Below are 72,089 nucleotides of genomic sequence, written 5' to 3' on the forward strand. Positions count from 1 at the left end.
GCACTGAGATTTGGGTCAATACCAAAAGTAGGATCTATTCAATCCTGTAGGGATCAGATTCAAGAAGACTGTTGATCTTATTGCTGGACAGTTTCAAATGGAGAAGGAAAATTTAGACTTTGAGATTTAGATTCTATATTCAAAGATTTAGAACTGGAAAGCATTTGCATTCTGACTGCTTTATACTGTAACAGAGAAATCCACCAGGAAGCTGGGGTGAAAGCTGCTTTCTCAAGTTAAAGCCAATGACTGTATTTATGTGAGTGAATAACAGTATACTTTCCTTCATCTGTGTTTGCAAATTTTTTGTTACATGTATTACTGTAGTTGAGTTTTACTAACCTGTTATTTTGAGGGAAAATCATCACCATCCTTTAGTAGCAAGACCAGCCTCTCAGGGCTCTAACAAGTAAGGCTGAAAACATTTTTATTTGTACAACGTATGTGTTTGTTCTCAGCATTTCTAAGTTAGATATAAGCATTACTACTTCTTTTATCATGGCACTTATATAAAGTCTTGCCAACTCAATCTCCTCAAAGAACCAAATATTAAAGCACATAACAAAATATGCCAGTAATGCAGTTTGTACAAGGGTGACACAAAGATTATTTGAAAAAGAAAAAGCAATCAAACTCATTCAACAAATATTTATTTCCTGAGTGCCCACTGTGTGGGAGATGTGGGGGTTGGAGATGACCATCTTTGTTCTTTAGAAGAACAACATACCTTTCTATTAGCCCAAAAGCAATGTCTAACATTCAAGCATGCATTTAAAAGATTAAGACCTTTGCTGTGTCCAGAAAATATTCTTTGCGAAAATACTTTTTTACTGCGGTAAGAACACACATAACATAGAATTCACCCTTTCAGCCGTTTAGAGGTTTACGGTTCTGTGGCATTAAGGACATTCACACTGTTATGCTGCCATTGTCACCACCCATTTCTGGAACTTTTTCCACCCTCTGCAACTGAAACTCTGTGTCCATTAGACAATAACTTCCCATTTCCTTCTCTCTCCTAGTCCCTGGCAACCACTGTTCAGCTTTCTGTCTCTATGAATCTGACTGCTTTAGGAACCTCCCATAAGTGGACTCACAGTCTTTTTGTGACTGGCTAATATCACTTAGCCAAATATCATTAAGGTTCATCCATGTTATAGCATGTGTCAGAATTTTCTTTTCTTTCATACTTTTTAAATTCATTTATTTGGCTGCATTTGCTCTTAGCTGTGGCACAGGGATCTAGTTCTCTGACCTGCTTTGCGAATGGGGAGTCTTAGCAATTGGACCACCAGGGAAGTCCCAGAATTTTGTTCTTTATTATGGTCGAGCAATATTCCATTGTCTGTATGTATCACATTTTGTTTATCTATTTATTTGTTGATGGACACTTGGGTTGTTTCCAATTTTTGGCCTGTTCGTAGAGGAATAATACTTCTATGAACATAGGAATTATTGTAAGTCAGTCTTTGTTGTTCAGTCACTAAACCATGTCTGATTCTTTTCGACCCTGTGAACTGCAGCAGCCCTAGCTTCCCTGTCCTTCCCTAGCTCCTAGAGTTGCTACTGCTGCTAAGTCACTTCAGTCGTGTCTGACTCTGTGCAACCCCATAGACAGCAGCCCACCAGGCTCCCCCATCCCTGGGATTCTCCAGGCAAGAACACTGGAGTGGGTTGCCATTTCCTTCTCCAATGCATGAAAGTGAAAAGTGAAAGTGAAGCTGCTCAGTCGTGTCCGACTCTTAGCGACCCCGTGGACTGCAGTCCACCAGGCTCCTCCATCCATGGGATTTTCCAGGCAGGAGTACTGGAGTGGGGTGCCATTGCCTTCTCCAACTCATGTCAATTGAGTCAGTGATGCCATCCATCCATCTCATCCTCTGTCTCTCCTGTCTCCTCTTGCCCTTGATCTTTCCCAGCATCAGAGTCTTTTCCAATGAGTCAGCTCTTTGCATCAGGTGGCCAAAGTATTGGAGCTTCAGTCCGTCCAATGTATATTCAGGGTTGATTTCCTTTAGGACTGACTGCTTCGAAGTCAGTCTTTAGATTAATATACAACTCTGCATAATAGTGGGACCTTGAATACTACTACCAGTTCTATCTACCCTGCCTTGTCCTACACTATGCCAGATCAGTCAACTCTTCCTAGTTTTAAATCATAGGGTTTTGCAGGTCAAGGTTAATGTTGGAGACAAAGTAGTTATTTAGTCTCCTTTATTTGAATATACCACAAATAGTTTATTAGTTTTAAAACTTTAGTTTTTTTTTTTTGATAATATATGATTGTTGTAGGAAACTAGAATATTGTAAAAAAGTTTAAAAATCACTTGAACTTAGGCTTCCCAGGTGGCTCAGTGATAAAGAGTCTGACTGCTAATGCAGGAGACACAGTTTTGATCCCTGATCTGGGAAGATCCCACATACGGTAGGATAACTAAGCCCGCAACGGAAGACTAGCCCTTACTCATTGCAACTACAAAAAAGCCCATGCAGCAACAAAGACTCAACACGTCCAAAAATAAATAAATAAACAAATGAACATTAAAAAAGTACTTTAACTTCAAACCTGACACTTGAAAGAAAGAAAATCCTAAATTAAAAAAAAAAAAAACACTGTGTCCTTTCAGATACTTTTTTCTCATGTGGAGGTATATTTATATATTCATGTGTCCACAGATAGAAGTAATGCTAATATCTCAGACATTTAAATAATTTTCATAAAATTGGGGTAATAAATTTATATATTTTTGTGTAATCATGGAAAAAGCAAGAGAGTTCCAGAAAAAACATCTATTTCTGCTTTATTGACTATGCCAAAGCCTTTGACTGTGTGGATCACAATAAACTGTGGAAAATTCTGAAAGAGATGGGAATACCAGACCACCTGATCTGCCTCTTGAGAAATTTGTATGCAGGTCAGGAAGCAACAGTTAGAACTGGACATGGAACAACAGACTGGTTCCAAATAGGAAAAGGAGGACGTCAAGGCTGTATATTGTCACCCTGTTTATTTAACTTATATGCAGAGTACATCATGAGAAACGCTGGACTGGGGAAGAAACACAAGCTGGAATCAAGATTGCCGGGAGAAATATCAATAACCTCAAGTATGCAGATGACACCACCCTTATGGCAGAAAGTGAAGAGGAACTCAAAAGCCTCCTGATGAAAGTGAAAGAGGAGAGTGAAAAAGTTGGCTTAAAGCTCAACATTCAGAAAACAAAGATCATGGGATCTGGTCCCATCACTTCATGAGAAATAGATGGGGAAACAGTGGAAACAGTGCAGACTTTATTTTTTTTGGGCTCCAAAATCACTGCAGATGGTGACTGCAGCCATGAAATTAGAAGATGCTTACTCCTTGGAAGGAAAGTTATGACCAACCTAGATAGCATATTCAAAAGCAGAGACATTTCTTGGCCAACAAAGGTTCGTCTAGTCAAGGCTATGGTTTTTCCTGTGGTCATGTATGGATGTGAGAGTTGGACTGTGAAGAAGGCTGAGTGCCGAAGAATTGATGCTTTTGAACTGTGGTGTTGGAGAAGACTCTCGAGAGCCTCTTGGACTGCAAGGAGATCCAACCAGTCCATTCTGAAGGAGATCAGCCCTGGGATTTCTTTGGAAGGAATGATGCTAAAGCTGAAACTCCAGTACTTTGGCCACTTCATGTGAAGAGTTGACTCATTGGAAAAGACTCTGATGCTGGGAGGGATTGGGGGCAAGAGGAGAAGGGGACAACAGAGGATGAGATGGCTGGATGGCATCACTGACTCGATGGACGTGAGTCTGAGTGAACTCCGGGAGTTGGTGATGGACAGGGAGGCCTGGTGTGCTGTGATTCACGGGGTCGCAAAGAGTCGGACACGACTGAGCAACTGATCTGATCTGATCTTCAATATTACGTGAACCAAGAACTTCCAGATGTCCAAGTGGGTTTAGAAAAGAAAGAAGCACTAGAGATCAAATTCTAGCATTCACTGGATTATAGGAAATTTCAGAAAAACATCTATCTCTGTTTCATCGACTATGCTAAAGCCTTTGACTATGTGGATCATGACAAACTTTGTAAAGCTCTTAAGAGATATGGGAATACCAGACCATCTTACCTGTCGCCTGAGAAACCTGTATGCCAGTCCGGAAGCAACAGTTAGAATTCTGTATGAAACAACTGACTGGTTCAAGATGGAGAAAGGAGTACGACGGGGCTGTCTGCTGTCACCCTGTTTGTTTAACCTATATACTGAGGACATCGTGAGAAATGCCCGACTGGACAAGTTTCAAGCTGGAATCAAGATAGGCGGGAGAAACATCAACAACCACAGATATGCAGATGATACCACTCTAATGGCAGAAAGTGAAGAGGAACTAAAAAGACTCTTGATGAGGGTGAGGGGGAGAGTGAAAGAGTAGGCTTAAGACTAGATACTAAAAAAACTAAGATCATGGCATCCACCCCCATTACTGCATGGCAAATAGAAGGAGAAAAGTGGAAGTAGTGACAGATTTCCTCTTTTTGGGCTCCAAAATCACTGCGGATTGTGACTATAGCCATGAAATCAGAAGACACTTGCTTCTTGGCAGGAAAACAATGATAAACCTAGACAGTGTGTTGAAAAACAGAGACGTTACTCTGCTGACCAAGGTCTGTATAGTCAAGGCTATGGTCTTCCCAGTGGTCACATATGGCTGTGAGAGCTGAACCGTAAAGAAGGCAGAATGCCAAAGAATTGGTGCATTCAAACTGTGGTGCTGGAGAAGACTCCTGAAAGTTCCTTGGACAGCAACGAGATCAAACCAGTCAATCTTAAGGAAGATCAACCCTGAATATTCACTGGAAAGATTGATGCTGAAGCTGAAGCTCCAGTATTTCCCTTATCTGGTGCGAACAGATGACTCACTGGAAAAGTCCCTGATTCTGGGAAAGATTGAGGGCAGAAAAAGAAGAGAGTGTCAGAGGATGAGATGGCTGGACAGCATCCCCAATACAATGGACATGGATTTGGGCAAATTCTGGGAGATGATGAGGGATAGGGAGACCTGGAGTGCTGCAGTCCATGGGATCACAAAGAGTCAGACACGACTGGGTGACTGAACAACAGCAACGTACATTGTGAAAGCATTTCCATAATCAAGTTAATTAATATATCTCTCACTTCGTATATTTACCTTTTTTCTTGAGAACACTTAAGTTCTACTGTCAACAAATTTCAATTATACAATACAGCATTACCTACTCTAGTCACCATGTGACTATATATTATACATGCAGATCTTATTAATCTTATAATGGAAAATTCGTACTCTTTAGCATTTAACCCACTCCCAACCCTTGGAAACTACCATTCTACTCTCTGTTTCTGCAAATTCAATGTTTTTTTAAAGACTTCACATGTGAGTTCACACAGTATTTGTCTTTCTTTGGCTTATTTCAGCTAGGAAAATGCCCTTTGGTTTTATCCATGTTGTTACAAATAGCAGGATTTTTTTTTTTTTAATAAAAGGTAAACTAATACTCCACTGTATATTTATGTATATATCTTTATATCTATATCATATTTTCTTGATTCATTCATCCATCAACAGACACTCAGGTTATTTCCATACCTTGGCTATTGTGAATAGCTGGCAATGAACACAAGAGTACAGTTATCTCTTCAGGTCAGTGATGTAATTTACTTCAGATATGTATTCCAGAAATAGGGTTGATAGATCATAGGGTGGTACTAGCTTTAGATTCTTGAGGAATCCACATACTGCTTTTCATAGTGGCTATATCCGTTTTCACCAACAGTGTCCAAGGGTTCCCTTTTCTCCATATTCTTGCCAGCATTTGTCATCTCTTAACTTTTTGAGGTGGCTCAGACGGTAAAGAATCTGCCTGCAGTGTAAGAGACCTGGATTCAATCTCGGGGTCGGGAAGATCCCCTGGAGAAGTGGATAGCTATCCACTCTAGTATTATTGACTGGAGAATTCCATGGACAGAGGAGCCTGGCAGGCTACAGTCCATGGGGTCTCAGAGTCAGACACGACTGAACAACTAACACTCTCAGTCATTCTGATAGGTGTGAAGTGATATCTTGCTTTGGCCTTGATTTGCATTTCCCCCTGATGCCTAGTGATATTGAGTACTTTTTCATGTATGTCTTCTTTGGAAAAAAATGTCTATTTGGGGGTTTTACCCATTTTTAAGTTGGAGTGTCTGCTTTTATATTGCTGAGGTGTGAGTTCCTTGCATATTTTAGATAGACCCCTTATGGATTATATGGTTTACAGATATCCTCTCCCATTCCATAGGCTGTCTTTTGATTTTGTTGACTGTTTCTTTACTGTGCAGAAGCTTTTGAGTTTAATGTAGTTCTACTTGTTCAGTTTTGCTTTTGTTGCTTTTGCTGGCAAATCCAAAAAATTATTGCTAAAACCAATGTAAAACAGCTTACTCCCAAAGCTTCTTCTAGGAGTTTTATGGTTTCAGGTCTTACATTCAAGTTTTAATCTATTTTGGGTTGACCTTTGTGTATGGTTTAAGATGGGGGCCCAATTTAGTTCTTTTGCATGCAGCTATCCAGTTTTTTATAGCACAATTTATTGAGAAGGCTCCCTCTGCCCTGAGCCCAGAGATAGCTACGGGAAGTGCTCGTGTGACCATTTAACAACTGCTTTGTTTGCTGCAGTCCTGTGGGACTTGTGAACCCAAGTCACATTAGTCCTCAGAATGAGGTGATTTGAGGGGGCCCTGTGCCTCGGGGGGCAGCCTGAAAAGTTGGAGCACTAGATGTGCGTTCCACAGTCTGTTCTTTTGGGAGAAGCTGGTAGTTGCGGGCTCCCTTGTTATTATAAGGCACTATGCCAGGGATGGGGTTTCTGGTGAGAGAGTGTCTTAGCCTGCTGAACCCATTTCCACATAGGTATCTCCTTAGTCACCCAATGTATAGGAGTCATTCAACTAGTTTCTGGGCTTCTTTCAAAGGGATTGGTCTGGTACAGTTGTATATTTGTTGTATCCATGGGGGAGGGAAAGTCAGAAGCCTCTTCTGTCATCGTCTTGGTGACGTCACCTTAGTTCTCGCTCTTTCACTCTCATAGCTGCGTGTGCAGAGGTGCCGAGTAGATGAGAGCAGAGTGTAAGGGACAGAGAATAGAACTCAGAAAGAGAAAATCTCACTCGAAAATCTTCCTCTAGTGACCTTGAAGTAGTCACTTAAATTCTTTTTAAAAATTTACTTACTTAAAAAATTAAATTTTGGCAAGAAATGCATAACATAAAATTGGTCATTATAACCATTTTTAAGTGTCCAGTTAAGTGGTATCAAATATATTCACATTGTCATGCAGCTTCATTGAACCTTCCCTGGTGGCTCAGAGGGTAGAGTCTGCTTGCAGTATGGAAGACCCAGGTTTGACCCCTGGGTTGGGAAGATCTCTTGGAGAAGGAAATGGCAACCCACTCCAGTATCCTTGCCTGGAAAATTCCATGGACAGAGGAGTCTGGCAGGCTACAGTCCATGGGGTCGCAAAGAGTCGGACACGACTGAGCGACTTCACTTGATCCTTGATCTTGATCTTGTCATGCAGCTAATCTCCAGAACTCTTTCATTCTGCAAAATTGAAACTCCATAACCATTAAACAAACAAAAAAATCCTCATTTCATGCACTTCCATCCCCCAGCCCCTGACAATCACTCCAGAACTCTTTCATTCTGCAAAATTGAAACTCCATAACCATTAAACAAACAAAAAAATCCTCATTTCATGCACTTCCATCCCCCAGCCCCTGACAATCACTATCTACTTTTATCTTTATGAATTGAATTACTTTAGGTACTAAATATAAGTTAGTTACACATTATTTGGTTTCTTGTGATGGGCTTATTTCACTTAGCTTGTTCTCAATGTTCTTTCATTGTATGTCACAATTTTCTTCCTTTTAAAAGCTGAATAATATTTCATTGTATATAAATGCCGTATTTTTTTTAATCCATTAGTCTGTCCATTGATACTTGGGTATTTCTGCTTTTGAGTTTTTATGAATGATGCTGCTATGAACAGGAGAGTACAAAAATCTTCTGAGATCCTGCTTTCAATTCTTTTGAGTGTATGCTCAGAAGTGGAATTGTTGGATCATGTGGTAATTCTATTTTTAATTTTTTAAGGAACTGTCATAGTGGCTGCACCATTTTATACTCTTCCCAGCAGAGCATACAGGTTCTAATTTCTCCCCATTCTCATCAAACTTGTTACTTTCTACCTTTGTTTTTTTTTTTTTTTTTTTTTGCTAGTAAAAACCCATTTCAATGAGTGTGAAGTGGCATTTCTTTGTGGTATTGATTTGCATTTTCCTTGGTGATGGACAAGGAGGCCTGGCATGCTGCAATTCATGGGGTCACAAAAAGTCGGACACGACTGAGCGACTGAATTGAACTGAACAGAATGATTAGTGATGTTGAGCATCTTTTCATGTGCTTGTTAGCCATATACCATTGTTAGTATATTATCTTTGGGGAAATAACTATTCAGTCCTGATCCATTTTTTTCTTCCAGTTTTATTTAAATATAATTGAATATAGCACTGTATACATTTAAGGTGTATCACATAACGATTTGACTTATATACGTCATGAAATGATGACTATAAGTATAGTAAACATCCATTATCTCATCTAGATATAAAATTAAATGGAAAAAATAGTTTTTCCTTGTGATGAGAATTCTTAGAAGTTACTCTCTTAATGACTTTCATATATAATGTAGCAGTGTTCTTTATATTTATCATGTTGTAAGTTACATTGGCTCAGTGGTTAAAAATCCACCTGCCAATGCAGGAGATGTGGATTCTAACCCTGGGTCAGGAAGATCCCCTGGAAAAGGAAATGGCAACCCACTTCAGTTTTCTTGCCTGGGAAATCCCGTGGATGGAGGAGCCTGGCAGGCTACAGTCCACAGGGTCGCAAAACAGTCGGACAAGACTTGGAGACTAGACAACAACAACAATGTGGAACCTAGTCGTCCCAGCATCATTTTTGAAACTCACTAAGTTTTAATGAGTTTCAAAAAATTAATTTCTATAAAGCACTTAGAATAGTACATAGCATGCAAGCAGCGCTGAGTAAATACTAGTTATTATTTTATCATTTATTACACTAAATCATCATTATATGTCTAATTGTCTTTCCCTCTCAAGACTACCTGAATCTTTGTACCTCCAGGCTTGTCCTACCACCTGACAGTACATGCTACATGCTAAATGGATTTCGTTGAATGGACGAATGATAAATAGGACTTCTCTGCTGAGGCTGCAGGTAAAGTACAGGGCAGATGCTAGATTCAACACTGACATTCTTTATGAACTGTGGGTCCCAACCAGAGGGCCTCTCAAGCTTAGAACATACTAACAGCGTCTGCCTTAGGGCATCTTCCCAGAGAGCATAGCACACAACCCCTTGATGCAGATCACCCTGGACAAGTAGAATCTCTTTAGCATGTTTAACATTTCCACATGGCCCTTCGCACTTGTTTATTTGCCCTCCACTTGTCCCTGAGCATGAACTCAGGGAATGGAATCCTTCCCTGATAGTTGCTTTGGCCAAACCTCCTCTGCTGGACCCTTTGGCTTTCAGCCTCTAAAAGTTGAAGGGTTCAAGGCTTACTCTCAGCACCTTAACTATTTCTGTCTACGTTCTTTACCTACATGATCTCATCTGGTTTAATGGCTTTAAATACCACATAAGTGGTGATGACTCCCAAACTCGTTATTCCAGCCGTAAATCTTCACTGAGATCCAGACTTGTATTTCACTTGTCTTCTTCAGGTCTAGTCTCAGATCTCTAATAGGCATCTCAAACTTAACGTAAACAAAACAGCTTCTTTCACTTCTTCTCTCAGTCTTCCTCATCTTGGTTGTTGTTGCTGTTTGGTTGCTAAGTTGTGTCTGACTGTTTTGTAACCCCACGGACTGTAGCCTGCCAGCTTCCTCTGTCCATGGAATTTCCCAAGAATTCTGGAGTGGGTTGCATTTTCTTCTCTAGGTAAAAGGCTACATAAAATTCTCCTGGTTGCTGAAATAAAAAGTTTAGGATTTGTCCCTGATTTTTTTTTCATCCCTATATCAAAAAATCCTATCAGATCTGCCTTGCAAATATGCCAGCATCTTATGCCCGATTACCACCTCCAAAGCTTCCACTTAAGGACAAGCCCTCTGCTTGTACCCAGTTTAAGACAGTAGCCTCTTACTGCTCTCTTCCACTCTAGCCTCTTTCAACCCCATTCTTTACATAATAGTCCAGAAGATGTTTGGAAACATAATTTATCCTGCTCCTCTGTTTAAAACCCTCTAATGGTTTCAGTTACATGTGGATGATATCCAAATTTCTTACCATTGCCCACATGACTTTCTTGATCTTGTCCTTTAAATAACAGCATGTTAAAGGCTGAAATTTCTACCAGGTGCAAAGATTTAATGAAAGGAGATTTCAGACTGAGTTGCCAGTTCACAGTATGCAGATGTTCAAAGGAAACAGACATAAACCTTTCATAAGTCTTGAAACTCTTTGATAAAATAAAAGAGTTGAGACAGTAGAAGAGAGAAGATTTTGTGAGAAATATTTAGAAAATCCTACATTGTGAGTCCAACTCCATATTCTACCAAAGAAGACTAGGAATGTCTCCTCTTCCCCTCAAACCTGGTGGTGATCGGGAGCTTCCATGGGGCCACGCACAAAACTTACTGGGTTATTTCTTCTGTTGGGAAACGGACTAGGGTCTTGCTTCTGCCTATAGGACTAAGAGAATGAGAAAAAAGCTGGGTGATTTTGGGGACAGAGTCAGGAGAATATGGCTACATTAGGACTGGGGGGCAGGGTTAATGGCCAGCTGTGGGCCTCAAGAGGAGAGCTTGTGTGTGAGGGTGTCCTGAGATCTGACTAACAGGGCTGTCCAGTGGAGTGTGGAAGCTCCATCTGCAACTCTTGTTGGTCAATTCCCCGAGACTGAGGAAGGAGTCCTGAGAGATGACTGAAAATGGAGATTTTTTGCCCCAGCACACAGAACAGCAGAGAGAGGGCTCAGTAGGGAACCTCCAGAGTCCTGAAAATTCCCATGAGGGAGAGAGTCAGCATTAAACCTCCACCAGGCCTGGGAAACACAAAGCCAGATTCAGTTCAGTTCCGTTCAGTCGCTCAGACATGTCCGACTCTTTGCGACCCCATGAATCACAGCATGCCAGGCCTCCCTGTTCATCACCATCTCCCGGAGTTCACTCAGACTCACGTCCATCGAGTCGGTGATGCCATCCAGCCATCTCATCCTCTGTTTTCCCCTTTTCCTCCTGCCCCCAATCCCTCCCAGCATCAGAGTCTTTTCCAACAAGCCAACTCTTCGCATGAGGTGGCCAAAGCCAGATTACTTTGATTCTAATCCAAAAAGGACCCTTCCTGTTCCTTTACCAGTCTCCATCTGCATCAGCCAGTCTCAGAGGGGTCGAAGCTATAGTTGTCTAGTTTTCATCTACTGCATTGAAATGTCCAATTTCTGGCTTGAGGCTGCTTTGTGACTTGAAGTGATCTTGGGATGACCTGTTTGACAAGAGTGAAAAGTAAATTCATATGACATGCTGGAGTTCTTTCTTTCTGGCTGGAGAAGTTTCCCTTGCTGAATAAAGTTGGAAGAAATAGTAGACGAGAATGAATAAAACTACGATGTGATAGTATTATGAGTACAGCCAGCTCCCCATGGCAAAGGCTCTGCTTGTTTGATCCCTTACATTATCCCCTGAGAAAGCCTTCCCCAGCCTATAGGTTTAAAGGAGCAACATTTTTTTCTCCACCTGTTTTTCAGCAATTTTACTCCTCTTTTTCCTTCAAAGCACTGACTACAGTGTGAAAGTATCTTGTTCAGGTGTTTGCTTATTGTCAGTTGTCTTTCCTTGGTTCCATAAAAGCAGGAATCCTTTCTCTTTGGCTCACGGCTATATCCCCACTGACTACAATAGATGCCCTGTGTATATAAGTGCTCACTAAGTATTTTTTGAGTGAATGAATGAGTAAAAACTATAGGTCTAAGAGTGAGAAAAATGCACATTCATCCCACTTCAATGGGGTTTTTATTTTCACACAATTATTCATTCATCCTGTGGTGGTAACAATGGTCACATTATTTGTATGACTAAAGGCACTTTCATGAAAAAGTCATATTACAAAAGGAAACACAAACATTAAGTAAGTTTTAAATAAACATGGAGGAAGGACCAGTTTGAAGTATTAAACCAAAAACATTTGACTATAGATGGATTTGAATATATTTTTACTCAATAATATATTTTTACTTTTTGACATGGTCTCTCAGACATCTCTCTTTACTGTTCGTACTGGAGGGCAGGACTCACATATGCCCAGTAAGCTAAGGAATCTCAGTGTGGGGGGCACACTCTAAATTGGCCCCCCAGGACTCTCATCCCTGGAAAGTGCGCCTTTGTGGAACCCCCTTCCTATGAGTGTCCATGGTGACTGCAACTTCCTTCTATCTAATATAATATAGTAGAGGTGATAGAATGTCATTCCATGATTATGTTATGGTAGTTAACCCATATCTTTCTAGCCAGCTTTTCTCTTAGGGGCTCTCTTTGCTGACTTGAGCTGTTATGTTGAAACAGTTCACTTGGTAAAGACTGAGGGTGCCCACCAGGATCTGAGGGCAGCCTTCAACTGACACCCAGCAAGAAGCAGATACCCTCAATTCCACAACAACAAAGGAAGAAATTCTCTTACTGGAAACAAACTCCACTTAAACCATTATCAATCATTAACACTTGAGGGTCCATGAAGGATTTAATAAGAGGTTTGGTAGAAAGGTGGATCAAAGAATCTGACCTTGAAAGGGATGACTGCTCATAGATGAGAATAGATCTGTAGCAGGAAAACTCAACTGGAGATATATTTCTCCAGCATTACCACTTTCCTAGGTCTTGGCCATATGAGTTGTTGCCCATATACTTAATGTCTTTGCAAAAATCTGATGAGGAGAGATGTATTTATGGGGCCCAAAGGTGGAATAAGAGGGATGGGGTTGTCAACAGAATCAATAAACAGTCTATCATAAGAATTGAAAAGAATTTTATACAAGCCAAACTGAGGACTATAGTCCAGGAGACACAGATTCAAGAAGCACTTGGATTGTGTTCCTCTGGACTAAAATATGGGAGAAGCTTGTATATAGGCAAAATCCACTAAGTTACATAAATTGTTTGTCAAGAATTAAGATTGGAATTGGCTAGGAATAGTGCGTGTTAAGCAAAAATAGGCTGGGCTCTGAAATGGTTGCAAGGGGAAAGCTTGAGACGGTTAAGATTGCAGTTGGCAGTTGTTAGCAGATACTGTTTTGAAAACCACTGTTGGTGTCCTTTGAATTTGATATAGTTCATAAAATTCAAGTTCTCGGTGAAGCAAGAACGTGTTTGAAACCCTATCCACGGTGGCTACCCAGCTCCATTTTAAATGCCTGAACCACAGTTTTTATCTTATCAGAACAGAGAACAAACATCAAATACGACAGGGGTACATTCCTTCAAACTTTCAGAAGAGGAAGATTAGCATGTACACAATGAGTCAGCATGTCCTTGGTTCCTGGGAAGGGACCCTCATTTTTGAATAAGTAACTAACACAGGCATCCTAGGAAGGGGGCAGGGCCTTTATTCCTATCTTCAAAGTGGACATTCTAAACAATCTGGTAAATGCACTCTTTTTTTTTTTTTTAATGCTTAAAGTAGGTATACCATGCATGTCTGACAGGCCCTACAACAGGCCGTTCTAGTTGGTGTAAATTTCAAGCCAAATCATGGATAAGCCAGAATGACTTCCCCATACCTCAGTACATGAAAATTCCCTCCTTCAGAACTCAGTCACAGACACCCTGAACAACCCTGCATGTTGACACTAACCGTGGCCACATGCAGGCAAAACCAGAGAAGGCAAATGGGGGCAGTCAGTGGGCCTGAGCCTGGGGGGAAATTTGCATCCTCACTGAGCTGAGATCACCTTCCTCTGAAGCCTGAGCATCCTCCTTCTAAGGGAGCTCTGGCTCAGATGCAGAGCCTGAGCTTTCTTCTCGCATCCCCAGAAAAGAGGGATTCTTCTCACATTCCCTGAAACAGGGACTGTGGATGGAGGAGGCAGGAGGCCAGGGACCAAGGCCTGGGGTGGTGACCGGAGGACGGGCCAAGATGCATCCAGCATTCACAGTCCTCTTCATGCTGCTCTTTGTCCTGCTGTGTATCCTGGGCCTCCTGGCCAATGGCTTCATTGTGCTGGTGCTGAGCAGAGAATGGGTGCGACGTGGGAGGCTGCTCCCCTCTGACCTGATCCTCTTTAGCTTGGGACTCTCCCGCTTCTGCCTGCAGTGGGTTGGAATGGGGAATAACTTCTACTATTTCCTGCATCTGGTCGACTACTGCAGTGGTCCCGCCCGGCAGTTCTTTGGTCTACCCTGGGACTTCCTTAACTCCGTCACCGCCTGGTTTGGCTCCTGGCTCAGCGTCCTCTTCTGCATGAAGGTTGCTAACTTCACCCACCCTGGCTTCCTCTGGCTAAAGTGGAGGTTCCCCAGGTCAGTGCCCTGGCTTTTGCTGGGCTCTCTCCTCACCTCCTTCATTGTCACCCTACTGTTTTTTTGGGGGAACCACGCTTTGTATAAAGAGTCCTTCACTAGAAAACCTTTCGGGAACATGACCTACCATCAGTGGAACAGGATTCTGGAAATGTACTATTTCCTGCCCCTGAAACTGATCACTTTTTCAATTCCTGGCTCTGTTTTTCTGGTCTCGATTGCTCTGTTGATTGACTCTCTGAGGAGACACGCATGGAGGATGCAGCACAGTGCTCACAGCCTGCAGGATCTCAGTGGCCAGGCTCACACCAGAGCTCTGAAGTCACTAGTCTCCTTCCTTGTTCTTTATACTCTGTCTTTCATTTCCCTGATCATCGATGGTGAAGGGTTCTGCTCCTCAGAGAGTGACTGGTACTGGCCATGGCAAATTTTAACCTACTCATGCACATCCATCCATCCCTTTATCCTCATCCTTGGCAACCTCAGACTTCGGGGGGCATTTGGGCAGCTGATTTTGTTGGCCAGGGGCTTCTAGGTGGCTGAGGTGGTGTGATCCCCTTAACCAATCCATCAGAAGAGGCTCAGGTGAGGATGACAGAGCCACAGTCCAAATATATGACAATGTCCTCAATATCTGTTGGATCATATTGTGGGCTTTCTCCTTTGGGAAGGAGAGGAGGGGAGTAAAATCTGGGAACTCTTTGAGTATAATTTCTTCCTGGAACACTGTTAAAATGTGGCCCCAGAGGTCCCAGAGAGCCAGCATCATCCAGAAGGTCAGAATATAAAAATTCTGTGTTACTCTCTCTTTGTATCCCCTCTGTTATGTGGAAGCCTTTGGTTAAAAAGTCTTAACTGCACTATCTTTAAAAAAAGTAATCTTATTTATTTCTTTATTTTTGTCTGTGCTGGATCTTTGTTGCTGCACGGGCTTTTCTCTAGTTGTAATACGTGGGCTTCTCATGTGGGATCCTCCCGGACCAGGAATCAAAACCATGTTTCCTGCATTGGCAGGTGGATTCTTTACCGCTGAGCCACCAGGGAAGCCCCTTAACTGCACTGTCTTATCTCAGTTGTCTTCTGGGAAATTAAGAAAAATCGTGTCTGTTACTGGACTAGTATGTGGCTGGGGAAGCAGTGACCTTCCTGAGGATAATGTAATGGTCACTATGTGAGCCCCAGAGGACAGTAATTGCGGTGGACAGTGGCCTGGGCTGTGAGACCTAATGGTCCTTCTTTCTATGGAGATTCTTTTTCTCTTATCAGACTTGGATACTTCGATTTTAATTTTAGTAAAACTACTAGGTTTCTTCACAATACATATTCTCCTTAATATTTCTGTTGTTCTGGTTTTGATTTTCTCTAAGTGGCAGCCAGACCTTTCCCATGTTTATTCTTCTTCTTTTTCAGATTGTCTCAAACTTTTTTCTAAAGCAGATGTCTCAAAGTCACATGTGAATTAAATACATGAATTAAATAAACATGTACTTTTTGTTCTGAAAAAAATATAAAGAATTTCACTTAGTTTGTGTTCAAAACTGTTTAACTTTTTTTTTTTTAAAGAATCACCCCATTAAATCTTATGTTTAACTATTTGTTTAAAACAGTTTGTTTCAATTACTATGCAGAAGTTTCAAGAGATAATTTTGGAAAAACATTTTAACTAGAGTTAGGTGCCTCTAAGGCAGAATATAAAAAATTTTTGCTAAAATATCAATGTGCCTATTTCAGAGACTAACCTGCAACTGGATTCCTTATAGACATTTTAATTTCCTCTGAGAGTAAAAATAATTTCCTTACTGATCAGGGTATATGCTGCTGAGTGGATGTACACTCATGAACTAAAATCTTTGGGCAAATTATCCTACACTTTAGCTTTAACTATTTTTTAATAGGTAATATGTTTACATTGTTAAAAATTCAAAAAGTACTGAAGAGTATATATAAAAAAAAATCTCCTACTTTCTCCTTCTGAGGTATTCTTAACAGTTTCAAGTCTGTCCTTCTAAGGATATTTTATTCTATGACAGAAAGCCCCGAATACCTGACAAACCTTTTAACTAAGTTACTTAAAAACTACTGTATTCCGGGTGCTGTGCTTAGTCGCTCAGTCACGTCCGACGCTTCGCAACCAACTAGCCATCTGAGTTACTACCTATCACCTGTGGCCTTTACACAGATGGTTGTACATGACTCATGCTTCTCTATACCTCACTGCTTCTGTTTAACAATACATGAATCTTGGAGATCTACACAAATGCACACACATACATTTCCTCACTTTTTTAAATGTACCACAATTTAAAAAAATGTTACCTGTTTGTGGTCAGTTACAGTTGCTTCCTGTCTTTTGCTGTTATAATATTGATAGCAATGGTGCGGTGTTGACTGGCTCTTGCACCTGTACAAATTAACTAAGGATAAAGTCCATGAAATGGAGTTACTGGGTCAAATGGCATGTGCATTTCTAATTTGGATGTGTTGCCCTCTATAGGTTTCGATCAATTTGCTTCCTCACTAGCAATTTATGAGTGTGCTTATTTTTACACTTTTCATTTTTTTTGGCCAATCAGTGAAGGGTGGCATATTAGTGTAGTTGTAATTTGCAAGACTTATTCTGAGTAAGGTTTATCATTGTTTTATATGTGTAGAGCCATTTGTTTTTATTCTCTGTGGAAAGCCTATATCTTTGTTTAATTTTGAATTTGGATTTTGGCTTTTTTCTTCTTCTTTCTTTTTGGCTGGACTGGATTTCATTGCTGTGTGTGGTCTTCTCGTCGGAATGGCTTCTCTTGTTGCTTAGCACAGGTCCTAGGGCATGGCAGGCTTCAATAGTTATATGGGTTTAGTTGCCCCACGGCATGTGGAATCTTCCCAGACCAGGGATTGAACTCATGTCCCCTGCAATATAGGCGGACTGTTAACCACTGGACCACCAGGGAAGTTCTAGCTTTTTTCTTATTGGTTTGTAAGAACTCTTTATATCTTAGCAAAACTAGCTCTATTATTTGATGTGAATGGCAAACACTCCCCCACCCTCAATGTTTTTATCTTACTTTATTCTTGATTATAATATTAATTTTTAAAAGCATCTTTATTTTGAAATAATTATAGACTCACAGAAAGTTACAAAAAGAGTAGAATCCTATGTACTATTCAGCCAGCTTTCTCCAGTGATGACATCTTATGCAGCTATAGTACAATATCAAAACTGTTAACAGTTTCCACTAATATTTTTACCCTGCATTCAGAAAGGAAATGCCAAAGAATGCTCAAACTACCGCACAATTGCATTCATCTCACACGCTAGTAAAGTAATGCTCAAAATTCTCCAAGCCAGGCTTCAGCATGAACTATGAACCATGAATACGTGAACCATGAACTTCCAAATGTTCAAGCTGGTTTTAGAAAAGGCAGAGGAACCAGAGATCAAATTGCCAACATCTGCTGGGTTATCAAAAAAGCAAGAGAGTTCCAGAAAAACATCTATTTCTGCTTTATTGACTATGCCAAAGCCTTTGACTGTGTGTATCACAATAAACTGTGGAAAATTCTGAAAGAGATGGGAATACCGGACCACCTGATCTGCCTCTTGAGAAACCTATATGCAGGTCAGGAAGCAACAGTTAAAACTGGATATGGAACAACAGACTGGTTCCAAATAGGAAAAGGAGTATGTCAAGGCTCTATATTGCCACCCTGCTTATTTAACTTATATGCAGAGTACATCATGAGAAATGCTGGGCTGGAGGAAGCACAAGCTGGAACCAAGATTGCCGGGAGAAATATCAATAACCTGAGATATGCAGATGACACCACCCTTATGGCAGAAAGTGAAGAAAAACTAAAGAGCCTCTTGATGAAAGTGAAAGAGGAGAGTGAAAAAGTTGGTTTAAAACTCAACATTCAGAAAACAAAGATCATGGCACCCAGTCCCATCACTTCATGGCAAATAGATGGAGAAACAGTGGAAACAGTGTCAGACTTTATTTTTTTGGGCTCCAAAATCACTGCAGATGGTGACTGCAGCCATGAAATTAAAAGATGCTTACTCCTTGGAAGGAAAGTTATGACCAACCTAGACAGCATATTAAAAAGCAGAAATATTACTTTGTCAACAAAGGTCCGACTAGTCAAGGCTATGGTTTTTCCAGTAGTCATCCATGGGTGTGAGAGTTGGACTATAAAGAAAGCTGAGCACTGGAGAATTGATGCTTTTGAACTGTGGTGTTGGAGAAGACTCTTGAGAGTCCCTTGGACTGTAAGGAGATCCAACCAGTTCATCCTAAAGGAAATCAGTCCTGGGTGTTCATTGGAAGGACTGATGTTGAAGGTGAAACTCCAGTACTTTGGCCACCTGATGCAAAGAGCTGACTCATTTGAAAAGACCTTGATGCTGGGAAAGATTGAGGGCAGGAGGAGAAGGGGATGACAGAGGATGAGATGGTTGGATGGCATCACCGACTCAATGGACATGAGTTTGAGCAAACCCCTACAGGAGTTGGCAATGGACAGTAAGGCCTGGCATGCTGCAGTACATGAGATTGCAAAGAATTGGACATGTCTTAGTGACTGAGCAATAAAAACTAATTTTAGAATAATTGCAAAGATTTAATGTGTAATATATGTATATGACATATTAACAGTATTCATCATAATTTGTTAGTAGTATTATAATAATGCATAGGTAATGTTATTTTTAAAAATTATTTTCTGTATCTTCATCAGTATGAAAATAGTAGAGGAAACAGGGAGTGGCAAGGAGTTTTCTGGCCACCAGGAAAGACCAGGCTTTCTTTCTCCTTCTCTGACTGTTATTATTTTTTTTTCTTTTTTTTTCAATGTTTTGAATTGCCAAGCAGTGCAAACATGCTAAGTGTGACTGAGATAAAGAAAAGCCACTTGTGGTGGATAAGAAATCACTGAGAAGGAAGTCTGATGCTGGAGAAGACCACTGCAAGTTCACTAGAGGGTGTGACTAAGAGAATAATTTACTTAAGTAGCATTTTGACATCAGCTAAGGAAGTAAGAAAAGAGCTAGAAGTTATTTTTTCTCTGTTTTTTTCCTTTGAAGAAATAAAGGAGAAAGGATGAGATTATAATGGAATAATGAGTGTTACTATACAATAGCTGTTACCCTTAAACTTTATATTTTATTTTGTAAGGTTGCTGTGCTACACTGTTATATTGAAAATTGAAAAGACTAAAAAAAAAGTGTTAGAAATCATGTTAGATCAATGGGAAATCAGATTGGTGGACCCATGATCACATGTTCTTTTTGGGCAATTTTTTTTAAATGATAAGTTGGAAAAAGTTGGCTTAAAGCTCAACATTCAGAAAATGAAGATCATGGCATCTGGTCCCATCACTTCATGGGAAATACATGGGGAAACAGTGGAAACAGTGTCAGACTTTATTTTTGGGGGCTCCAAAATCACTGCAGATGGTGACTGCAGCCATGAAATTAAAATACGTTTACTCCTTGGAAGAAAAGTTATGACCAACCTAGATAGCATATTCAAAAGCAGACATTACTTTGCCAACAAAGGTTTGTCTAGTCAAGGCTATGGTTTTTCCAGTGGTCACATATGGATGTGAGAGTTGGACTGTGAAGAAAGCTGAGCGCTGAAGAATTGATGCTTTTGAACTGTGGTGTTGGAGAAGACTCTTGAGAGTCCCTTGGACTGCAAGGAGATCCAACCAGTCCATTCTGAAGGAGATCAGCCCTGGGTGTTCTTTGGAGGGAATGATGCTAAAGCTGAAGCTCCAGTACTTTGGCCACCTCATGCAAAGAGTTGACTCATTGGAAAAGACTCTGATGGCTGGGAGGGATTGGGGGCAGGAGGAGAAGGGGACGACAGAGGATGAGATGGCTGGATGACATCACTGACTCGATGGACGTGAGTCTCAGTGAACTCCGGGAGTTGGTGATGGACAGGGAGGCCTGGTGTGCTGCGATTCATGGGGTCGCAAAGAGTCGGACACGACTGAGCAACTGAACTGAACTGAACTGGATTCTATGGACTTCCCAGGTGCCAATGGTGGTTAAGAACCCACCTACCAATGCAGGAGACATGAGAGACATGAGTTCAATCCCTGGGCCAGGAAGATCCCCTGGAGAAGGAAATGGAAATGCACTCTAGTATTTTTGCCTAGAAAATCCCACAGACAGAGGTGCCTGGTGGACTACAGTGCATGGGGTTGCAAAGAGTTGGACACAACTAAAGTGACTTAGCATGCACACAAGTCCAATTCTATAATGTCAGGGAAGCTTGTCTAATCGCCCCCATCTTATCAATCAGTGGCAAATATCACAGCTTACTACTAAAGCTTTTATAAAACATATTTTCTAAAATTTAAAAACATGTTAAAACTCAATACATAAATTGGCATTTGTTAACCTTTTGTGGTGGCCGCAGATTCTTTGAGAATGTATCAGTTAACAAATATTTTTTGGGTGCTTACCTGTAGACAACGCCCTGAGCTGGGGATAAAGTAGTGAGTATCACAGATTAAGCTTCTACCCCATGGAATTTTCAGTCCTGTGGGGAGTTGGGAATAGTGTCTAGTCATTCAGGGGAGCATGTCATGACAAACTGGGACAAGTGTGAGGATGGGAGACCATGGTGTCCTGTGAGTGTGTAGCTGGTGGGGGGTGGCTGGCTGGGAAGAGGCACGCACCAGCAGGGCTTCCTCAGGAAATGATAAAAAAGGGATGAGACACCACTCTAGCACACAATTCTGGGGGCTCATAGACCCCCAAACCTGTCAGTGAGTTCCAGACTAAGAAGCCCTGCTCTCTGGTGGTGGTCCTGGTCTTGAGTGTGTAAAGCAGAGAATGCTATGGAGGAGATTTTGTTCTGAGTAGAAGAGACTGGGTGTGTGTCCAAGGAGCAGGAGGTCCTGCAGTCAGGGGACCCTCTGTCTTGGAAGTTTCCAGGTGGGTTCAGAGAGATATTATGTTTGCTATCTCCCTTGTCTCTAAGTGATTCCAGAAATGCTCTCTTAATCTGGCTTCCATTTTGGACCCTGAGTTTTGTTTTCATGGGGTTCATGCACTGATTTATTCTCCATGAAAAAAGAAATTGAAGGCTTTCCTGGGCTAGTGCCTTGGTGAGAGTCAGACTCATTTTGTGAACCGACATTAGAAAAACAAACTCCAAATCCCTCCGAACTCGGGCAGGACCTACCTAACCAGGGGGTTGTTGTCTAACTCCAAGACAGAAAAACAGGGTTGTCACCAGAGCTAACACTTAAATAAAACACCAAGTAAGCTCTGTTTATTTTTGCTTGATCTTCAGCTGTTACTCAGATGGCATGGTTATCTTCTCCATTAAAAAAAGGAAAATAGAAGGTGCTTTATCTATCATTATAACCTCTGTTCAATTATCAACTTCAGGACCTGATCATTCATTTTTATTTCTAACAATTCTCTTTATTGTAAATAACTTTTGGTCTGTGTCCCCTAGCTTCCCAATTCTTGGTCTTTCAACCTTATCTTATAGTCTGCCCTAAATAAAGGAAGTTGAATTATAAACAGCTGATTCACTTACTCCCACTAGTGAGGCATGAAATAGAGAGTTTGCTGGACTAAAAGAAGAGAATAGTTTGTCTCAATTAGTCTAACATGCCTGGTGGAGAAGAAGAGGATAATTCCTAAAATATTATATATTAGGTGTGCTATTCCTGACTTCAAAAACTGTGCTCTCTTGCTACTGCCTCTAATGCAAATTCCATGGCCTTGTTTTCAAAGCCCTACTATGCACACCACCCCCACTTTCCAGCCTTACCTCCTCTTCACTGACTCCCCAGAATGAAACCTTTGCTCTATCCAAACTGGTTTGTTCACTCTTTCCCAGACAGACCTTGTTGTTTTCTATCTCCTCACCTGGCTTGCATCATTTCCCTTTGAGCCAAGAATGAACTCTCTCTCTACTCTCTCATCTGTCCAAGTTCTACCATTTTCTATGGCCATTTTAATTTTTCCTTCCCCATCAATTCTTTTGCAAGCCACCTAGGTTTTTTTTTTTCCTTCATAAGGGAATTTTGTGAATTCCATGGGCTTTAAGGTCTATCTCATATTTGGCAGCTAACCAAATATTGCCTAATTGTACTTTGCCATTACTGAATTATGTTGCAATTTCTTTTTGGTATTTACCTTTTATCTTTTCATATAATCCCCAGGTTATGGGGAAGTACTTCATATTAGATTGGGTGTGTCTCCTACAGCACCTGTCATGGTGTATTGAACACAGTGGAGCTTGACAAAAGTCTGTTTACTGATTGATATTTCTCTCCAAGTCCTGCATGGTGTCCAGGGCCCCATGATTCTCTCAACACTAGGAGGGAACACTGCAACATCCACACAGGCCACATGGTTCAGGACACAGTGCCCACAGGTGGGCAAGTGCATGGTGACTGCCATCTCCACTACAAAATTAGCCAGGCCCACAAGCCAAGAGACCGCTGTCAGCCTTGGACCGATTGCTGCTCCGCAGTGCAGGGGGGTGACCACATAGCATTCATAGACCATCGCTGTCAGCAGTGAGAACTTAGTCCCTGAGTCCTGGGTGTTCATTGGAAGGACTGATGTTGAAGCTGAAACTCCAATACTTTGGCCACCTGATGCAAAGACCTGACTCATTTGAAAAGACCCTGATGCTAGGACTTCCCTGGTGGCTCAGATGGTAAAGCGTCTGTCTACAATGTGGGAGACCTGGGTTCGATCCCTGGGTTGGAAAGATCCCCTGGAGAAGGAAATGGCAATCCACTCCAGGACTATTGCCTGGAAAATCCCATGGACAGAGGAGCCTGGTAGGCTACAGTCCATGGGGTCGCAAAGAGTCGGACACGACTGAGCGACTTCACTATATAGTCTATATGATGCTGGGAAAGACTGAGGGCAGGAGGAGAAGGAGACGACAGAGGATGAGATGGTTGGATGGCATCATGAACTCAATGGACATGGGTTTGGGTGGACTCTGGGAGTTGGTGATGGACAGGGAGGCCTGGCATGCTGCGATTCATGGGGTTGCAAAGAGTTGGACACGACTGAGCAACTGAATTGAACCGCCCCCAACAGGGCCAGGGAGAAGAAGTGCTGGGTACCACATCGGGCAGAGGAGATGGTCTTCTCCAGGAGGAAGTACGCCAGCATCTGGGGAACCCCGCTGGAGGTGTAGCAGAAGTCCACTATAGAGAGGTTGCCGAGGAAGAAGTACATGGGCAGCTGGAGGCGTGTGTCCAGCTGGATCAGGACGAGGATGAGCCCGTTGCCCAGCAAGGTCAGCAGATAGGCGGCCCCAAACAGGACAAACAGCCCAGCCTGGGTCTGCCGGTCCCCGGAGAGGCCCAGTAGGACAAACTCACTCACCCAGGTCAGGTTGTCCCTCCCCATGGAGCAGGCAGGTCAGGCTACCTGAGGAGGTGGTGGCTTAAAGAGTCCAGGATCAGAATTCACAGTCTGGGTCTGAACAAAGGACTTTAAGTAAGACTGCAAGTACTTGTATGTTTTCTCCATTAGACTCTGAGCTTCTTGAAGGCAGGGACATTTCCTGACTTTTCTTTGCATACAAAGATTTCTAATGAATGCTTCACAATAAAAAACTTTGTGTTGGGGAAATGAATAAAACAGTTTTCAAGTGCTAGTGTTGAGGATTACTATCTGATCCCAAAACACAAGACTTGAGTTCTGAAACTCTCCCTTGTCCTTATTACTCATTCTGGAGCCAGTGGTTTTCCGGCTTCTCCTGTAATCCAGGCTGGGTCAGTGACAGGAAAAAAAAATCCCTCATTTGGTTCTCAATGTACTGATTAAATAGGCTTAGTCCTAGGATGATAAGATCAAGGCCTCACTGTAGAACATTATAGCAACTATAATTATGTCCCAACTTTTTGTGATTATGCTATTTCCTTGGTGAAACTCTGGCACTGATTTGAATGTTAAACTAAGTGATTAATAAAGGATGAATGCACACACCACTTACTTGCAATAACAACATTTGGAAACTGCCAGTGCCCACTGAAGTCAGTAAGGGAGTGCCTGTAAAGCCCTTGGAGCTTTGTTATGTGTAAATCCTTCTGTCATAGCAAAGACATGTTTGCCCTTGGAACACTTCCCTGTTTACTTTGCTGGTCTTTAACCTCTATCAAAAAGGTTAAAAAGACAAAGGTCTATCTAGTCAAAGCTATGCTTTTTCCAGTGGTCATGTATGGATGTGAGAGCTGGACTATAAAGAAAGCTTAATGCAGAAGAATTGATGCTTTTGAACTGTGGTGTTGGAGAAGACTCTTGAGAGTCCCTTGGACTGCAAGGAGATCCAACCAGTCCATCTTAAAGGAGATCAGTCCTGAATATTCATTGGAAGGACTGATGCTGAAGCTGAAACTCCAATACTTTGGCCACCTGATGTGAGGAACTGACTCTTTGGCAAAGACCCTGATGAAGGGAAAGATTGAAAGTGGGAGGAGACGGGGATGACAGAAGATGAAATGGTTGTATGGCATCACCAACTCGATGGACATGAGTTTGAGTAAGCTCTGGGAGTTGGTGATGGACAGGGAAGCCTGGCGTGCTGCAGTCCATGGGGTCGCAAAGAGTTGGACATGACTGAGTGACTGTACTGAAGAGGGGAAGTTTGAGAGGGAAGGAAAAAACTCGAGATTAAAGGGTTTGCCTATGAAAATCCCACAGGACCCATGGTAGGAACCAGAGCAGTGCTTTCCACATCAGCTATACCTTAGAATCACTGGGGTGCTTTGAGAACTCCAGAAGCCCAGACCACACTCTAAAGTAATTAAGACAATCTCAGGAGGGTAAAACCAGACATTCATGTGTTAGTAACTTTACTGTTTCCTGGTAACTAAAGTGTAAAACTTTAATTACACGTTTGAGAATCACTGCTTTAGTGGGAACTTTTAACCTTATTTTTGAAAACTCAAGATGTAGTTTTTTGAGATAAAAACCCAGAAGAGTTTTTGAGGAGGAGAAATCTTTGACCTAAACTTCTCATTCTTTGTTTGAAAAAGTTGAGGCCAAGGGAGTTAAAATGATATGCCTCAAATCCCACTGAATCAGTTAAAAAGTGATCCTGGACATCTTGCCTTTTGTGGGCTGGGTCTCCCCTTAGCTTTAGCCTTCTAAAGTGAAAGTGTTTGTCACTCAGTCATATCTGACTCTTTGTGACCCCATGGACTCCTCTGTCCATGGGATTCTCCAGGCAAGAATACTGGAGTGGGTAGCCATTCACTTCCTCAGGGGATCTTCCTGACACAGGGATGGAACCTTGGTCTCTTGCATTGCAGGAGGATTCTTTACTGTCTGAGCACCAGGAAGCCCTTAATCTTCTAAGGTCTGACCCAAAAGAAATGTTTTAGAATATCTTAGCTCCATGGAAGAACTAGTTAGTGCCAAATGAGATGATATGTGAGAAAGCTCTTCATAACTTCAGTTCAGTTCAGTCGCTAAGTCATGTCCAACTCTTTGCGATCACATGAACTGCAGCACACCAGGCCTCCCTGTCCATCATCAACTCCCAGAGTTTACTCAAACTCATGTCCATTGAGTCAGAGATGACATCCAACCATCTCATCCTCTGTTGTCCCCTTCTCCTCCCACCTTCAATATTTCCCTGCATCAAGGTCTTTTCCAAGGAGTCAGGTCTTCACATCAGGTGGCCAAAGTATTGATTGGAGCTTCAGTTTCAGCATAAGTCCTTCCAATGAATATTGAGGACTGATTTCCTTTAGGATGGACTGGTTGGATCTCCTTGCAGTCCAAGGGACTCTCAAGAGTCTTCTCCAACACCACAATGCAAAAGCATCAATTCTTCCGTGCTCAGCCTTCTTTATGGTCCAACTTTCACATCCATACATGACTAAAAAACCATAGCCTTGACTAGATGGACTTTTGTTGGCAAAGTAATACCTCTGATTTTTAATATGCTGCCTCAGTTCAGTTCAGTTCAGTCGCTCATTTGTGTCCGACTCTTTGCGACCCCATGAATTGCAGCACGCCAGGCCTCCCTGTCCATCACCAATTCCTGGAGTTCACTCAAACTCATGTCCATCGAGTTGGTGATGCCATCCAGCCATCTTGTCCTCTGTCGTCCCCTTTTCCTCCTGCCCCCAGTCTCTCCCAGCATCAGGGTCTTTTGCAATGAGTCAACTCTTTGCATCAGGTGGCAAAAGTATTGGAGCTTCAGCTTTAGCATTAGTCCTTCTAATGAACACCCAGAACTGATCTTCTTTAGGATGGATTGGTTGGATGTCCTTGCAGTCCAAGGGACTCTCAAGAGTCTTATTCAACACCACAGTTCAAAAGCATCAATTCTTCAGCACTCAGCTTTCTTCACAGTCCAACTCTCACATCCATACATGACCACTGGAAAAACCATAGCCTTGACTAGATAGACTTTTGTTGGCAAAATAATATCTCTGCTTTTGAATATGCTATCTAGGTTGGTCATAACTTTCCTTCCAAGGAGTAAGCGTCTTTTAATTTCATGGCTGCAGTCACCATCTGCAGTGATTTTGGAGCCCCAAAAAACAAAGTCTGACACTGTTTCCACTGTTTCCCCATCTATTTGCCATGAAGTGATGGGACCAGATGCCATGATCTTAGTTTTCTGAATGTTGAACTTTAAGCCAACTTTTTCACTCTCCTCTTTCACTTTCATCAAGAGGCTTTTGAGTTCCTCTTCACTTTCTGCCATAAGGGTGGTGTCATCTACATATCTGAGGTTATTGATATTTCTCCCAGCAATCTTGATTCCAGCTTCTGCTTCTTCCAGCCCAGCGTTTCTCATGATGTACTCTGCATATAAGTTAAATAAGCAGGGTGACAATATACAGCCTTGACGTCCTCCTTTTCCTATTTGGAACCAGTCTGTTGTTCCATGTCCAGTTCTAACTGTTGCTTCCTGACCTGCATATAGGTTTCTCAAGAGGCAGGTCAGGTGGTCTGGTATTCCCATCTCTTTCAGAATTTTCCACAGTTGATTGTGATCCACTGTTATTTGATCTGAGGCCAAACTCTGGTGGAGGTAATGAAGATAATGGTTGCCTCCTTCAAAAGGTCCCATGCGTGCACTGCCTGACTCAGTGCCCCCAACCTTGCAGCAGGCCACCAATGACCCACGCCTCTGCCAGAGACTCCTGGACACTCACGGGCAAGTCTGGGTCAGTTTCTTGTGGGGTCACTGCTCCTTTCTCCTGGGTCCTGGTGCATACAGGGTTCTGTTTGTACCCTCCCAGAGTCTGTTCCCAGTCCTGTGTACGTTCTGGCAGCTCTATGGTGGGTTATTGGTGACATCCTCCAATAGGGCTTATGCCATACTGAGGTCTGCTGCATCCAGAGCCCTTGCCCCCACGGCAGTCCACTGCTGACCCGTACCGCCACAGGAGACACGCAAACTCAGTTCTGTTTCAGTCTCTGTGGGGTCTCTGGGTCATGGTGGGCACACAAGGTTTGTTTGAGCCCTCTGAGCATCTCTGGCAGGTATGGGCTTTGATTCTAAACGTGATTTTGCCCCTCCTACCATCTTGCTGGGACTTCTTCTTTGCCCTTGGATGTGGGATATCTCCTTAAAGTCACTCCAGCACAGCGCAGGTGCTGTTCCAATGCCACGTGGCGGACGTGGGGTATCTCCTCACCCTCGCTCCAGTGGTGCTCCAGAGCATTTAGATAATGCTCATAACTTTAGGGCATTATCTAAATAAAAAGGATTTGTAGTAAAGATATGCGGGATGGGCCATAGAATCTAGTGAAATGGAAATGAAAACAATTCAACCTAAGTCTTTCTAACAGGATTTGAAGATGGGGCTCTGGCTGGATAGGGGTGAAGAGGGCAGAGCAGCTTTATGTTATCCTCTGTCTTTCCTATTGAGTTGGAACCTACCCACTTCCTTCTTTCAGTCCTTTTGTGGCTGGAAAGTGTCATTGTAGAAAATGCCAAAAATAGAAACTGGCTTTGGCACAATACCCAGCCCTGGCTTTCCACAGAGCCTATTTCTTTCATCAGTGCAGTAAGTAACCAAGCTATGGTCCCCAAATGTGGTTCATGAGCACCGAGAACAGCACCTGAAATTCTCACCACTGAAGAAAGTAAAATGCACAGTGAGAGTCACAAAAAAGAATACAAGCTGGGAGGAAATTTTAGGATCACATCTCAACCTCGATGGTTACAAGTGAGGAAGCTGAGGCTCAGAAAGCAGAAGTGATTTTCTCAGGATTGTTCTGCCAGTTGGGAGCAAAACTGGAACTGAATCTGAAATCTGATGACCACAATCCCATGCTCTTCCTGTTACATCACATATGTTACCATCTGGAGCATCAAGAGTGTATCACAGCCACTACTGGGGAGCAGCATCACCATAGAATGAAATGTAGGACAGGTTTGATTTATAGGGAAGGGGGTATCAGAAAAGCTGTGGTGTTTGGATGCTGCTCCTGGGGAGTCAGATGGAAACTTTGAACTGCCATAAAGGGCCCCAAAATTACTGCAGATGGTGACTGCAGCCATGAAATTAAAAGATGCTTGCTCCTTGGAAGAAAAGCTATGACCAACCTAGACAGCATATTAAAAAGCAGAGACTTTACTTTGCCAACAAAAGTCCATCTAGTCAAGGCTATGGTTTTTCCAGTGGTCATATATGGATATGAGACTTGGACCATAAAGAAAGCTGAGTGGCAAAGAACTGATGCTTTTGAACTGTGGTGTTGGAGAAGACTCTTGAGAGTCCCTTGGACTTCAAGGAGATCCAACCAGTCCATCCTAAAAGAGATCAGTCCTCAATATTCATTGAAAGAGGACTGGTGCTGAAGCTCCAATACTTTGGCCACCTGATGTGAAGAACTGACTCCTTGGAAAAGACCCTGATCCTGGGAAAGATTGAAGGTAGGTGAAGGGGACGACAGAGGATAAGATGATTGGATGGCATCACCAACTCGATGGACATGAGTTTGAGCAAGCTCTGGGAGTTTGTGATGGACAGGGAAGCCTGGCGTGCTGCAGTCCATGGGGTCACAAACAGTTGGACATGACTGAACTGAATGCAGGAAAACAGACTGAAGTGTAGTTTGGCCAGATCAGTGGAATGGTGGTCCAGTTTGCCAAGTACCAACTGACCTCTTTCCACTTTATCTATAAAAGGGAAACATCCACCCCATAGTGAAATAGAAGGATGGAGCCCACATACCTGGACTCTCAACTTTCTCTGAAGCCAGGAGATAGAATTGGAAAACCGCCTCCACTAAGCCCAGCTCTTTCACTCCCCTTTTGTGACTTCTAACAAACAAACTGCTTAAAGGATAGAGAGAGTATTTTCTTCTTTTTATTGTGCCCTTTCTGGTTTGAACAGAGACTGGCATATAGAGCTGGTGGACTGACTGAATGAATGAACATCATTTATTCATTGAGAAGTGGTTTCTTAAAATTTCATCAGTTTTAAGATGAATTGTAATTTCTTACAATTTCATTGTCTTATCTAGGAGCTCAGTGTAGAACTTTACTGTTGATGTTTTCACAGAGTTCACTCTGTGATACCAGCTCAAGAATGACTCTAATCAGAAGGGTCTCTTGAAGGATAATAGAGTTTTTGTCTCCTGATAGTAAGTGTCCTTTAAATACATTGAGTTTCTCTTTAAAGACTCAGAAGGGCCAAAAAGACTTTAAAGGGCTGAAAAAAAAAAAGTCCTAAAGCTCAAATAATGGAATAGGAGCAGGAAATGGAAAATAGGAAATAGGAAAATATTTTGTACACTTTCCCCTCTTTTCTAACTTATAATCTCATGAATTGGTATCTTCTTTGGATAAACTACATGTATGTACTACAACTGTGGACAATAGAAACTAAGTTTTATTTACAAAAGATATGTTTTAATTATTAGGATTCAGTTCAGTTCAGTTCAGTCACTCAGTCGTGTCCGACTTTTTGCAATCCCATGAATTGCAACAAGCCAGGCCTCCCTGTCCATCACCAACTCCCGGAGTTTACCCAAATTCATGTCCATTGAGGCGGTGATGCCATCCAGCCATCTTATCCTCTGTCGTCCCCTTCTCCTCCTGCCCCCAAACCCTCCCAGCATCAGAGTCTTTTCCAATGAGTCAACTCTTCGCATGAGGTGGCCAAAGTACTGGAGTTTCAGCTTCAGCATCAGTCCTTCTAATGAACACCCAGGACTGATCTCCTTAAGGATGGACTGGTTGGATCTCCTTTCAGTCCAAGGGACTCTCAAGAGTCTTCTCCAGCACCACAGTTCAAAAGCATCAATTCTTTGGCACTCAGCTTTCTTCACAGTCCAACTCTCACATCCATACATGACCACTGGAAAAACCATAGCCTTGACTAGATGGACCTTTGTTGGCAAAGTAATGTCTCTGTAATTATTAGGATTAGAAGGTGTCAGTAGATTATTATCCCAACTATATCATAATTTGATGAATTATAGCTCAACAAGTATAGAACCAAAATCAGTTGACCGCTTCCAACTTTTAATGGGTTTTTATCAAACCTCATCCACAAAATTTTCTCATTCAACTGTTTGATGATCATTTTTGTAGGCAGGTTATGTTTGAAAGTGTAGTAGAATATCACACTGCTCAAAGCTGCTTCCATAGACCTGTGATAAGGGTAAAAGAAAATATACCAAAGTATAAGTGTTTTTGGTTTATTCTTTCAGGAAAAACTCTTGAGGTTTCTTTGCTGTAGAAATCACAGACAGCACGTAAAGGGCAGGCAGATGTCTAAGTGTGAAGGCTTTGGTTGGGGGAGAGACCTTTGAGAAGGAATATAGAAAGGAAAAGATAATATGTTGATCTGAGGGGAGAAATTGATAATATAAAAATGAGAAGAGTCTGAAAACGAGAGTTAACAAATTTTTCCCAGAGGATAGGGCTGGGTGCTTCAGATGGGAGTGGGAGTGGTGGGGAAAGGGGCTTCCTTAGGTGGCGTTAGCATTAGTGGTAAAGAACCCGCCTGCCACAGCAGGAGATACGGGTTCAATCCCTGGGCTGGGAAGATCCTCTGGAGGAGGGCATGGCAACCTACTCCAGTATTCTTTCCTGGAGAATCCCATGGACAGAAGAGCCTGGTGGGCTATAATCCATGGGCTCTTAAAGAGTTGGACACGACAAAAGCGACTTAGCACACACATATGTGGTAGGGGAAAGGACCAGGGAGGGGATTAAGAGGAGGATGGAGGCTGGTGGCCATGGTCTTAGGGGGAGAGGGCAGCAGAGAGGGGCTAAAGCAAGGAGTGAGAGGAAGGGAAGTGAAGGGGGGTCTTCAATAAAATTAAAAATGAAAGTTTTGCTAGATACTTCTCTAAAGAACATACACAAATGGCCAACACACACATGAAAAGATGCTCAACATCTTTAGTCATTAGGGACATGCAAATTAGAAACACAATAGCGTGTCATTTCACACACACTGGGATGGCTACAGTCAAACAGAACATAAATGTTGCCAAGAAAGCAGAGACATTGGAACTCTCATTTATCGCTAGTGGGAATGTAAAACAGTTCGGCTATGGTGAAGAGCAGTTTGGCATTTGCTCAAAAAGTTAAATATAGAATTACCAAATGACCCAACAGTTCCACTCCTGGGTATGTACCCAAAAGAATTAAAAACAGGTTTTTCTATTAATAACAAAAACTTGTACGTGAAAGTTTATAGCAGTACTATTCACAATAGCCCAAAGTTAGGAAAAAACCCAAATGTCCATCACCTGATGAATAGGTTAAAAAAAAATGTGGCTATTTCCATACAAGGGAACATTATTTAGACATAAAAAGGAATGAGGCTCTGCTACATTTGACAATATGGATAGATTTCAAAAATAATATGCTAAGTGAAAGAAGCCAGACACAAAAGATCACATATCATATGATTCCATTTATATGAAATGTCCAGATCAGGCAAATCCATAAAGACTGAATACAGACTTGTGGCTTTAAGAGCCTGGGAGGAGGGAGGAATCAGTTCAGTTCAGTCACTCAGTTGTTGTTCATTTGTGTCTGACTCTTCAACCCAATGGACTGCAGCATGCTGGGCTTCCCTGTCCATTACAAACTTCTGGAGCTTGTTCAAATTCATGTCCATTGAGTCGGTGATGCCATCCAATCATCTCATTCTCTGTCATCCCCTTCTCCTCTTGCTTCAGTGTTTCCCAGCATCAGGGTCTTTTCCAATGAGTCAGTTCTTCATCAGGTGGCCAAAGTATTGAAGCTTCAGCATCAGCATCAGTCCTTCTGAAGAATATTCAGGACTGATTTCTGTTAGGATTGACTGGTTTGATCTCCTTGTGGTCCAGGGGACTCTCAAGAGTCTTCAACACCACAGTTCAAAAGCATCAGTTCTTTGGTGCTCAGCCTTCTTTAGGGTCCAACTCTCACATCCATACATGACTAATAGAAAAACCATAGCTTTGACTAGACAGACCTTTGTTGGCAAAGTAATGTCTCTGCTTTTGAATATGCTATCTAGGTTGGTCACAGTTTTTCTTCCAAGGAGCAAGTGTCTTTTAATTTCATGGCTGCAGTCACCATCTGCAGTGATTTTGGAGCCCCCCAAAATAAAGTCTGTCACGGTTTCCATTGTTTCCCCATCTATTTGCCATGAAGTGATGGCACCAGATGCCATGATCTTAGTTTTTTGAATGTTGAATTTTAAGCCAGCTTTTTCACTCTCCTCTTTCACTTTCATCAAAAGACTCTTTAGTTCCTTTTCGCTTTCTGCCATAAGGGTGGTGTCATCTGCATATCTGAGGTTATTGATACTTCTCCCTGCAACCTTGATTCCAGCTTGTGCTTCATCCAGTTCAGCATTTCCCATGATGTCCTGCTTAAAGGGTATGAGGTGCCTTTTGGGGGTGATGAAGATGTTATGGAACTGTGTAAGCATGAGGTTCCATGACATTGTGAATATACTAAATGCCACTGAATTGTACACTTTAAATGGTCAAAATCTTGAATTGTATGAGATGTGAATTTTACCTCAATTTTGAAAAATTGTTTTACTAGCAATTTTCAAAGGTACTTCATTTCCTCCTCCTCAATTTTTTGATATTTTCTTAACAAACTCAGTTTGAATTATTCTCAATTTATATTTTGTTTGTTTGTGGGTAAGATAAACCAGAGAGCTGTAATATTTAGGTAAGAGATGCTTCATTCTAATTTTTAAAAGTAGTTTTAAACATTTTTCTGGATAAAATATCATGGTCTCACTTTATATTCTAGGATGTTTTGAGCTCAATCATTAATTTTTGTGTCAGTAGAGTGAAAGGATCACTAACAGGGAGTTGTGATCCCTTCTTTCTTAAGTAGCCTGACTTACCTCTGATGGTATGTGCACGATTCTTAGGCAAGCATGAGTTCTAAATACATCCTTCAGTTTTCATAAGAGCATATCCTTAGACCTGATTATGTAGAGAGATGTTTGCGGTTATGAACTTTTCACTTTTTGGCCAGCCACTTGCCACCATGGCAAGTTTGAAAGGAAAATGAGCGGTGTGATATCCACTGACTCACATGGAGCCAGCCCTGTTCCTCATGGATGTGCGGATAATTACGGCAACTTTGGCTCCAGGTCCGCCTGTGAACTCCCCACCCTTGGAGCTGAGTGGGACCGCTGGTGACCACATGATGACCCTTTTACCTCTGGCCCAAGGCCTGTTTGATCCCATGGGCATGGTGAATCTTGTAAGTCACAACTTTTCCTCTCTTTTTTTTCCCCACTGATTTCAGAAAGGCTGAGACTTGCGGCTGTAGAATTTAGGAAATAGACTTTCTTGGCATAAATTCTGTGCACTGCCCAAGATTTTGATGTAGTCTTCTTTTCTAATTCATATATATCAGTGTATCTTTTTTTTTTTCCTCCATATAATTTTCTGTGGACTGTATGCATTTCTAAGTGGTTGTAATTCACATTTTTAAAAGACTAAGTCAGGGACCAAAAACAGAGCCCAGAGATAAAATTCCATTTCTTTGTGACTTCAAACGATGGTGCGGGATTGTGGCCCCTCCCATCAGCTCCCTCACACACACATACACACACACACATGCACTCACATGCCCACATACATACATACACGCACAGCAGGCGGCAGGCGCGCTGCCCTGCCCACCGTCCTCAGAGCGAAGCCCTTGAATGACAAGGTCCCAGGCTACCGTTTTGATTCAGAGCTCCTTGTCAGAACCTGAGTCAGAGCGGCCTTTATCTCCTTGTTCCTCAGACTGTAGATGAGCGGATTCAACATAGGGGTCACCACTGCGTAGAAGAGCACCACCACCTTGTCCTGCTCGGCGGAGGCGGTGGAGCGGGGCTGCATGTAGGTAACCAGGGCCATGCCGTAAGACATGGAGACCACGGTGAGGTGCGAAGTGCAGGTCCCGAAGGCTTTGCGGCGCCCCCCGCTGGAGCGGATCCGCAAGACTGCGGCCACGATGCGGGCGTAGGACAGCGTGACCAGGCAGCAGGGCACCAAAAGCACCACCACGCTGGATGCCAGTATGACCGCCTGGTTGAGGGTGACGTCCACGCAGGCCAACCTGACGAGCGCCAGCGTCTCACAGGCCACGTGGTTCAGCACGTGGCGCCCACAGGTGGGCAGACGCACGGTGACCGCGGTCTCCACCGCTGAGTTCGCCAGGCCCACGAGCCAGGAGACGCCTGCCAGGCCTGCGCAGAGCCGCGGCCCCATGACGGCCGCGTAGCGCAGGGGGTCGCAGACGGCCACGTAGCGATCATAGCCCATGGCGGCCAGCAGCAGGAACTCGGTGCCCCCGAGGGCCAGCGAGAAGAAGTGCTGGGTACCACATCGGGCGGAGGAGATGGTCTTCTTCTCCAGGAGGAAGTGCGCCAGCATCTGGGGAACCCCGCTGGAGGTGTAGCAGATGTCCACTATAGAGAGGTTGCCGAGGAAGAAGTACATGGGCAGCTGGAGGCGGGAGTCCAGCTGGACCAGGACGAGGATGAGCCCGTTGCCCAGTAAGGTCAGCAGATAGGCGGCCCCGAACAGGACAAACAGCCCAGCCTGGGTCTGCCGGTCCCCGGAGAGGCCCAGTAGGACAAACTCACTCACCCAGGTCAGGTTGTCCCTCTCCATGGAGCAGGCGGGGAGGCTGCCAAGGGAGGAGCAGAGGCAGGGAAGGGCAAGTAAAGGTCTCTCTTTAGGAGTCTGGGATTAAGCCATGGGCCAGGACTGGAGCTGGAAGTGGGGCACCTCCCCTCAGGTTCCTTAACCTAGGTGCTGAGGGGACAATGCCATGAGGCGGGAGAGAAAAGATTTGAGTTCTCACGGTGGACTCAAGGACGAAGTCCCTGTTCTGGTCGTCCTTAGACATCTAGGATCCAACACAGTTAAAATTACATAGGATATAAGCGATCAGTGTAAAAGGAAAGATAGAGGAAAAGGTGGTGGAGAGAAGGGAGGAAGGGTGATAGGAAAGAAAAAAGGAAGTAAAAGATAAAGAAAAACTAGGGAAGGGAGGTGGGAAAGCAAAAAAGGAGGGAAGGAAAGTGGAAGGCAGGGAAGAAAGGAAAGAGTCTCCAGTGTGGGTGGCCAAAGAAGCCTCTTGAGACCAAGAGGAGCGCCTAGGGGTCGATGCCTAAAAGTCTGAACTCATTCCCTCCTTATGTTTTCTCTGGGGTTCAGGTCTGGGTCTCTGCCTAGTTTCTCACATAGCTCTTGTGCCCAGCAGTCTGCATAAAGTTTAAATCAGTATCTCTAAGCCCCTTGCTGTGTGTCACGGACTGTGCGAGACATCAGACACCTGTCTGTGAAACAGAAATACAGAAGCACAAGTTCTGTTCCTTTGGTTCTTATAATTTAATCAGAGACACAGACTAAATTAATAATTACAAAAATTAATTAAGTATAATTGTGCTAAGTGCTAGGAAGGAGAAGAACAAGTTTACTAGTTAGTTAATTAAATTTGCAGCTGTAATTAAATTATGACTGCAGTTGTGCCTTATTTCTCAATAATATGCAATTTATATAGTAAGTTGTGGGCATTTATTTAGCTGTTTAAATAAATGGTAAACAATGTAATGAGAGCATTCATAAATCACTGATACTTACATGTTTGTACTGAGTATGAAGTGACTGACATCCGCTGATTTTTTTTAGGGGGAGTGAATTCTTTCTCAGCTAAGATTGCACTGGGTTAGTTTCCTTCCAGCACATTGTCCAGTCTTCTATAAACATAAATAAATGTCATCAGTTTTTTCTTAATAGAAACAGAATCTTAAGGTGTATTTCTTGCTCTTAAAATAATTAGTAAATTAATTAATTCAATTCAAAATATTTATTGAGTATATGAGGCACTATGCTTTCAACCAACTTCTGGGACATCCTGCCTTTCTGTGTTAGGAGTTTGTTTTAGAAAATCAGCAGTGCCACAGAATCAAATAAAAAATTAAAAAAATTGGATCTTGGGAAAGTCGATGAGAATCAAATGAGACAATGTAACAAAGGACAAAGGCAATATATCAGTGTTAAGAAAACCAGAGTGGAGCCACATAATCAAGTACAACAGAATTGAGAAGGGTAATCTAATTCAGAGTCCTTCTGTCTGGGAGCAGGGCCTGGACTCTGGTGGAGGCGAGAGCCAAGAGCTGGATGAAGCAGGCAGCTCGTGCCTTCTGTTCAGCCCTGGGTCTGCAGTGGCCAGCAGGTGTCACTGGAGAAACTGCAAAGAATAGAAACTGGCTTTAGGGTCCCAGGATTGGAACTCAGTTCTGCATCCAGACTGCAGGAGTTGGTAGCTGGGATTCTGAGCACTGCCCCAAGGAGTCCGTGGCTACTCGCAGAGCCTAGTCCTTGGGTCAGTAGAGAAAGCAGTTCAGCTCTGATCTCTGGAGGCGGTGCACCATCCAGAATCCTCACCTTCAGAGTTGCTGTCATGGATTCACATTCCCTCCAGAAGGACCCTGTTACTGTAGTAGAAAGTTAAAAATGTTAGAAAGGAAAGAAACCACAGAGATCAGGTGTTGCATCCATTTCATTCTACAGATGGAAACCAAGGAACAGAGGTGAGGTGACTGACACTGGTGTCAGATCTACCTGGGAGCAAACCTGGAACCAGGCTTCACGCTGTGCTGCACAGCCTCAGGTCTCACTGAGCCTGTTAGTGAGGGCTGGGAAGGGGTTCTAGAAGGATGTGGTCTAGGAAGGGAGGCACTTGAAGAATCTTAGATTGGAAATCCAGGACAGCTATCCTGCCATGCAGAGAAATGCTGTGTGATGAATGGGAAAATCTTTGAATGAGAAATCAAGGGATCCAAGTTCTAGTTAGCCTGCTGTGTGCCCTGGGCAAGTTAGTTGACTTCACTGAACTGCAGTTTCTCCATTTGAAATGTGGTAATAATAATAATGCCTGTCTCACTGTATTTTGAGTAAGAATAGATAAAGATATGAATATGAATGTGCTTTGTAAAGTACTAAGTAAACACAAAGGGCTATTTTATTATCCTCAACAGGTAAGGTCAATTTGCCTGATGATAAGGGGATGAGAAACAATATGAATTTGTGCTATAATGGCCAGAGAGTTAGCAGAATGTGGGCCATAAAGCCCCTTTGCAATAAATCTTCTTACCTAAGTCACCTAATTAAAAAGATTTGTTTAAATAAAATGAATTAAGATAGAGTCTGTCTATACCCAGTGAGTATACCATGCTCCACATACAGTATAAGCACAATATCTTTTTTTTCCAACAAAAATTTGATGTTTTTAGACAATGATAAAACATTGATTTTATTAATAGATAGCTTTGTTCTCAGCTTTTGAGGATAATTAGAGAATTTCTTTCCACTTTGCTTGACTAAGTGAACATTTACTGAGCACTGAGTAGCGCCTGGACCAGTGGCAGGTGCCGGGGTGAGAAGGATCAATACAGCCTGGTCTCCATTTCCAGAAACTCAGCCTGGCAGGTGGATAGAGAGGATAAGTTACCATGATCTTATCAGAGAACATTTGAGTATCAAGTCTGGTAACTGGAGACATCAGTTCAGTTCAGCTCAGTCGCTCAATTGTGTCCACCTCTTTGTGACCCTCTAGATGGACTACAGCACGCCAGGCCTCCCTGTCCATCACCAACTCCATGAGTTTACTTAAACTCATGTCTATTGAGTCGTGATGCCATCCAACCATCTCATTTTCTGTTGTCCCCTTCTCCTCCTTCCTTCAGTCTTTCCCAGCATCAGGGTCTTTTCCAATGAGTCAGTTCTTTGCATCAGGTGGCCAAAGTATTGGAGCCTCAGCTTCAGCATCAGTCCTTCCAATGAATATTCAGGATTGATTTCCCTTAGGATTGACTGATGTGATCTCCTTGGAGTTAATAGAGTTGGACTATGTATATAGCCAGGAAGGTATGTAGAAATACTAATGTAGAAGCAAAGAAACAAACAGTGCATTTGCTTCTTGAAAAAGTAGATATGGTTTATGGCATATGTAGATTGGTAGTAAGGAGACCTGGTTTTCAATTTGTATCGATAAACCATCTAGGTATTGTTGTAAGTAACTATGTTTTTGAACTGTAATTTCTTCATCTTTAAAATGAGTGAATTAGGTTAACATTTCTACCAGTTCCAAAGCTCTGCAATAAATGAATTTATGTAAGCTGCATGTAAGATAAAAACCTTTGCTTTTGATCATCATAAATATGGGTAGCTGGTGAGACTGTAGGAAATAAGATATGGGTTACTGAGTTGAAAGTTCAAAGCATTAATATCACACATAACTGTTTGGTGAGGTGCCAATGACTGAGACCAGGTTGACTTGAAAACCAGAGGCTAAGGAAATAGGGAAGGGACAAGACAAATAGAAACAGGAGAATGACTTGGGTCAAGGCTGAAAGACTTGTAGGCTTTAACACGAGTTTCTTTTCAAAGTTTGTCCCAGATATTTCCTATAGCGAGGTAATTCCTAACACCAGATCAGGGTCCAAACCTGAGAAAACAAGGAATCCATGTCTATCTTTGGTTCTTATACCAATCCCGCTTTCTCTGTTCCTTTTCAATATAATACAAATGCCATAAAACTAAGAAAAGAATCTTATGTCTTTTGATCTCCACTCTTTAGCTCGTTGAATGTATGTCTGTATATACTGAGCACTTCAGTTTATAGGGGGGATTGGATGACTGACCAAGGCCAAGGATTTTGTTGGGTGGGAAGAATCAAAGTGCCTCCAACTGCAATCAGTGAGAAAAACCCAGTGGAGGATCCCAGGACAGTCCTGGCTGCTCCCGGGGTTTTGGGTTCTGTTTCCTCGCCTTCCTCCTATTCTTCTCGGTGGAGGACTCACCAAGGCTGAGTGCTTACCTTATGCATGGAACTCACTTTAGGTGAGGGGGAGCCATCTTTCAGGAAGTCCTTGAGGCAGCTGTCCATCCTCTTCTTGGAAATGAAGCTTTACTTTCTCAGTCTTAGCAATAACTTTTCACAACCTAAGAATCCCCAGAGGGCAATTACTTGCTCTTGCTGTGTTTTTTCACTCATTCTTCCCCTCCTCCACTTCAGCTTCATCTCAGCAACCACAGCTCCCCACTCCTCTAAGTTCCCAATGGGATAGATATTCTGAAAATGTTTTATCCCAACTTTTAATTGTCCTTCTAGTTTCCAGACTAATGAGCTCTTCCCTTACTTTTTTGGGTCTTTCACTGCTTTTCAAGGCTATGACTTGCTGAGGACTTTTGGCAGGAGTCAGGAGACAAGACTGTTTACACCTCTGACTTGAGGGGGAAGGATTGAAGTTAACTGAGAAGAAGTAGAACTAAACTCCAAATTTGAACTCCTGACTAAGAGAAGATGAATGCGTCTTCACCCCTCCTTCCACATATATAGTTTTAGTGACCAGGGAGTAGTGAGTAAAGTAAAAATTGTCAAGGAGAACAGTCACGTCCATGCCCTGGAGGCCTTTGAGAAGTCGCAAGTTCACGGTCATTGAAATCCTCCCACAGTCTCCTTGGTGGTCTCCCATCTCACATGACTGTTGAGTTGTGTATTCTCATGCTATCAAACACTTGTCCATTTTTCACTAAGCTTGACTTCCCAGTTCTTAATCATCTTCCATGAAAGTTTCAGTCTCTTCACCAGAATCACTCCAAGGAGCAGAGAAAACAGTGGGTCCGTGTGGGAATTTTTCCCTATTTACTTATCCATTTCCGTAACAGTAGAACATGATTTTTTAGTAAGATGAAAAGAAAAAAGAGAGACAAGGTTAGCGAGTAATCCATTAGAGTTTTTTTGTAATAGTTGGCCAGTATCAGCAAGGTAAATTTTTATTTATCTTGAAGATTTGTCATGCTCATGACGATGGGCTAAGGAAAGGTAGTTTCACTCCCTGTTCTTCCCTTTGTGCAGGACCTGTCCCACCTCAGGCTCACCTCCACTCCTTCCACCGTTCAGATAAACCCAGGACTCAAAGGATCTGAAGCTCTCCCAGCCTCCAGCGGCGAAAACTGGTGGGGCCTTTGGACTGAGAGTTTGAGCCAAAAGTTGAAGGGAGCGCAGAGGTAAAAAAGAAGTCTGAGGGTGCCATGAGGGAGAAGAGAAAGAGAGACTGACAACTTACAGGCGGGACTCGTGATGCACACCAAAGACGGACTGCCTTATAAACCAGTAGAGGTGACTCCGTCCCTGGGATTCTCCAGGCAAGAACACTGGAATGGGTTGCCATTTCCTTCTCCGGTGCATGAAAGTGAAAAGTGAAAGTGAAGTCGCTCAGTCATGTCCAACTCTGTGCGACTCCACGGACTGCAGCCTACCAGGCTCTTCGGAGGAGCCTGTTGGGCTGCCGTCTATAGGGTCGCGCAGAGTTGGACACAACTGAAGCGACTTAGCAGCAGCAGCAGCAGAGGTGAATCAGCGGTAAAATGACTGCTGGGCACCGTCTTCCAGGTGACATAGTGCTTGATCATCTAATAAAAATATTTCCTTGCTGTTAAAACAAAAAACCGTCTTTCATACTTTTAAAAAATGTCTATAATAAACATAATTGTTCCAATGTGAATCCAAATTAAAATTTGAAATTATTATTGATATATCACATTGAGACAGGGATGCTGGGAAGTTAGCTTGCTGGCTTAATGTCCCACCCACACTACTTACTGGCCCTTGGACAAAATGGGTGAGTGTTAACGGGTGGAGAGAAGGAGTAATTAACATTCTGCCTCAGCAACATAGAGATGACTACAGGCTTTAAATCATTTATACCATGAAAGGTAAATCTGTAAATATTCTATAACAAACACTCTGGACTGGGGATAGGATAGTTGGTGTTTGCTCTGGTTCCGGAGAAAATAGCTCTATGACTTTGGGCACGTCATTTACTTTCCTTGTTTTACACTTGTGAAACAGAGATTCATTGAGACTCTAGGGACCCTGCAGCTCTGGAAGTCTGTGTCTTCCAGGGTGGACATTGCAGTATTCTCCTGGATACTGATGTCTGAGACTGGAGTCAGACCATCATGGGATCCACACTGTGGTCCACAGGAGTAATTACCTCCTTCCAGCCTGATTCCCATGAGGAGTTTCATTGGAAGAACTGATATTTTATGCGCTCTTTGGATCCCCAGCCCTTGGAGATAATTCACTTCCTGCAGTGAATTATCTGTGCAGCCCCAGGCCTGCTGCTTCCCTGGTCTCTCCCTTCTGTCTGATGAAATTGCCACATCACTGCTGCTTCCCCACCCTTATTTCTCTCCCAGGCTATCTCCTTGACACAGGACTTTCCTGTCACTAGAAATAGTTTGGTTTATTCCCAGTTATCTAGTTCTCAGTTAAGCACCCCCTTTTAGTTCTTTCCACTCTTCTTTTTTTTTCTTAAAGAAGAGGTCTCTCTCTTTAAAATTTATTGATCTATTTATTTACGCTTTTATTGGGCTGCACTGCGTCTTCGTTGCTGTGCACAGGCTTTCTCTAGTTGTGGCAAGCAGAGGCCACTCTTCATTGTAGCGCGTGGGCTTCTCATTGCAGTGACTTGCCTTGTTGCAGAGCATGGGCTGTAGGCGCGTGGGCTCAGTAGTTGTGGCGCATGGGCTTCGTTGCCCCGAGGCACATGGACTCTTCCTGGACCAGGGATGGAATCCATGTCCCCTGTTTTGGAAGGTGGACTCTTAACTACTGGACCAATAGGGAAGTTCCCACTCTGTTTTTCTTAACCAAGACAAGCTTTCTCCCATGAAATGTCAATAGGCATCTTATAGGAAGCAGGTTACCTGGGTTGATGACCTCTACATTTGACAGTAGCTTAAATAGCTTTGGCTACAATTCATCACTAATTATCTCCGTCATGAGAGAGTCTGAATACCCTGATTCCTACCTCTCACACACTAAGCAATGTAAAATGATGCTTCTGTGCTTTGGTCTCCTCTCTGTGCATAACCAACTGTGCGACTTGAGGGAAACCACGTAAGTGGTAGTGGCGGGGATGAGAAAGAAACACTTGACAACTAATATGTAATGAGTACCCAGTGCTATATGAGTCATCTCCTTGAAACTGTATGCAATTTCCTTATTATGTATTAACATTGGGCAGGAACAGTACAGCCCATTTCTAGAAAGGAAGGCTTTTCTTAGTAGATTACTAGCACACACATGGAGCACGGGGCAGTCTTTACTTCAAGATGGCAAAACAACTTTAAATACACTCTTCATGGATGTTAAATGAAAGTGTAGCTTTCCAACCAGTTTCCTACAGTGATCTTATCATCCTGTCTATGTTCTGATGCTTAGTATGGGATAAGCCAAAAAAAGCAAACAATATAATATGGCCTATTAGGGATATCGTTCCAGTAGTCATGTGTGGATGTGAGAGTTGGACCATAAAGAAAGTTGAGTGCCAAAGAACTGATGCTTTTGAACAGGTGTTAGAGAAGACTCTTGAGAGTCCCTTGGACTACAGGGAGATAAAACCAGTCAATCCTAAAGGAAATCAATCCTGAATATTCATTGGAAGGACTGATGCTAAAGCTGAAGCTCCAATACTTTGGCCACTTGACCAAGAACTGACTCACTGAAAAAGTCCCTGATGCTGGGAAAGATTGAAGGCAGGAGGAGAAGGGGACAACAGAGGACGAGATGGTTGGATGGCATCACTGAGTCAATGGACATGAATTTGAGCAAGCTCTAGGAGTTGGTGATGGACAGGGAAGCCTGGCATGCTACAGTCCATGGGGTTGCAAAGAATTGAATACGACTGAGCGATTGAACTGAACTGAACTGAAGGATGTTATTTTCCTACAGTACAAACATTATCTTTTGACTAAAAATAATCTTTCCAGGTATATAATTAATTAAAAGTTCAGCCTTTGATCAGAATGGTTTCTTTCTTTTCTCAAGGCAGCTTCTGAGTACAAGAGAAAACCGCTACTATGGGACTACGTGGAATGTGGGATGAGGGTATAGAGTCACTGAGTTTCAGGCTGGTGCTGGCACTGGTCTTTGCAGTTGGGTGATCACTCTTATCTGTGCATACACACAAGGCTGGTTTCCGTTGCGATGTGGTCAATCTGGATCTAGCCCATGGCATCCACTATTGAAATCTGTGGCCAAGGGTCCAAAGGGCAGTTTGTTGTCTTGGCTTTGTCAGGGTTCAGTGGCAATCCTTTTGTTGAGATGGCTCCATTTTAGACTTTTCTGATGTGATTTCCCCCTGCCTTCAAGAACACACATCACCTCCAAGAACTGACTGTGATTTCTCTTGGGGCCATAGCTTAGAAAGTCCACCAGGAGGCCTTTTTCTGTACCTGATCCTGCCCTGGCAGGTCCTCTGGTAGAGCTTTTAGCTGCTTTCTGTACCTCTCATTTGAAATGTGCAGGAACTGGGGCATCCAGCCCATGTTCTAGGAGCCAGGAACATGCCCCAGACCTATTTGGTGCCCTCTTCCCCTGCTGTACTGTGGCCTCCCTGAACAACTATCTCCTGCGAGGTTTCCAAATGGGGATCAAGAACACATTTCTACCTTTGACCCTCCCCTCCCTCTATTACTTCTCCATCCTTTAATCTCTGTGTTCCATATGTGTCCCAGCCCTGATCTAGCATACAGCTTCTCCTTCTTGGCCTTTTCCTGAATTTCCAGTCATTCTGTTCCATTCCATGCTTCCATGGATGCTATTGACTAGGACTGTGGAACCATCTAGGAAGAGGAAAGATTGAAGGAATATATCAGGACAATTCTGACCACAGGACCAAGCAGCTACATGACAATCAGATTGTGATCACTAAGCATAAGATGGGCTTCCCTCATAGCTCTGTTGGTAAAGAATCCACCTGCAATGCAGGAGACCCCAGTTCGATTCCTGGGTCAGGAAGATCTGCTGGAGGAGGGATAGGCTACCCACTCGAGTATTCTTGGGCTTCCCTTGTGGCTCAGCTAGTAAATAATCTGCCTGCAATGCGGGAGACCTGGGTTCGATCCCTGGGTTGGGAAGATCCCCTGGAGAAGGGAAGGGCTACCCACTCCAGTATTCTGGCCTGGAGAATTCCATGGACTGTATAGTCCATGGGGTCACAAAGAGTCAGACACAACTGAGCAACTTTCACTTTCACTTTCAAGCATAAGACGTGTGAAATACTTTGCTTAAAGAGCCTGCTTGGTTCTTTTTGAGAGTCCCTTCTGAGTTCCCCTAGGGCTTCCCTGGTGGCTCAGATGGTAAATCCACCTGCTGTGTGGGAGAACCGGGTTCGATCCCTGGTTGGAAAGATTCCCTGGAGAAGGAAATGGCAACACACTCTAGTACTCTTGCCTGGAAAATTCCATGGACTGAGGAGCCTGATTGGCTACAGTCCATGGGGTCTCAAAGAGTCGAACACGACTTCACTTTCACTTTCTGAGTTCCCCTAACTTAGTATGGGCTTGACCCTAAAGGGGGACTGGTATGGTATCTGCCATACCAGGTACTGGACATGGTATCTGCCATGTCTCAGGGAGTGAGGAGAGGAAAACAGTGTTCTGTCAAATTCAGAACAACTGTGATACAGACTCGGCCAGAGCTAGGCTATTTGTAAAATGCAGCTAAGATGAAAATTATCATACGTCAGACATCAAATCTTAGTCTCTTTTCACTAGACCATGCTACCTCCACCGTTCTTTTCCTTCTGAAATGAAGGGGTTGCAAGTGGAAGAATAGAGAAGTCTCTTCATGCCCTGATGTTCTGAACTTCACTTCATAGAGGTCAGCAGAAGGGGAAGCAGTATCTTCCTGAGTTGGGATCTTTTCCATGCCCCAGTTAAGGAAACCAAGCCTCTCACTCAAAAGGCGCAGAGAAAAGTTCTGGCCGGATGTTTCCTGCTACTCTTAGATACAACTGGCTGCATGGCTGCTAGATGAGGAAGCTGAAATGCCTTTTTCTCTAGAGTCTTCTCACCTTCAGGCCTCAACATTTGCCTCAATTTTGCCCTAGCAAAGTTGGCTATTTTTGATATACTGAAATGGGGATGTTTAGGGAAATTAAAGTGGCTATAAAACTTCATATTTTCTATGGGAACCAGGACATTATGCTCCATGCTGTGGATTTAGCGCAAGGGTACCCCACAATGCAGATGTGAGGGTATGGAGGTGAGAAGGAATAAAGTTATTTTCTGCTTATACCTTGAGGATTCAGGATGTTTGATGAGCCAGTTCCTCTTAGTTCCCTTGAGATCTGGTGGTCTAGAGCCTGGGAGTTCCATCCTGGCTGTGACCTTTGCCTAAGACTTTCAAACCTTTTAAAAGTCTCAAATGGACTCAATGTAGCAGAGGTGGTTTTATCTACTTAGCAGATCATGACCATGGCTGGAGGCAGCAAAGCCTGGTGGCTAAGAGTGTAAGTGCCTAAACCTGAATCCAGCATCAGAATCTTGACTCTCCACCTGGTGTATTGATGACACTGGGCACGTTAAAGCCTCTTTTGCCTCAGTTTCTTCAAATGTAAAGTGTTGAGAATGATAATATCTGTCTCGTGTGGCTCTTTTGAGGATTAAATGGAGAACACATGTAAAGCCCTCAACATAGGGTCTTATTCTATGGTGAATCCGCAACCACTGTTATTTATTTTTATGTTTAAAATACTTCCAACACTTTAGAAAAAAGATGCTAGTCAAACCAGTGCTACAAATAGAAAACTACTTCTTCGCCTTCACACATTTACTTCTATCCCGTTGAGCCCTGTAAACTCAAAATTTTCTTGTTTTCTCTTTTGCAAGATACAAGCTGTTCCCATGGTTTTCTGCATCAGATACAGATTGTTTCATGCCACTTTGGGATTTTGTGAGAGATGTTTTGGAAGTACCTTTTTAGAAACGTCACTGGTTGAAACTGATGCTCACACTTTGGTATACATGTAGAGAACTTCCAAGCTCCTGTTCTGCGGAGCTGGAGAGGGCAGTTGGGACTGAGCCAAAGGAAAGGACAGATTCCAGCCCAAGAAGCCTTCTTCTGACCAAGTGGTGTGGGCACGGGGATACTGAAGCCTGAAGGGAGTTCAAGAGGAAAGTGAGTGCAGGGGCCGGGAAGGATTATTCAAGAGTAGATATGGGTGCAGAAGCTATTCACGGAGGCGACCAGCCCTTCCCATCCTGCCTCTGTTCAGGCTGATGGAGAACTTACTGCCAATGTCCTGAAGAAAGAGTGAGCAGGTGAGGAGTGCTGTCCTGAGAAACTGCCTTATACACTTCTTCCCTCCTTTCTCCAAGCCCAGTGGAAAAAAGTTGAAAGAAATTCCTTTGGCTCCCGGAAGACAACTCTCCAGCTGCGATTTGACTAGAAGGGCGTTGTCTTCTCCTTATCCTGAAAAAAGAACTTACATTTATATCATGCTTAATTACTTTCAAGCAATGTCACAGACACATTCTCATCTGAGGAAGGAGAAAACTGAGGGTGTTAGGCTACACAAAGAGTGCCCATTATCAAGAATTTCCTAAGTCTTACTCCAAGGGTTGTATTAGGTTGGTTCTTTTGAAGTACTGTAACCATGGTGATTATTATCACCATATCAGACATATATTTAAAATCCTCCTCTACTAGTTTCTATAGCATTAACATCAATGGAATGACTTTCAAGGTCTATTTTCATGCACCTGTTAAGCGAGCCTTAGTTTAGATGTGGACAACTGCCTCATACATAGGGAAGTTTCATTAAAGACTTAATAAACATCTTCCATGCTCACTTCACCTTTCTTTTTCTTCTCTGGATGACTGTATTCTAGATCCCTCCCTCTATCCTCTTCTAACCAGCTTGTCCCTTTACCTACCAGGTGGGGAAGTAGTCATTTGTCTAACCACCACCCCTGTTGGAATTTGCCACTTCAAGAAAAGGACCTTGCAATCAAAGTAATTGGAATTTTCCCATCATAAAGATGTTTATACGCTCGAGTTCAAGGAATGGGAGACACAGCAGTAAGTAATATATGAGCTCTCTGAGGAAGTAGATATGGAATCTGGAACCCAAGCAGAAGGATTATAATTATTCCACACATACAGTCTCAGTTATAGTTTGTAGAGTTTGTGTTTGTATTAATCATGTCTTACATTTTTCATGCTTTATGATGTTTTGATATCTTGGGGGCCTTGCTGGTGGGGGTAGGCTGCCCCTCTCAAGAGCTGGCTAATTCCCAGACATTGCAAAGCACCTTCCTTTAGTGTGCTTTTCATATGCAAACCAGCCAAACCAGGGCCCACATCCATTCACCTTTATTTAACTGTCAGACACCAAGCCACCATGCTCTATCATCTCAGAGCCAGGTCAACTAGACTGGACAGCTGGAGACTCGTCCTATGACCCAGAGCTGCCAGAATTACTCAAATTATCCAAGCCTAAATTTCCTCCAGCTTTCCTACACCGCCTTATCCATCCATTCCTCAGAAACCACACTAGTGGCTGAGGGTTATGCTCTCTCCCTCTCCTTCTACTTCCTAATGACCAGTTAGGACTGGTCCTAACTCCCTCTCCTTCTGCTTCCTAACTGACTAGCACTTTCCCGTGGCTGCCTGCATGGTGGGGCCCACCCCCTTCCCTTGCTAATAAACTCTTCTTTCAAAGGCAGTTGTCTCTGTATCTGTCACCTTGCCATACTGGAGTAAAACAAATACCAGGGACAGATCTTAAAAAGGTGCCAACGATTTCAGCGTTAAAAATGAAAGCCAATGTTGCTTCCTCCTCCAGCAAGTGATTAAACATGATTTGAGTTGGTTTCTTCAGGACTGACTGGGCCAGGCAGTCCCTGCATGATCTCTGGCTATATAGCATTTCTGAAAGTGGCCTGTGTAGTTTGGCTGCCAGGCCTTTGCACATGTTTTGCTGAGGTTTGTGCAGGTGAGCTTGGTGCCCTTTGGGCTGGATTAGACATCTCTAAAGTTATCTCTGGCTCTGGTATCATATTATTCTAGAAATGGGAGTATCATTTAGCGCTGTTGATCCCTCTATCCTTGAAATTCTCTTTCCTTGGTTTCCATGACATCATACTCTCTTGGATTTTTGTCTACTTTTTGGACTGCTCTTTAAAAAAAAAAAAACTCCTCTGTGCATTCCTTTTCCTTTGCCTAGCCTTTATTTTGAAAGTATTTATTGAGTAAATAGTGTATATATGTGTTTAAGGAAAGTATTCAAAAAAAGTAAAAGTCTACTCCACTTCTGCCGCTCAGTTGCTCAGACTCTTAATTTGATTATAATTTGTGTGTGTGTGTGTAAAACTATAGGACATATAGAAGCAACACATATGTTCATACATACATGATATTCTTTTGTGACTATCATGAGTGCTTTTATATGTATATACTATCATTCCACAGTACTTATTTATTTCTTTAACAACTTACTGCTGTTTACTAATGAGCAACTACTCCATGCCAGACACTGTTTAGGCACAGGGAAGACCATGTGAGTAAAGCAGAAAATTTTAATAGAGTTTATAATTCTGTTGGGAGGAGCAGGCAATTTAAGAGAAAGTCAGATAATTTTCAGTAATGACAGATGATTAGAATTTAAAGCATGCTCATTTGAGAGAGGGTAGAAAGATACATTATATAGTGTGACCAGGGAGGGCCTCTAGAAGGAGCTAATATTTGAGTCAAGATAGCATCTGAATGATGAAGAATAGGATTTCAGGAGTGAAAATAACATGGAAAAGGCCAGAATCAAAGATGCGCCAGAATTAAGGATGACTCCTTAGTACATACTGTCATGCACCTTGCTTTTTCACTTAATAGCATTTATGGGAGATGGCTCCAGATCTCTCACAGATAAAACTGCTTCATTCTCTTTAGCAGTTGCACAGGACTCCCTTATAGGGCTAAACCACAATTTATTTAATCAGTCACATACTGCTATTTAAATAATCTTTAATCTTGCTGATGCAAGTAATGCTGAGATGAATATTTTTGTATGTACATATTTGCCCACAAGGCAAATACATTAGCAAGGTCAAATTCTTGAAGTAGAGTTATTGGAACAAATGATATATCTTTTAATTCTAAATTATTTTAATTAATATACCCAATTGGCCTCCATAGAAATTGAACATAGAAATATATTCTACCACCAACAGTATATGGGGGAGACTGTTGTACCCTCCAAACTCTGTGTTCACATTTTTGAGGAGGAAATGCTCTAAATAACATTTTCTAATTTCATGTTGCATTTCTCTTGAGTGGGGTTGAAAGTCTTTTCCTATGTTTAAAAGGCATTTGCCTTTCCTGTTCTGTGAACTGTCTTTTCATACTCTTTGCCCATTTTTCTTTGGGATTATGTATTAATTCTTTTTCTCAACTGGCAAAAATTCCTTATGAACCTCTTTCCTACATTAGATATGATCTTCCCGGTTTGTCTTCTTTTCATTTGGTTTAGGACAGTGTCCCAGGAGTAAAGTTTTCGCTTTATTAATGGAGTTAATAAATCACACATTTTGTTTCATTCAGTCATCCATCCTTCATTGCTGGTCTTCCTGAGTCCTATCTTGGAACTGCTCTGTTGTTCCTCTGCTCACTCTCTGTGGGCCATCTCAGCCATGCCAATTGCCACTGGCGTGTTAATGATTTCTCGATAACGTTTCTCCTGACACATACTCACTGCCAGCTATACATCTCCACAGCCCAAGTCAGCATAGTCAATACCAAATTCATTATTTTAGCTTTGTCCTACACTCATACTGATTACTCTTTCTATGGACTCCATCTCAGCAAACCCAATTTTTCACTTTTTCCAGATCAGAGTCTATATTATCAATGAATCCCTTTTCTATTTTATCCCTAAGCATTCAATCTGCAAAGTTCTATTATATCTACCTTCTAAACAGTTCTTCAATCTGTCCATTTCTCTCCATTTCCATTATCACTTACCTAAAGTGAGTCAGCATCATCTCTAACCTGTGTTTCTACACTGCTGCTGCTAAGTCACTTCAGTCGTGTCCGACTCTGTGCGATCCCCATAGACAGCAGCCCACTAGGCTCCCATGTCCCTAGGATTCTCCGGCAAGAACACTGGAGTGGGTTGCCATTTCCTTCTCCAATGCATGAAAGTGAAAAGTGAAAGTGAAGTTGCTCGGTCGTGTCCTACTCTTAGCGACCCCATGGACTGCGGGCCACGAGGGTCCTCCATCCATGGGATTTTCCAGGCAAGAGTACTGGAGTGGGGTGCCATTGCTTTCTCTGGTTTCTACACTAGCTGCCTAATAAATAAACTTTCTGTCATGTCCTTCTCCAGTTCATTCTTTACATAGTAGTCAGAGTGCTCAGACTGGATCATGTCACTACCCTCCTTAAATATTTTCAATTCCTTCTCTTTTTTTCTTCTTCTCCTCTTCTTCCTACTTTTCTCTCCTTTCCTTCCTCCTTTTTCTCCTTTTTTTAAGGGTAAAATCCAAACTCTTTAATATGGCATACAGAGCTTACATGATCTGGCCCACATTTGTACCTTTAGCATAATCTCTTAATACAAACAACACACAGCACTCCACTCCCCATCACCATCAATAAGAATCAGTCTTCTTGACAAGTCCCTGGAATGAATCATGGTCTCTTACCTTGGGAATATTTGCTCCTATTGTTTGCTTTGCCTGGACTCTCCTTCCTCAGCTATCTTTGTCTGGCTCTAGCTATCTCACTTGCCCTTAGATCTCACACATAACTAAGTGAAGAGGAACTAAAGAGCCTCTTGATGAAGGTTAAAGAGGAGAGTGAAAAAGTTGGCTTAACGCTCAACATTCAGAAAACTAAGATCATGGCATCTGGTTCCATTACTTCCTGGCAAATAGATGGGGAAACAGTGTCAGACTTTATTTTTTTGGGCTCCAAAATCACTGCAGATGGTGACTGCAGCCATGAAATTAAAAGACACTTACTCCTTGGAAGGAAAGTTATGACCAACCTAGACAGCATATTAAGAAGCAGAGACATTACTTTGTCAACAAAGGTCCATCTAGTCAAGGCTATGGTTTTTCCCATAGTCATGTATGGATGTGAGAGTTGGACTATAAAGAAAGCTGAGTGCCCAAGAATTGATGCTTTTGAACTGTGGTGTTGGAGAAGACTCTTGAGAATCACTTGGACTGCAAGGAGATCAAACCAGTCCATCCTAAAGGAGATCAGTCCTGGGTGTTCATTGGAAGGTCTGATGTTGAAGCTGAAACTCCAATACTTTGGCCACCTGATGCGAAGAGCTGACTCATTTGAAAAGATCCTGATGCTAGGGAAGATTGAGGGCAGGAGGAGAAGGGAACAACAGAGGATAAGATGATTGGATGGCATCACTGACTCAATGGACATGAGTTTGGGTAAATCCAGGAGTTGGTGATGGACAGGGAGGCCTGGCATGCTGCAGTTCATGGGGTCACAAAGAGTCGGACACACTGAGCGACTGAACTGAATTGAACCTTCTCCTGACAACTCCCACCACCCCAAGTCCAGGCAAAACACTCCAACAGGATCTTGTCATACCATAGTACTCGTTGCATGGTAATACAATGCCTATTTATTTGCCTGAATCCCCTAGCAGACTTCCAACTCCACATGTGCTTCACCTTCATTCCTTTAATAATTTGGATTGCAGTGCCAGGTAGATAGTGGCATTTTGATCAGAGTTGAATCCTTAACTCTCTAGTCCTTGGCATGGAACCATCATTCAAAAAACATTTATTTGCTGCACATATGGATGGAGGAATAAATTCTTGAGTTTTCCTAATGTAGCCTAAGTTTTGTGCCAATGTGTTCCCTTTACTATACTAGGATATACCGATGTAGTAACATTGTATAGAAATAGTCACCTCAAGGGAATACATTTACTGTAGTCAATGTTACAAGGCAATGTGGATTAGTAATTCTTCCTCTGAACGTCCCCTCACTTTATCTTTGACAGTAATATTTCCACCAAGCTACTGGATGAAACCACCTCCATGCCCTCCTTCTGTGGAACCACATGGGTAGAGTTCCCTGCCGCTTCACTCTGTACCTTTCAGGAGACAGCTTTCAGGCATTTAGCCTAGGGATCGACGGATCAGAGGAGCCCCTCTGATTCACTGAGGGGCTCCAATATTATTTGCCCTAAATAATAATTTTTATATGTAAGAGTAACGCCCACTGAAAATTATTATGTGAAATTTGGAAAATATATAATCAAGAAAATATAAATCACCTATAGTCTCATCACCTAGAGAGCAATGATCACTTACTGATCTCGGTAGCTCTCTGCAATTTCAAATCCATCCCTCCTCTTGGCTCTCTCCCCTGAACTCTAGATTAGTGCATTTGCCTCCTTAGTTACTGTCTTCACTGGCTTGTCCTGGCCGCCCTTTGACTCCACATGTTCTAAGTGGAAATCCCCATCATCCCCCACTTCTCCCTTGCACCTGCTCCTGTGTCCTTTTCAGCAAACTGTCCCACCGTCCACCTTGTGACCTAGGTTAGAAATGATCCTTAGCGCCTCTTTCTTCCTCACCCTCATGTCTAACCAAGATGCTGTAGTTGTCTCTACTTGCATGTCGTTTGGGTCTTTCCTTATCCCTTAGTCACCAGCGTCATGACTCTGGTCCAGACTCCATCACCTCTCTCCTGGAATATGGTAGCAGCTTCCATGGGTCTCCACGTCGCCAATCCAGTCTCCACGCTGCGGCCAGAGTAGGAGGGGCAAGCTATCACATTTTCTCATGAACTCAAACCCTTCAGTTTTTTGCAAGGTCCTTCCCCCAAATGCCCCCACCCCTGTTTAACCATTTCTCTCTGGAGCAGTCTTCACTCTCCTCTTCATCGGGCTGACCTCTTCCCATCGTCCAGTTCTCCACTGAGTCATCTTTGTCCCCCAAGAAGCTTCGCCTGACTCCCCTCTCCCCACGAAAGTTCTGGCACGAGCCCACTCCATCCATCTCCTGTTTACTCCTCACATCCTCCCCTCTCCCTGTGAGCTCTCTGGGGGCATGCATTGCGGCTTCTTTGTCACCCCAAGCCCACGATTTTGCCCCGGCCTGCCATGTGGGAAGAACTAGACAGATTCTCCAGGCAAGAATACAGGAGTGGGTTGCCATGCCCTCCTCCAGGGGATCTTCCCAACCCAGGGATTGAACCCAGGTCACCTGTCTAGTTCCTGGAGCCGCTAAGTGAGGGTCTAGGGTTCTCTTCCACATGGGAGGGGCGGAGGATGGAGCCACTGCTGGGAGGGTCTTCTTGGGCGGACAGGCTTCCAGATTCTCTCTTCTTGAATCTGGTTCTTGAGTTCCCCGCGGGCACTCCACAATGCAGACACGTGCTGACGGGGGAAACTTGAGCGAGCAGAGCTGCCTACTCTGGCCTGGTCCCTGCCTGCGATCAGGGCTCACACAGACAGACCCTCCTGACCCGACGCCTGGCGGGGTCGCCAGCGCCCCAGCACCTGGCGGATGGCCGCGGCGATCTCGTGGTTGCGCAGGCTGTAGATGAGCGGGTAGAGCAGCGGCGTCACGTGGGTGTAGACCAGCGCCAGCGCGCGGTCCCGGTGCGGGGAGTAGCTGGCCTTGGGCCGCGCGTACATGAAGGTGGCGCAGCCGTAGTGCAGGAAGGTGACGGTCAGGTGCGAGGCGCAGGTGGAGACGGCCTTGCGGCGGCCCCGCGGAGAGCGCAGGCGGTGCAGGGCGCCGGCGATGGCGCCGTAAGAGGCCAGGATGAGCAGCGAGGGCAGCAGCAGCAGCAGCAGGCAGGCGCCCAGCAGAGGCAGCTCCTCGGCGTAGCTCCGCGTGCAGGCCAGGTGCAGCAGCGCTGTGATGTCGCAGAAGAAGTGCACCAGCAGGCGGGAGCCGCAGAAGGGCAGGTGGAAGACGGCCACCGTGAGCCCCACGGACACCGCCAGGCCCCCGAGGCAGCAGGCCAGGGCCAGACGCGCGCACAGCGCGGGGGTCACCACCGCCGTGTAGCGGAGCGGGTGGCAGATGGCCACGTAGCGGTCATAAGCCATGGTGGCCAGCAGGAAGCACTCGGCCCCGCCCAGGGCCACGAACATCTGCATCTGCACGGCGCAGCCCAGGAAGGAGATGGGACTGCCTCGGCCCAGGCTCGGCGAGGCCAGGTCAGCCAGGGTGCGGGGCACCACCACCAGCGTGTAACCGAGCTCGATGGCTGACAGCTGGCACAGGAAGAGGTGCATGGGCGGCCGGGTGGTCGCCGAGGCCACGGCCAGCAGGATGAGCAGGTTCCCGCTCAGGGTGGCCAGGTGCAGGGCCAGCAGCAGCAGGAAGAGTGCTGGCCTCAGGTGTGGAAACTCTGGAAAGCCCCGCAGGAGAAAGCCCCGGGGCAGGGTGGCGTTGCTGGGGCTGGCCATGCACCCACCTGTCCAGGTCCAGAGGCACCTGTGGGAAAGAAGCAGGGGAAGGGGGAGTTTGTGGGCTCCACTCCTCTGGCCCTGCTGGTGAAGAAAGGGCTGGATGGAATTAAGAGGGTAGGAGCCAGTAGAGCGGCAGAGAGGGGCCAGGTAATGTGCTTATTTCCAACTCCACCCCTTCCTTTTGGTTATTGGCTCAGTCCTGTTCGACTCTTTGTGACTCCATGGGCTTGTAGCCCACCAGGCTTCTCTGTCCTTGGGGATTCTCCAGGCAAGAATACAGGAGTGGGTTGCCATGTCCTCTTCCAGGAGATCTTCCCAACCCAGGGATTGAACCCAGGTCCCCTGCATTGCAGGCGGATTCTTTACCCTCTGAGCCACCAGGAACATCTTATTGTCTTCTTCTGAAAATTGGTCCAGTTTTTCCTGCCTCCTGGACTAGAATTCTTACAACTCCTTTCTCAACATGCTCTTTGTAAAGAAACCTTGATTTGAGACCCTTTCTTTACTTTGCATCTCTCTTGACCTCCACCTAGGAAGAATGCCCTTTCTTCAGACTCCACTTGCTTTGTGGGTCTTATACAGCCACCTGTATTAGTCAACCTCAGCCTCAGCTGGCTGCCCAGAGGCAGGCACTGTGTCTACAGGTTCTGCTTCTATTTCCTCCTTCCTGCCCTGTGCTGCTATTTCTGAGTTGCTTTCCTTGTACCGCAGAATTACAAAAACATAAGGCTTCCCTAGTGGCTCAGAAGGTAAAGAATCTGCCTGCAATCCGGGAGCCCTGGGTTTGATCCCTGGGTGGGGAAGATCCCCTGGAGAAGGGAATGGCAACCCACTCCAGTATTCTTGCCTGGAAAATTCCATGGAAAGAGGAGCCTGGCGGGCTGCAGTCTGTGGGGTCATAGAGTTGGACACGACTGAGCGACTTCACTTTAATGCAGGTGAAGACCTTAGTCACCATCTCATTCAACCTCATAATTTTAAAGATAAAAAAAAAAAGAAAAAAGCTGGGGAGGGACAGGATTAAGGGCTTAACTGTTGCCAGATAATTAGAATCAGAATCTGCATTCCTGAGACTGAATCCAGAACTTCCCATGACCCTATATGAGGATGTAAAAGGTCCCTGGCATTAGTCAGTCAATCCATACTGATTCAGCTTTAAATAGAGACCCGAGTCTGTGCCTGGCGTTAAGGCGGACACAGACAGCAGCCGATGGTTAGCGGAAAGGCCTGACCGGGCCCATCTGGAACAATACATCCTAACAGTCTTATTAGTACTGCGTCAGCAGGACAAAAAGCCATGTACATCTGTTCTAACTTGCCCTTCGGAGGTAGCAGTACATTCCAGATCTGCTGTCAGAACAGAGCCTCTGAGTATTATCCGGTGACTCATTACAGGCAACAGTGGAGAGCATTGATAGCGTGTAGGTTGGCTGCAATTGTTATAACCCTCCAGAGTCAGGGACCATCAAGTGGTAAGAAATTCAGAGCCGTGCCAACTAGAGGAGGATGTCTGATTTTTCCACTAGTTATTAATGATATCTCTTTTTAAATTAATTTAAATTATAAGCTCAACTATTATTTCCTCTTAGTGCCCTTGAGTCACTGTTTCTAAACGGTGTTGGAAGTGGAATTTGTTGTTATACTACAGAGTGCAACAGCAGTAAAACTGGGGCACTGGCAACAGGTAAACTGAATACAGGAACGGGAAGGAATGCCAAGAGCTTGCTCTTTGCTATTGATGCTCCTTGTTGAAGAGAGTTCTGGGGATTTGCATCTATCAGTGTCAGCCCGTGCTCTTTTTTGTCATCTGAGGGGAATGCCTTGAAACAGATGTTTGCACTGTTGCATTGATGGGGGAGGAATAGGGTGGGGGTGTGGGTGGGTCTGGGCGATGTGGAATCACTTCCTATCGTTCCCTTCCTCGCCCTGCTCTGTTCAGTCATTTGAACAAATTTGACAAACCTGTGTCGAGTCGGCAGCCTCGTCGCCGCCAGCTGTGACCAAGAGACAGAAGCCTAGTGTCCTGGAGGTTCAGGCAGGACGAAGCTGTTGCAGGGACCAGTTCTCTTCACTCTGCCTCTGCTGACCCCCTCCGTCTTTTACTTTTTCCTTTTCATCTCCTTAGGGAAGCAGGGAGTGGAGGGCAGAAAGACAGAAACAATCCATTTCTTTCCCCCTCACGTTCACACGTCACAGAAATGGAGATGTTGCGAAAGGCTGGGTAGGGGCTCCAGTAACCCTAAGCTCGAGGCGCGTCATGTTTCCAAACCTGGAAAGCAAGCCAGACAGCTCAGTTCAATCTAAAGGAGACTGAGGAGTGTTTCTACTTTGTCTAGAGTTTTTAGGAGGATTTCTCACAATCTCTAGGAATGTGTGTTAGAAGAGTCTTTTCCCTGGGAGGGAGAAGGAGAACAGACACTTTCACAACTGCAGTGGTTTGTTCAAAACCAGGCTCCAGCCTAGTAGGAGAAGCTACAGAGGGAAAAGAAAGCCTCACCTTCCTCCTTCAGGGCCAGAAGGGCCATATCCTCAGCTGAGAGAGTGTCAGGCAAATGCGTGTACAGACTCCATACATTTAACTCACTTAATCCTAGCAACAATCTAACGAAGGACGTGCACTCTTATTGTACTTATCTAACAGGTAAACTGAGGACTAAAGGAATTAAATGTCATGAAGCTAGTTAGCAGTAAAGCCAGGTTTCCACTCAAGCAATCTAGTCCCTGCTAGTCCATGGTTTTATCCACTATAACTGTCTTCCCTCTTGATCAGTCTCCTAAAAATTCTTCTCACATAAGACACACTCTGTTCCTCTACCCACATCTCCCACCTCCCCTTGCCCAGGAATTACCTGCACCCTCCAAGACATTTCCGTCCTCAAATTTCCCTTTGCTGACATTTCTCTTGAGGACATGTGGATGTAAGCAGGCATACAGATGATCTAAGACAGCAGATTTAAAAAGAATTTCCACTTCGCCTTGACATTCTTCATTCCTATTGTTACTGTCCTGGCCGACCTGCTTTCCTGACTGTATAAGGCTCTGTGGAGCACTCGCAGATTAATGGCTGCCTGGTGGCTCAGGACATCTGGATGTGGTTGGGCTGGGGACATAGATCTGGGATTTGATTTTTCACTACGTAGAATAAATACAATTATCTGTAATAATGATGTTTTTAGCTGGTTATTTTAATAGCCAGTTGAAGCACTTCAAAGGACAGATTGTGGGGAGATTTGAAAGGCAGGCAGGTCAGGCCCCTCTTGAAGATGCCATAAAATATGGTACCGAACTAACTTGAAAGTCAAATGGTCCAGATCTTCATGTTACAGCGAGGGATGCTGCAGAGAGGTCATATAACCAGCCTGGGACCGCGCCCCTATCTGTTGGCAGCAGAGCTGGACTCAGAACTCCTGTTTGATGGTTCTGTTTGCTGCCAGAATTGTCTTCCAGAGTAGACCTGAGTCCATGGATCTAGTATTATTGCTTACAAAAACACCAGGGGAGAGGTCACAGAAAAATCAGATCATTGTCCCATAAGAAAGAATTGCCAATATGCCTGAATTTCCATTATTTGACTTAATAACCTGTCATGAGCATCTGCCCTATGAATTTACACAAATTGTTCTGAAATCTGTTTTCATCCAGTGCATCTTTTTATGAAAAATACACACTGTGCATTCAAAGGGCTTCCCAGGTGGTGCTAGTGATAAAGCATCTGCCTGCAATGCAGGAGACACAAGAGAGGCGGGTTCCATCCCTGGTCAGGAAGATCCCCTGGAAAAGGAAATGGCAACCCATTCCAGTATTCTTGCCTGGAAAATTCCATGCACAGAGAAGCCTGGCAGGAAAGATTTTTTTTTTTTCTTTTCCTTAATCCTCAGTGAAGTAGAAAGACTCCCTACAGTCTAAATTTTTGCTTTGGTATTTGATGCTCGATTCAGGTTGTGGACAAGTTAATTAACCTTCTGAAACCTTGCTTCCTTATGTTGAATGGGGGCAGCAAAGGAGGGACACGTGAGGATTCTGTGAGATAACATGTAAAAGCGAGCACAAAACCCACAAGACTGAAAGCATTCTCATCTCTGTCCTTCATGCCTCGACGAGCTTAGATCACATTTCCTCTGAACATTCATCTTTCCATCATGAAAATCTCCTCACCTCTTGATTGTCTGGGATCCATGAAACAAAGGTGTCATAGTATTCTGGATTTAAGGAAGAATGCTTTTCTCACAGGGAGAAAAGCAAAGATAGACATAATAGATAAGTCTCTATCTGTCTATCTTCATTGTCCTTTTTCTCCCCCCTCCCCATCTTTCCACTTTTTTTTTCCCTTTGGTTTCCCATCATCTTTCTAAGCCTGTACAGATTTTGGAAGAAGACATCTGTGAATTCAAATCCTGGCTCAGTCACTTACTAGCCACATTACCTGCAGTTGAGGTACTCAGTTTCCCTGATTCTCCATCTCTGTACATCTCAACGGAGGTAACGGTGTCTAATTCCTAGGCCTCCTACAAAGGAAGCTCACAGCACGGGGCTGGGCACAAAGCAGTCATGAAGAGATAGTTATTAATCACACCATGCTATCACCCAACTTCTACAGCATCATGTCAGCCTATGGGTGCCACCTGCAGAGCAACTGGCAGCTGTAATTACTATAATGACTCTTTTTCCTATGTCATCGGTCTTTTCCTTGGTTTATGACAGGTAACGTGAACCTCATTAATTAACATATATTTGCATTATTATATATTTCAAATTCAGACTTGTGTTCTAAATTAAAAAACTTGTTTACAAAAAAGCTCGTTTACCTTTTTCATGCTTTGTCATGCAAAATTACATCTTTTAGTGTGTGTGTGTGTGTGTGTGTGTGTGTGTATTTATTTTTGCATCAGTCTGGTAATTTCTTTACTCAAAGGAGCTAAATATCATCTTTGGTTGTAGAGATTTCACTGTGCTCCCTCCTCCAACCATTTATGATCTCAGCCTCAACCCCTGGGATATGAGCCTCCTTTCTGGCATGATGTTTCTGTCTTGTGAACCAGTTTCTCTTACATGATAAAGCAGTCTACTGAGTCCCCATGACTAAATTTGGTAAGATAGCTTGTCAAAGGCTTTTGAAAGTCTAAATAGAAGAAGTCCTTGCTAGTTTCTTTTTGGCATCTTTATCCCCTGAAAGCATTTAAGTAGATTTAATGGGGAATGTTTTCCTTATACAAACATTCTTGCTTTTCCCCTTCTACATGTTATAAAAATGAGATGCTCTTGGTATTTCCTGTGTCTGCTCTGGACCCCTTCTTAAATGATGGTTACAATTCTGGACATTTTGGTTCTTCAGCTCTGGGTCAATATGTTACCTTGGGTTTTGCATTTTGGTCAACGTATTGTCCTCAGTTGCCTGACAATTCAGAATCGTGACAATGTGTGCGCTTGTGTTAAGAGTTCCGCTGTTAGTTGAATAGTTGCTGCTGTTAGTTCCCTTTTCTCCAAAAATCAATAGTGGGATTAGAACTTTGAGTGAAGTGTCATTTCAGGCTTGCCGGTCTCTCCACTTTCATCTGGAGAGGAGCTTTGAGCCATACAAACCTAGGCATCCTGCTGATTTTAGAGCCGGTGCTCTGCCTTTAATGCTTTTAAAGCAGCTCCCTGTTTGAACGAAGCAGCACCCATTTAAATTAATATCCCTTCCACCAGAGGAAGAGGGATATGCTTCAAAAATGAGCATTTTAATCTTCAACATCAAAATTGTCTGGCAAGGAGACTGTCCCAGTTCTGGGACCACGAAGGTCAGCTTATCACACATAAATGTATGATCATTGTGCTGTTACATTTTTTTTTAATATAAATTTATTTGTTTTAATTTACAATGTTACATTTTTAAAAAGTATTCTAGGCCTTAGGGTCACTCTGTCTACTTGAGTAAATATTTTCATTTTCACTCTATAAAAAAATCTAATTTGTTCTCAAAAATTTTTTGAAAATCAACTATCATTTTCCATGAAGTTGGTTTTAGTAGGTTGGAAAATATTTTTAATTTCCAACTTCATCTGGTGCTACATAGTAGAGAGTTCCCCCCAAAACCCAGAAGACTATTTCTTGTTGGCCACAGACTGAGAGAGAGCTGGGACTAAGAAATGGGTGAAGAAATTGAAGCTACCTCTCTTCTGTCAGGATATTTTCATGATTCATTAAAATGGAAAAAAAACCCACCATGGTTAAGGAAAAATGTTGATTTCCTGAGCCAGCCACCTATCAGAAGACAGAGCTGCTGATTTCTTTGGAATATTTCCTCAGAAAGTCACAGGCATCTCAGGAAAACCATTATCTGCAAGAGTTGTGTGCATACTTTTGGCTTCAGGACCTTTTTTCCAATGGGACATCCCCCCACAATCCTCCTGCTTTAGAAGACTCCCGTGGTTGCTGAGAAGGAGCAACAAATTCCTAGAGGAAATAAGATAGAATGCACAGGATTCAGCCAGCCCAAAGGTGGGCTCTGATGGGGGCCTGGATCTTCTTCAAGGGGAGGCCCTGTGGTTGGTGTGTCTAGGGCCCAGGGATTTCATTCTTTGTCCAGTATGGGAGGCATCTGTGGAAGCGTCCCTGTCATGGCATTGTCAGAGGTCAAGTTTTTGTGTTCCATGAAGTAAAATGATAATCACAGGTAAAATGTTCTTGAGTACTTTCTTTTCTGCCTCTGAGAATTGAAGAAATCATATTTTCTTCCATTCTATTCTTACATGCTATTCTAGAGAACCGAAATATCATTGGATGTCCCTCACTGTGAAAACCTCTGTTTGTTTGATAAGACAGAATTCTCCCCTTTTTAGTTGAGAAAGCTGAGGCAGAAGAGAGGCATTTGGGCAAAGGCCATTCAATAAAAATAGAAGCGTAATCTAACAGTGCCGGCATCTGTGGCCACCTCATGTTTCTCAAGCCCCCTCCCCACCTCAGGGCACCCGGGGCTGAAGGGCTCCACAGGAGACAGCACCTTGAACATCGAGTGCTCCAGGGTTTACTGCTGTGGGGGCAGCAGATCTGATCTAAGGACGGGGGTCTTTCCCTCACAAGAAGTGATCTCTCCAGGGCAAACCTACTTGGGAAGCATTTTGAGTCCCTAGTTTCCATGCTCTGCTCTTGGTGTTTCTCATCCTCTGCCCTCCTACCCCACAGGCTTCTCCTTACCTGGGCTCAGAGACAGGGGTGGACAGGAGATTCAGATCATGGTGACTGGAGGTTAGAGAGATCACAGGTAAAGTGAAAACAGCAGACTCCAGAACTGCAGCGGGCAGGTGCGGAGGAGGAGGAGGGCTGGAAAGGAGACGAGTGAGGATGAAGAGGCTGCAGAAGGGTGAGCACCCAGAGGGGATTTCCACAGCGGCTTCTGATTAGCTGTGTCTGGTCGGTCCTTTAACCATAACTTGCTTTATATCTCTGGAGAGCTGGGGAGATGGGGAGGAGAGGGATATACTAGTCCCTTCCAGAGGGAGGGCAAGAGCAAAAGGATCCTGTGATGAATTCTTTCGTTACAGAATCCCTCCTCAAGGTTGGACACCTAGGAGGGCTTGGTGGACACACGGTGACTCTGCAGCTGTCCAGAGAGAAACAGCTTCCTGTTTCATCCTGACCACCTGCCCAGAATACCCTCTGTCCCACTGGTGCCCACTCACTCCCTGGAGTGTTCCATGCTCCTCCATCATCACAGCAATTCCCATTCCCATCTGTGCATGCTGGACCAGGGGGAAGTTCTAGAACCTGCTGAGAAGGATCAGGTGCTCCACAGGTCTAAGATGTGTTAGCCTGTCCAGTGTCTAGAGCAGGGAGCTGGCTGTTGAGATGCACGAATGGATTGTTTTTAACTCTCACATGTGTGTAAGGACCCCAAGAAACTGCACTGGGCCGTTTCCACCAAAGGATACTCCTGACTCTGGAGTATGAACTTGACCTTGACTCTGGAGCATGGAGCATGAATTTGACAACACTGGCAGGTCTCTCTAAGTTTGGGAGCTAAAGACTTGCTCTTGATTTTTCGATTATTATCCCTCCTATCCACATGCATATGTGCACCAGGAACATATGGCTTAGAGGTCATCTGTTCCAGTCCATTCACTCATTCACTTGTACTTTAACAATTCAGCACACGCTTATTGAGTACCTACTATGTGCCAGGCTTCGATCTAAGTACTGGGATCAAGTACTAAGTACTTAGTACTTGGATGGGATCAAGTAATAAGTACTGTAGATCAAGGGGCAAAATAGACAAAAATTTCTGTCTTCATGAAGCTTACATTTCAGGGAGATGAGAGAGACAGTAGCCAAATTAGATAAATGTAATGTATTTGAAAGTAAGTCCAAGAGAAAAATAAAGGAGGCTAGGATATGTGAGGGGATGACATGCAATTTTAAATAGGATGCTCAAGGAAGGCTTTAGTGGGAAGGAGACATTTGATGCAAAACCTGAAGGAGATACAACAGTGAATCATCTGGATGTCTGCAGTAACAGCATCCAGGCAGAAGAATTAGCCAGTGAGAGATACTGAATGGGGGAGCAGGTCTGGTGGGTCTGAGCTACAGAGAGGAGCCCAGGGTGGCTGGGGTGGAGCGAGGACAGAAGAGTGGGAGATAAGGTCAGAAAAGCTGTGGATGGCCAGTAGGAGGCGCCTTGCAGGGAACTGTGAGAAACTGGCCAAAATAGCTGTTATTTAAAAAAAGACAAAAATTAAAAAACAAACAAACTAGTCTGGCTGCTGTGCTGAGAATAAACTTTAGAGGGCCAGGTTGGAAGCAGAAATCAGCAATACAATAATCCAGATGAAAAAAAAAATATATGATTTAGATGAGAAAAACAATAGAAGGTGAGACAAGGTTGGGTTTTGAATACACTTGATTTATTAATATTTTTTATAATGCATTTTAAATGTAGAGGCAGAAGACTTTCCTGATGGATTGAATATGAGATGTGAAAGGAAGAGAGGGGGTCAGAGTGATATTTCACCTGAGAAACAGGAAGAATAGAGGCATCATTACCTGAGATGAGGAAGGCCTCAGGTGGAGTGACTTTGAGGAGAAAGAGTGGTCAGAAATTCAGTGAGGGGCGTGTTAAGTTTGAAATGTCTGTTAGATGTCCCAGTGGATCTGTCTAATCAACAGCTGGACGTGTGATCTGCATTTCACAGGACAGGTTCAAGTTAGAGGTGTAAATGTGATATCATCAATGATAGGTGATACTTTAAGTCATAAAACTCGACAAGATCACTATGGGAATGAGCACAGTTTAGAGAGAGAAAAGGAAAGGTCCCCAGACTGATTAAGGGAGTGTTCCAAAGTTAAAGGTTTAGGAAGATGAAAAGAGACCAGAAAGGGAGAGCATGGTGCCGAGGCTACAGTCTCCACTTTTCAGCCAGGTAAATCAAATGCTTGTGTCTGCTCTTCACAAATTTGCACATCTCTGCCATGGAATATTTACATGGAAAATGATTCCCTGATAGTAAGATATCTTCCCCCATTGATAACAAGCATTTCTTTTACTCTCTACATAATTCTTCCATTAAAGGTAACGTGGAGGGTTGAATGATGGCCTTACAGGAAGCAGGGCATCTTTCCCTTCCCATTTCCCCTTCTTCATAAAGTATAAGGAGCTACTCCAGAGGCCGGAAGTGAGGGCAGAACCCAAAACCCGTGGAGAAGGAAAGAATTGGAAACCAAAACTCTGGGGTCCAAAATTCTAGATTTCTTTCCCAAATTTGGTTTTGTTTGTTTGGTTTGTTTAGCTCAGTATACTGAAGAAGTAATTTACCTTCTCTGAGCCTTAGCTCACATGACTTAAATGTAAGAATGATAATACCTGTGTCTAATTAGCAGAGTTTGGACATTTCATTTTATTTTTAAATAGTTTTGTTGAGGTATAATTGAAATACAAAAACGTGTACACTTTAATTTGTTCACTTTGATGTATTTGGACATGTGCACACACCTGTGACACCATCACCATAATTAAGGGAACAGACATGCCTAACAACTCCCAGAGTTTCTCTGGGTCTCTCTTTCTCTTCCTTTTTTTTTTAAATGGCAAGAACACTTAGCACAAGACCTACTGTCTTAACAGAATTTGAAGTGCATTAAGACAATGTTGTTATCTCTAGGCCCGATGTTGTACAACAGATCTCTAGAAGTTGTTCACCAAACAAAGCTGGAATTTTTACCCTTTGAATGACAACTCCGCATTTCCTCCATCCCCCTGCCCCTGGCAACCACTATAGTATTTCCTTCTTTTAAGAATTAGACTACTTTAGATTCCTTGTACATGTGTAATTAAACAAACTGATATTTCTCCCATTTTAAAGAAAATCTTTCTTGATCCTATTTTTCCATCCAGCCCTGATATTTTTGTACTTGGAGAAAATCCTCAGGAAAGTTGTGTGTTCTTGTTGTCTGTATTTTCTCTCCTTTTATTCTTTCTTTTAAAAAATAACACTTAAAAAAAAAAAATTGCTCTTTATTGAAGTATAATTGACATGTAAAATGCTGTTTGGAGATGAAATCTTACTTATGAAAACATTTTATAATTCCTAAACTACCCCATAAATGTCACTTATAATTATTATGATGTTGAAGCGCCGCGGTCAAGGTATTTTCCAGTAGAGAACGCGAGCCGGCCTTTCCCTGGCACTGAGCTTCAGAGTGTAGAGTGCCCTCCCCTTGTCATTCTTTTGATGCACATACTTTCCCTGTAAGGAGGGAAGCAGCTGGGAAGGGACTCAGTCTGGGCAGGCCTCCTGAGTGATCAGGACTCACGGATGTGGTGGTATTATTCATAAACAGCAGTGTAGTCATGGTTCAGAATTTTGGAAACAGCGCCAAGAGGCTCTTGGACATAATTTTCAGGATGGATAAGCCCTGACCTGAAGCAAAATTTACCAGTGACAGGGGTTTGGAGTTTTATACACAACATTTTCTTTGGCTGGAGTCTGGCTTTATTTGAAGGGTTGTGTCAACACAGGGATTGTCTGCTTGGGCCCAGGGATTCCTCTGAGTGGTGGTGCCTCTGTCTCTGCTTGAGGGGCTGGGGTGAGTTTTCTCAGACTTGGAATCATGTGGGATCTATGTTTGAACAGAGACTGGAAATACTTACATCATCTCCACATTCCACAGCCATTTGTCACCAGATTGCAAATTGACTGGAGGGATGCCTGTTTCTAGGGAGAAACGACACTGCTTCTTTCTGGCTTCAGCAGAGAAGAGATCAAGTTAGGTTATTGAGTTTGGTGAATATCTATGGCCCTGGGGAGGAAAAGTTAATTTCCTTGGGGCTTCGCAAAATTTGGGGGTAGATTTATAGAAATATAAGTGAAAGGAAAAGAGTAATAAGCTTCAAGTATCAAAAATAAATGAAATTGTAATGCTAAATTAAAAAATCAAAGGCACAGAAATAAACCAGAGCAGATCATAAACAAAACCTCACATTGATTGAAGGTTATAAAAAGACATACATTTCTGTAATTTTCACCTAGGAAAAGTGACAAAAGATACAAATGAATTAAAAAACAAAAAGGTAGAAGTTAAAATAGGCGTAGTAGAGAGTAAAAATAAGATAATATTATTAAAAAGTATTTATGGTTGTAGTTGACACACATCTAAAAATAAAAGCCTAACTGGCCCAAGAAGAAATAATAAATTTATATACAATTATGATCATTAATAACATTGAATTGCTACTGAAAACATAAGCCCTCTGCCTTTCTCACTACTCCCATGGAAAATTCTTTTACTGGTGGATTTTACCAGAGTTTCAAGGGGATATAAATATAATAATAAATGCAAATAAAATATACTACAAAGTATATAATCCACATTAGGCTTCCCCAGTGGCTCAGCAGTAAAGAATCTGCCTACAATGCAGGAGCTGCAGGAGATTTGAGTTCAATCCCTGGGTCGGGAAGATCCCTGGAGAAGGAAATGGCAACCCACTCCAGTATTCTTGCCTGGAAAATTCCATAGACAGAGGAGCCTGGAGGGCTACAGTTCAAAGGGCTGCAAAAGTTGGACACAGCTGAGCACGAACACATATAATCCACATATGTTATATGTTTTTCCAGAAAATGAAAAAAGAAAAATTGCCCAACTCATTTTATGATAGTTGTATAAACTAGATTAAAATAACTCTCATTAGTATATTATGTAAAACATATACACTAATTTTATAGATTAAAGAATAGTTAAATATTATCCAGGGAAATTTAACATTTTTTTTAAACATTTTTTTACCAAGTGGCAATTTTCCCAGGGATATACAAATGATTCAACTTCAGAAAAATCTGTAAGTTCACTCTCACGTTGGTTGAGTAAAGAAAAACAGTTATCTCAATACACTTGAAAAAAATAACGAGAATTCTTAGGAAGCTAGAACTAGAGAGGAACTTTATAACCTAATAAAAACTACATATAAAAATTTTACAATGAATGTATTTAATGGAATCTAAGGCACTTCTTGTAAAGTCAGGAATAAAACTTAGCAACAGAGTACTTGGAATTCTAGCCAACACAAAAGGAAAGAAAATAATAATTGATAAAGAGGGGGATATATTATAATTATTTGCTGATAATGCGATCAGTTACATTTAAGGTCCAAGAAAACTAATGGGCAAATGAGTCACACCAGTAAGAAGGTTCAGCAAGATTTCCTAATATAAGATTAACTTATAAAAATAAAGTTAATCTAAACCAGAAGTAATCAATTAGAAAATATAATAAAAATAAGATACCAATACAGTAGCAACTCAAGTCATAAAATATGTAGGAATTAATTTAATGAAACACACAAGAGATTTATAAATAAAAACTATAAGACTTTAATAAAAGACAAAAAAGGAACTCTAAATAAAGGTAAACAATTACCAAATTCATGAATGGGCAAAAATGCCACCTTTTCCAAATTTAATATTATCAAATGCATTTCCGATAAAAATTATGATAGGAATCATGTGGCAAATTAGTACATTGCTTAAATATATATAGAAAGATAACATAACTAAGAAAAATGTAAGATTTTGGACTAAGGAAAAGATTAAAGAGAATGAGTACCCCTTCAGATATTAAGACACACTGCAAAGCAACAATTAGTAAAACACATTGATATACATTTGTATAAGAAAAAATAGGCATTTGGTGAAGGATTGACACCTCAGAAAAATTCACATGAACTTGGTAAAAAAAAATTAGTGGATTTGACTGTATTAAAAATAAATATTTTGAAAAAAATATTTTGATTAACAAAGGACAACCAATATAAGTAGAAATGATAGTTCAGGTAGTGATACTTGTACGTTGATAATAAAAAATATCTTGAATTATATAAGGAAATATCACTAATTAATTTTCTAAAAGACAAGAAGAAAAATGAAGAAGGGATGTGATTAAGCTATTCAAGAAGAGAAATTTGAATGAATAAGGAATCACTGAAGAGATTGTCAGCATTGTCTTTAGCCAGACGTAATAACATTTCAGGGACTTCCCTTGTAGCTTCCTTGGTAAAGAATCTGCCTGCAATACAGGAGGCCTGGGTTCTATCCCTGGATCCAGAAGATCACCTGGAAAGGAAAAATGGCAACCTACTCCAGTATTCTTGCCTGGAGAATCCCAGGGACAGAGGAGCCTGGCGGGCTAGAGTCCATAGGGTCATGAGAGTCAGACACGACTTAGTGACTAAACCACCCACAATTAACATTTAAATAGCCCTGCTGTCCCTCTCATCTTTCTCCATTGTCCCTGGATGACTTGAATACTTGGCCTTCATTTTGTCTTCACATCAGCCTCTTAGGATCCAGTTGTCTTTTGTTAAGAAACAAAAACAGAATTGTCCTATTTCTCAAGGGATTCGTATAAAAATTACTAATCAGAGCAGGTACAAAGCTGAGGTAAGACGTGAAGAGTGAGGAAGCTGGGTTGACATGAAGACAGCATCTCACTTGTTTATCTCCATTGATTCCACGTTCTTAACTAGGACACTCCAAGCCAAGGACCTTTCATGGTAACTAGTTACCATTTGGTGGAAAATGTAACCCACTGAAGTTTTTTTTCCCCCTGTTTTTTGAAATGTAAACATATGAGATACTTTTTGAACTATTTAAAAAGTTTAAAATAATTTTCCCACAGTTTGTGAAATAATCAATATACCAAATATGAGTTTGAAGCTACACCCCAACCTCAGCCAGATGGCTTAATACATTGAACATCATATCTGCCACTTATAAGATGCTAAACAAACTATTAAATGAAACAAGCAAGAATAAATGAGAAACCCATTTATAGCCATCAGATTGGCAAAAATTAAAATGCCTGATAATATAAAGTACTGGTAAAGTTGTGGAGAAATAGGAGCCCTCCTGTGGTGAGAGTGGAGGTATAATTCATGCAGTTTTTATGGAGAACAGCTTAATGATATTTGTGAAGTTGCCTCATGTTGATAGTCTATGTCTTTGTGTTTTCACTCCTGAGAATTTACCCCACACATACTCTTCTATAAAGAGAGGAAAGATAAATTCTCAGATGTTTACTGTCACCTAATTGGAACCAACAAAGAGCTGGTACATCAATGCCCACTAGTAGAGAAAGAGAGAGGAAATAGTGCTATATGCAAACAATGGAATACCATTCAGGGGACTGAGTGTTCCTGGTGACTCAGTGATAAAGAATCCACCTGCCAATGCAGGAAACGCAAGAGACTCGGGTTTGATCCCTGGGTCAGGAAGATCCCCTGGAGAAGGAAATGGCAACCCATTTCAGTGTTCTTGCCTGGCAAATCCCATGGACAGAGGAACCTAGTGGGCTACAGTCCATGGGATTGCAAGAAATTAGACACGACTGAGTGAGTGAGCACAGAGGCATACACATGCAGGGGGTTAGAAGTAATGAACTAGAATGAAATATGTCTACATTAGTAAATCTCAAAATGTAATGAGTCAAAAACAGTAAGAAAAATAAATACCAGGTATCTTAATTAAGCACACGAGTAAGTACCTGAATAGAATAAGAATCTTAAAGAAGAACCTTGTGTGATCGATAATGCTATTGTGCCACGAGGTGATTATGGTCAAGTTAGTTTTTTGTCTCACTCCCTGAGAAGTAGTTTTTCCCTTGATCCTCTGAAATGAGTGGGAATGGGAAAGATACTTGTTACAGCTAATCAATATCAAATAGTGATTTATCCTTCCCTTGTTAACCAGTCTTCTCATTTGAGCTCTTTGGTATCACCAATTCATATCAGAAATTAGTGTCAATATTGTTAAATTTCTAAGATTCCTTTTACCATCTATGATGATTTCTCATAATAAAGACTATGTAGTGTGGGGATGAGGGCAATATTTTCAGCGTCCTTCAGTTCAGTCGCTCAGTCGTGTCTGACTCTTTGCAACCCCATGAATTGCAGCACGCCAGGCCTCCTTGTCCATCACCAACTCCCGGAGTTCACTCAAACTCAGGTCCATCGAGTCGGTGATGCCATCTAGCCATCTCATCCTCTGTCATCCCCTTCTCCTCCTGCCCCCAATCCCTCCCAGCATCAGAGTCTTTACCAATGATACAACTCTTCGAATGAGGTGGCCAAAGCAGTCACATAATTCATTTTTTACATGAAGCAATAGCATCAAACCTCATCCCTCATTTTCCTGTCCATTCATCTTCTGCTGAATTTTCAGTGACTTCAGCCCTTAAGTTGTACTAACCATACTTCCCATTGTTGATTATTTCCACCCATTTGCTTAACTAGAGATATTGCCTAGTTAACTAGGCAAATCTCTTAACTAGAGATTTGCAAAGAGATATTGCCTCATGAATATCACCAACACTCCTGTAAGATAACATCTACTAAACCTTTTAACTTCTGCAGTTGTACCCTTGTTTGTGTAGTATGACTGCCTGTGCTGTGCTGTGCTTAATCTCTCAGTCATGTCCGACACTTTGTGACCCATGGATTGTAGCCTGCCAGGCACCTCTGTCCATGGGGATTCTCCAGGCAAGAATACTGGAGTGGGTTGCCATGCACTCCTCAGTGTGACTGGTATTTCTCCCAATTTCACCCAATTCACTAGCCTACTTTCTTTTTTATTTATTCATTTTTTATTGAAGGATAATTGCTTTACAGAATTTTGTTGTTTTCTGTTAAACCTCAATATGGATCAGCCATAGGTATATGTATATCCCCTCCCTCTTGAACCTCCTTCCCAACCCCCTCCCCATCCCACCCCTCTAGGTTGATTCAGAGCCCCTGTGTGAGTTTCCTGAGCCATAGAGCATATCCCCGTTGGCTATCTATTTTACACATGGTAATGTAAGTTCCATGTTACTCTCTCCATACATCTCACCCTCTCCTCCCCTCTCCCCATGTCCATAAGTCTATTCTCTATGTCTGTTTCTCCATTGCTGCCCTGTAAATAAATTCTTCAGTACCATTCTTCTGGATTCCGTATATTTGTGTTAGAACACGATATTTATCTTTCTCTTTCTGACTCACTTCACTCTGTATAATAGGTTCTAGGTTCATCCACCTCATCAGAACAGACTCAAATGTGTTCCTCTTTATGGCTGAGTAATATTCCATTGTGTATATGTACCACAACTTTATCCATTCATCTGTTGATGGACATCTAGGTTGCTTCCATGTTCTAGCTATTGTAAATAGTGCTTCAGTGAACAATGGGATCAGTTCAGTTCAGTTCAGTCGCTCAGTCGTGTCTGACTCTTTGC

General features: G+C 42.9%; 3 protein-coding genes across 3 annotated transcripts; 1 reads left to right on the forward strand and 2 right to left on the reverse strand.

Annotated features, from left to right (window-relative positions):
• The first annotated feature begins 14,109 nt into the window (after positions 1-14,109).
• Positions 14,110-15,147, forward strand: TAS2R41 (taste 2 receptor member 41). Its single transcript, XM_006071866.3, is given in 1 exon segment — positions 14,110-15,147. A coding segment is annotated over 1 exon segment (996 nt). The 5' UTR covers positions 14,110-14,151.
• A 19,614-nt stretch (positions 15,148-34,761) lies between these two features.
• Positions 34,762-35,703, reverse strand: LOC102395066 (olfactory receptor 2F1-like). The gene has a single exon (XM_006071923.3). It carries the CDS (start codon positions 35,701-35,703, stop codon positions 34,762-34,764), a length of 942 nt encoding a protein of 313 aa, XP_006071985.2.
• Positions 35,704-54,338: 18,635 nt separating this feature from the next.
• LOC102394741 (olfactory receptor 10AC1) lies at positions 54,339-55,355 on the reverse strand. Its single transcript, XM_006071922.3, has one exon. It carries the CDS (start codon positions 55,353-55,355, stop codon positions 54,378-54,380), a length of 978 nt encoding a protein of 325 aa, XP_006071984.2. The 3' UTR covers positions 54,339-54,377.
• Positions 55,356-72,089: the final 16,734 nt, after the last annotated feature.

Source organism: Bubalus bubalis, chromosome 8 (genome assembly GCF_019923935.1).
Source record: "Bubalus bubalis isolate 160015118507 breed Murrah chromosome 8, NDDB_SH_1, whole genome shotgun sequence".
Taxonomy (NCBI): Eukaryota; Metazoa; Chordata; class Mammalia; order Artiodactyla; family Bovidae; genus Bubalus; species Bubalus bubalis.

Bases quoted from the DNA above. Each gene is read 5' to 3' on its own strand.
- LOC102395066 (XM_006071923.3), bottom strand. From the start codon at position 35,703: ATGGAGAGGGACAACCTGACCTGGGTGAGTGAGTTTGTCCTACTGGGC.
- LOC102394741 (XM_006071922.3), bottom strand. From the start codon at position 55,355: ATGGCCAGCCCCAGCAACGCCACCCTGCCCCGGGGCTTTCTCCTGCGG.